The 60,948-nt window shown below is 55.4% G+C and overlaps 1 protein-coding gene across 1 annotated transcript; it reads left to right on the top strand.

The window, feature by feature from the left end:
• The first annotated feature begins 1,946 nt into the window (after window positions 1-1,946).
• Window positions 1,947-33,443, top strand: LOC128902367 (neuronal acetylcholine receptor subunit alpha-10-like). Its single transcript, XM_054185237.1, has 6 exons — window positions 1,947-1,994; window positions 29,769-29,920; window positions 30,023-30,281; window positions 30,794-30,889; window positions 32,625-32,802; window positions 32,959-33,443. The coding sequence occupies exons 1-6, from the start codon at window positions 1,947-1,949 to the stop codon at window positions 33,441-33,443; spliced, it is 1,218 nt and encodes a 405-aa protein (XP_054041212.1).
• Window positions 33,444-60,948: the final 27,505 nt, after the last annotated feature.

Genomic DNA, 60,948 nt, shown 5'->3' with positions numbered 1-60,948 from the left:
TGCGCCGACTCCGCTCAGGGGGGGTCCCAGCAGGGCCCCCAGGCACAGCCAGGTCCCGGCAGCGGCAGGGGGGTCCCCAGCCCCATCTCAGCCCCCGTCCGGCGGGGACGGGCTCAGCCACAGCTGGGGAGAGAGGGCGGGGGCTGCGGGGGCCACCAGGCAGTGCCGGGGGGGGGGCGGCTCCCAGGTCTCTCCCGGCTCCCTTCGAGGCAGCATCACCCAGGCGGGTTGTGCTGAGGCCGGCACAAGCCCGGGCAGCGGCGGGGAAGCGCAGCTCGCCCGCGGGCACCCGCAGCTCGGCCGCAGCTGGCGCGAGGGCGGGGGGCGAGGCGGGGGCGGGGCCTGCAGCCGCCGCGGCCAGACCCCACCCCCGTCAAAGGCGGCCCCGGGGAGGGCGGCGAGCGGGAGCGGGAGCGGGAGCGGGAGCGGGGCGAGCAGCCAGGGCGCGGGAGGTCACGCGAGAGTTGAGCTCGCGCGGGATTTCGCGCGGGAGTTGAGCTCGCGCGGGACGCCGAGGCAGGGCGAGGCGGGGGAGCTCAGCCATGGCCTGTGCCCGAAAGGCGCAGCCTCCCGCGTGTTGCGCACTTTCCAGAGGAGACGCGGCCACGCAGACAGAGCCCCCCTGGACGCCTGCAGCCCCCCCGGGCTGTGTCTGCAGGGAGCGCCTTCACCTCTGCCGGGTAGCGGAGGGTAGAAGGGATGCCGGGTGCGTGAGGTGCGAGCAGGCGGCTGATCCGCTCGGCCTGGCGGCAGAGGTCAAAGAGGGAGCAGAAAGGCTGCGGAGCGTCAGGGAGAGGGCAGAGCAGCAGAGAGTTGGGGTTGTTCAGCCTGGAGAAGAGAAGGCTGCGGGGAGACCTTATTAATGTTTACAAGTATCTGAAGGGTGGGCTGAAGGAGGATGGAGGCAGACTCTTTTCAGTGGCTGCCAGTAAGAGGACGAGGGGTAACGGGCACAAGCTGGAACAGAGGAAGTTCCGATCAAACATGAGGAAAAACTTCTTCACGGTGAGGGTGAGAGCGCACTGGAAGAGGCTGCCCAGGGAGGTTGTGGAGTCTCCTTCTCTGGAGACTTTCAAGACGAGCCTGGCTGCAGTCTTGAGTAGTGTGCTGTGGGCAATGCTGCTTTAGCAGGGGAGTTGGATAGATGATCTCTAGAGGTCCCTTCCAACTCTGAAATTCTGTGATTCGATGAAACGTTCAGCCTGGAGAAGAGAAGAGAAGGCTCCGCGGAGACCTTGGAGCCCGTTCCAGTCCCTCAAGGGGTCTCCAGGAAAGCTGGGGAGGGACTCTGGATGAGGGAGGGGAGCCACGGGACGAGGGGGAAGGGTTTTCCACTGCAAGAGGGGAGATTGAGCTGAGATCTGAGGCAGAAATTCTTGGCTGTGAGGGCGGTGAGCCCCTGGGCCAGGTTGCCGAGAGAAGCTGTGGCTGCCCCATCCCTGGAGGGGTTCAAGGCCAGGTTGGCCGGGGCTTGGAGCAAGCTGGGCTGGTGGGAGGTGCCTCTGCCCAGGGCAGGGGGTGGCACTGGGTGGCCTTTAGAGGTCCCTTCCCACCCAAACCATGCCCTGAAGGGGTGGGGCCCTTCTCCCTCTCCTTTTCTCCCTCTCCTTTTCTCCCTCTCCTTTTCTCCCTCTCCTTTTCTCCCTCTCCTTTTCTCCCTCTCCTTTTCTCCCTCTCCTTTTCTCCCTCTCCTTTTCTCCCTCTCCTTCTCGTTATGGTTTGAGAAACCCACCACAATTTCTTGTCCTTTAGAGAACTACTCTCTCACCCGATGACCCCTCCCCAACCGGGAAGGGGAATTGGGGGAAAAACAAGGACCCAGGAGGACACTGGGGAGCTACATCGCGGTTCTGTGGTGGTGACTCGGAGCACTGCAGCCACACTGGAGTCCGTGCCATGGGCGCTCTGATGCCTTGTCTCCCCTGGGCCCTCTCCTCCTGATTGTCATGGGACTCAGCGTGTTCTCATCTGTGCTGCGGAGGAAGCCGCTTCAGGTAGGTGACTGTTGCACCACACTGTGCTGCGGCGTGGGGTGGCGAGGGATGGCGTGGAGTGGTGTGGGTGGCTGTGGTGTGGGACTGGGTGGGGCTCCCGTCTCACCCAGCTCCTGGGGACCTTCCAGAAGTGAAGGAGAAGAAGAAGCGTCAGACAAGGAAGACAAGAGCCCAGCCGGAGAAGCAGAGCGGTGAGTGGCCCCAGCACCGAGCACCCTGCAAATGGCCTACACCCCACGGCAGCCCTGAGCCGGGGCTGTGCCGGCAGCTGCTGGCCGCTCACTCTGTCTCCTCCCTCCGCAGCTTCTCAGCCAGTGGATGGAGGAGTGGAGAAATCCCGGCCCAAGCAGGAGAAGCGGTGAGTGTGGGGGAGACCCCAGATGCTGCCCCAGACCCTCACCCCGTGCCCTGCCCCTGCCTGCGCTGGGCAGCCCTGCCCACCGGCCAAGGAGGGGTGCTGCCCGCGGGTCCCGCTGGGCTCCGGGGTGCAGCGGGGTCTCTTTCTCCTCCTCTGCAGGGCGAGTGCGGAGGCCTTGAGCCGGAAGCCCCTCTCCCCACGGGCCCCGCTGGCCACCATGGACTCCATGACAGACAGAGGCTGCTCTTCCTTCAGCTCCCTCTACCCTTCCCGGAGGCCTGTCCTGGTGGGATGGCGGAGCTGGCAGCAGTCAACTGCTCAGGACCCCGCCATCCCCCCAGGGCTGTCAAGGGGAGGGTGGAGGAGCCAGGGCCAGCCCTGTGCCAGGAGCCCCCACTGGAACTGCCAACAAGGACCACGCAAGAGGTCTACTTGACCTCTTGCGCATTTTCAAGTAGTGGGGGGAGAGGCAGCAGCGCGGCGAGCCCATGGCCAGACTGCCATGGCCAGACAGCCCATGGCCAGAGCCGGCTGCCGGCCGCGCTGCATCTGCATCAGAAATTTCCCCTAATGGCTGGGAGGTGTGGGGCCGGGAACCCCCTGGGGTGCCCTACTTCTGATCCAATAAAAAAGTCAATATTTTCTCTATCCCTGTGACTGTCAGCAGATCAGTTTTGTCCCTTGACAGGAGCAGAGAATCAGTTTTGTGTAATGACAACAGTATGTGCTACAGTAATGCCGACTCTCCTGTGGAGATGGGGGGGCCCTTGCCCCTTGTGCATTACACCCCACCCGAAGAGAGAGACAAGGTCTGTTATTGCGTTTACTGTCTTTATCAGATCATCTGTTATTATGTGTAACAATAATGCACCCTCAGTGAGTTTGCAGATGACACCAAGCTAGGAGGGAGTGTCGATCTGCTTGAGGGAAGGAAGGCTCTACAGAGGGCCCTGGACAGGCTGGAGGGATGGGCCAAGGCCAATTGGATGAGGTTTAATAAGGCCAAGGGCCGGGTCCTGCATTTCGGTCACAACAACCCCAAGCAACGCCAGGGGCTTGGGGAAGAGTGGCTGGAAAGCTGCCCCGCAGAAAAGGACCTGGGAGTGCTGGTGGCCGGCCAGCTTAACATGAGCCAGTCCTCCCCCAGATGAGCTGGGATCACTGGAAACTGGCTCAGCTCTCTCCAACCCCCCCAAAGCAGCACAGCCCTCCCCAAAATGAGCAGGGACCGCTGGCATCCAGCTCGACCCTGCCCAGCCCCCCCAGACCAGCGCAACCCCCCAAAGGCAGCCCAGCCCTCGGGACCCTTGCAGAGGCCGCCAGGCTGGGGCCCAGGGGGCGGGTCGGGGGTGTCGCATGGAAAGGGGCAAAGCGGTTTTGGCAGAAAAGGAACCCCCTTGTGTTCTAACACTCCTCACCGAGGTGGGAGGCCAGGTGCGGCTGGGTTTAAATCCTGAGGGATGCCCAATTCAGCACTATCAGCCCAATGGCGTTTAATGTGTATTAAAGTGTTACGATTTGGATACACTACTAGTGGACTGCACCTTCCGTCTAGTCGTGCTCATGAACTAGCACGGCCACTCTCGAGTCTTTGGTCGCGTTCGGTGAGAAACCAAAAGAACGAGCTACTTCAAAAAGTGCAGTTTATTTAAGCAACAGATAGATAGGTTCTTAGGGCAGCCGGTGATAAATACACTGTCTGCAAAGCACGTGCAAATGAAAGTATTGTTACATCTACAAAACGCGGGACAAAGTTCTAACGATACAGCCTGGCTATACATGTAGAAAAGAGAGTCTCTAGAGAAATTTCTGAGTTTCCCGAGGAAGCCCTCGGTACAATCTAAGTCTTACCCAAAGGCGTCCCTGTGGGGGGGAAGAGAGGCTCAGCCCGTCGCCTGCTCCCAGAAGTCAGTGATGGAATTCTTTGCGATGGTGTCTTCCCTGGGTATCCCCCCTCTCTCGGGCTGTTTTTCTACTATTTGTTATCTTCGAGGTGGAGTTTGAGTGACTTTAGTCGTACATACTTTTACCATGAGTGGTGTAAATTTTTCTCGCTTCACAATTAAAGGTCTAGTTTACGAGAAGCTCAGGGCGCAGGCTCAAGAAGGAGCGGTCGCACCTTGGAGGCGGGTAGCCTTCGGGGTGGAGGTGTGTTTTGGTATTATAATGACATTCTAACGAGCAAAGTTCGCACAAAGGACAGCATTTCATCAAAATTTGGCAAAATGTTGGCTCCGAGTATGGAGCGGGCAGCTAATTGGCAGCTTATCTGTTTCCTGGTATCATCCCATTCCCGTATCCGCTATACATCCTAAGGTAAAGCCGCGGAATAATTGCATCCCGTCCCGTACCTCATGTAGCTTATCAGGGAACCACAGGTGTTGTATTCTTCATGCCAGCTGCGGCTGTTTTCTCCCTCAGAAGCCTCTTGATTTTCTACTTTTCCTTCCTGTGTGAACAATGCTGTACTTTTGTGTTTTTAGCCAATGTAGTATTTATTCCACAGGGGGGCAGCGAGGTCTGTCCCTGTCCCCGTCCCCATCCCCCACCCTCTGCCCTCGGCAGGACAAGGTGAACCAGGTCCTCACCTCCTACCTGTGGGTCCGTCAGGCCTGGCTGGACGCCCACCTCGCCTGGGACAAGGACGCTTACGGCGGCATCGACAGCATCCGCATCCCCAGCAGCTACGTCTGGCGGCCGCACATCATCATCCTCTACAACGAGTGGGTGCTGCTCGCCCTCCCCCACCCCGCGGCTGCTCCCGGAGCTGGGGGGGCTGAGGCTGGGGCTGGGGGTGTTGCCAACGGGGAGCAGGGGGGTCCTGGTGTGGGGGATGTGGGGAGACGGTCACCTCGACTGGGTGAGAAGGCGGCGGCAGGAGGTGCTGGCATCAGCCTGGTGTGCCACCCACCTGGCAGCTGGGATGTGCCACCACGGGGGTGACCAGGGGCAGTGAGCCCCCTCTTCCTGGGGGTGACGTGGGGAGGGGACACGGGGTTGGGGACCAGTGCTCGGCCCCGGCCCCGCAGACCCTTGCCCCACGTGGGGCTCGGGGCCATCCTGGCCCCACAGCGATCCCTCCCCCAGCACCGACGACGGCTTTGGCGGCTCAGTGGAGACCAACGTGGTGCTGCGCTCCGACGGGCACATCATGTGGGACTCGCCCGCCATCACCAAGAGCTCCTGCAAGGTGGATGTCTCCTACTTGCCCTTCGACGGGCAGCGGTGCCGCCTCACTTTAGGCTCCTGGACCTACAACGGGAACCAGATCGACCTCCACAACCGGCTGCACACCGGGGACCCGATGGATTCCATGCCAGGGGGGGTTTCGATGCGGGGAGGTGGGCAGGGGTCTCTCCCCACCCTGCCGCGGCATCACCACCCATTACCCACACAGGGAAGTACTACATCGCCACCATGACCATGATCACGGCCTCCACCGCGCTGACCATCTTCATCATGAACGTCCACCACTGCGGCCCGGGGGCCCGGCCCATGCCCCCCTGGGCCAGGTGGCTCATCCTCCACCACATGGCCCGGCTCTGCTGTGTCTACGAGGCAGGCGAGAGCTGCAAGAGCCCCCAGCGGGTGCTGGGCAGGAGGGCGGGCAGGGAGGACACTGGGGGGCCAGGGGAGAGCCCCATGGAGGGGGAGGTGGGTGCCGAGGCAGGGGGCTGTCCCCGGGACTGCTGCCTGTGCCACCACGATGGCCTGCTGAGGAACGTGGGCTACGTCGCCGGCTGCTTCCGGCATCACCAAGCCTCCCAGCGCCAGACTGGCGAGTGGAAGAAGGTGGCCAAGGTGATGGACCGCTTCTTCATGTGGGTCTTCTTCCTCATGGTCTTCCTCATGAGTGTGCTGGTCCTGGGCAATGCTGCATGAAGGCCCCGTGGACTCACTGCCCCTAGGGACAGTGGTGGCCACCGGTGCCCCATGAGGGTGGCTCGTCCTGAGCCCCCCTTGGCCCTTCATGGACCTGCAGGGTGGAAGCTCCACCAGCGCCAGGGAAGAGGAGCCTGAGAGCGGGAACCTGACTCGGCCGGGGCTGCCCCAGCTGCAGGGTTGAGGGGTCACGGCCCCCCGAGCAGTTGTCTGGGTGGTGACATAGAGAAATATAGATGTAGAATAATAGAATCACAGAATGATTTGGGTGGGAAGGGACCCTAAAGATCATCTCATTCCACCCCCCTGCCCTGGGCAGGGACACCTCCCACCAGCCCAGCTTGCTCCAAGCCCCGGCCAACCTGGCCTTGAACCCCTCCAGGGATGGGGCAGCCACAGCTTCTCTGGGCAACCTGGGCCAGGGGCTCACCGCCCTCACAGCCAAGAATTTCTGCCCGAGATCTCAGCTCAATCTCCCCTCTTGCAGTGGAAACCCCTTCCCCCTCGTCCCATGGCTCCCCTCCCTCATCCAGAGTCCCTCCCCAGCTCTGAGGCTCTGAGGCTGGACAGGCAGGGGTGGCATGGCATGTGGGAGAACAGGGGCAGGTACCTAGAGAACTTCTTGCCTCCAATGCTCTGGGACTTCACCCCTGAACAATTACAGGACCCTGAGAGAGGAGTAGAATATCTGCAGGGGAAATACTGGGGCTCTTCCAGAGAGGCACAACTCACCGCACTGTGCTGGGCCCTGGCCACTATCTACCAGGCACTGCTCAGTGTTATGCAGCACCCTCAGGGGAAAGAGATGGAGACCAGACCGACAGCACCAGTATAGGTTAGGGGCGGACATGCTGGGAAGCAGCTCTGAGGAGAAGGACCTGGGGGTCCTAGTAGACAGCAAACTATCCATGAGCCAGCAGTGTGCCCTTGTCGCCAAGAAGGCCAATGGCATCCTGGGCTGCATATTGAAGACTGTGGCCAGTAGGTCGAGGGAGGTCATTCTCCCCCTCTACTCTGCACTGGGGAGGCCACAACTGGAGTATTGTGTCCAGTTTTGGGCTCCCCAGTTCAAGAGGGACAGGGAACTACCGGAGCGAGTCCAGCGAAGGGCAACCAAGATGATTATGGGACTGGAACATCTCCCTTATGAGGAAAGGCTGAAAGAGCTGGGACTCTTTAGCCTGGAGAAGAGAAGGTTGAGGGGGGACCTGATTAATGTTTACAAGTACCTAAAGGGTGGGTTTAAGGAGGACGGAGCCAGGCTCTTTTCAATGGTTCCCAGTGACAGGACAAGGGGCAATGGGCACAAGCTAGAACATAGGAAGTTCCGTTCAAATACACGGAAAAACTTCTTCACGGTGAGGGTGACAGAGCACTGGAACAGGCTGCCCAGGGAGGTTGTGGAGTCCCCTTCTCTGGAGATTTTCAAGACCCGCCTGGATGCAGCCCTGAGGGATGTGCTTTAGGCAATCCTGCTCTAGCAGGGGAGTTGGACTAGATGATCTCTAGAGGTCCCTTCCAACTCTGAAGATTCCGTGATTCCGTGACAGACACTGCGGCTACTGCAAGCCCTGTGGCAGACACTGCCGCTGAACCAGGGAACCAACCCGTGCCAGTATCAGTTGCCCCCATACAGAAGAAGTACACGAAGAAATCAGTTCGCTTAGTAAGACATGATGATGAACCAGGGCCATCATGAGAAGAGGAGGAAGGGGCAGAACCAGAGATAATTACCTGATCCCTATCCTTGAGTGAGCCGTGGGATATGCGAGAAGATTTTAGCCCACTTTCAGGCGAGCACATTGTCACCTGGCTGCTTCGGTGTTGGGATAATGGGGCCAGTAGCCTGGAATTAGAGGGTAGGGAAGCCAGGCAGCTGGGATCCCTGTCTAGGGAAGGCGGCATTGACAAGGCAATTGGAAAGAAGACCCAAGCCCTCAGCCTCTGGCAACGACTCCTGTCAGGCGTGAGGGAGAGGTACCCCTTCAGTGAAGATGTTGTATGTCAACCAAGCAAGAGGACTACCATGGAAAGAGGTATCCAGTACCTGAGAGAATTAGCCGTGCGGGAGATGATTTATTATGACTCGGACAATGCAGACTTACCCACAGACCCTGATGAGGTGCAATGCACAAGGCCCATGTGGCGGAAGTTTGTACGAAGCGCACCATCGTCATATGCCAACTCACTGGCAGTAACGGAATGGAAAGGCGAAGAGGGACCAACGGTGGATGAGGTGGCTGGCCGGCTCCGGCGATATGAAGAAAGTCTCTCTTCCCGCCTTGTCCCAGCTGTGGAGAAACTGTCCCGAAAGGTCCAGCAACTTGAAGAGAATATGTCCTACTCCCCACCTATACGGGCCAGCATCTCAGGTACACACCACGAGGCACCCTGTGGTTCTTCTACCTGCGTGACCACGGGGAGGACATGAGGAAGTGGGATGGACAACCTACTTGGATCCTGCGGACACGGGTACAGGAGTTGCAAGGAAGGACAACCACAAAAGGGGATCCCTCCAGGAAAAGTGCCGCCCCACTTTCCAGCGGGCAGTTCCCCAGACAGAGCAGAAGGCCTGATCTTGCTTCTGATCCTCTTGAAGGAACTTCCAAGTCATTTCTGCAAGAAGTGAGTGAGTAACGGATACTATGACTGGTATTAGAGGGGCCCTGCCTCCGGCCAGGTGGAAGAAAGGGACAACCGGGTTTATTGGACAGTGTGGGCTCGATGGCCTGGCACATCAGACCCTCAGGAGTATAAGGCTCTAGCGGACACAGGTGCACAGTGCAATCTAATACCATCAAGCTATAGAGGGTCAGAACCCATTTGTATTTCTGGGGTCACAGGGGGATCCCAAGAGTTGACTGTACTGGAGGCGGAAGTAAGCCTAACTGGGAATCATAGAATCAGAGACTCTTCATGGCTGGAAAGGACCTTTGAGATCATCGAGTCCAACCATACACACACACAAAAACCCCCTACAATCTCTGTCACTAGAGCATGCCCTGAAGTGCCAAATCTAGGCGTTTCTTAAACACCTCTAGGGATGGTGACTCAACCACCTCCCTGGGCAGGTCATTCCAGTGCCTGACCACTCTTTCAGTGAAGTAATTCTTCCTACTATCTAATCTAAACCTCCCCTGCCGCAGCTTCAGACCATTTCCTCTGGTCCTGTCATTGTTCACCTGGGAGAAGAGGCCAACACCCACCTCTCTCCAACCTCCTTTCAGGGACTTGTGGAGGGCAATGAGGTCTCCCCTCAGCCTCCTCTTCTCCAAACTAAACATGCCCAGCTCCCTCAGCCTCTCCTCATAGGACTTGGTCTCCAGATCCCTCACCAGCCTGGTAGCTCTCCTCTGGACACGCTCCAGCACTTCAAGGTCCCTCTTGTACAGAGGGGCCCCGAACTGAACACAGCACTCGAGGTGAGGCCTCACCAGTGCCGAGTACAGAGGCACGGTCACTTCCCTGCTCCTGCTGGCCACGCTATTCCTCATACAAGCCAGAATGCTGTTGGCCTTCTTGGCCACCTGGGCACACTGCTGGCTCACGTTAAGCTGGCCGGCCACCAGCACCCCCAGGTCCTTTTCTGCGGGGCAGCTTTCCAGCCACTCTTCCCCAAGCCCCTAGCGTTGCTTGGGGTTGTTGTGACCGAAATGCAGGACCCGGCCCTTGGCCTTATTAAACCTCATCCAATTGGCCTTGGCCCATCCCTCCAGCCTGTCCAGGGCCCTCTGGAGAGCCTTCCTTCCCTCAAGCTGATCAACACTCCCACCTAGCTTGGTGTCATCTGCAAACCTACTGAGGGTGCACTCAATCCCCTCATCCAGATCATTGATAAAGGTTTTAAACAAAACTGGCCCCAAAACTGAGCTCTGAGGGACACCACTGGTGACCGGCCGCCAAGAGGATTTCACCCCACTAATCACAACTCTCTGGGCACGGCCATCCAGCCAGTTTTTAACCCAGCAAAGAGTACACTTGTCTATGCCACGATTCGCCAGCTTCTCCAGGACAATGCTGTGGGGGACGGTGTCAAAGGCCTTACCAAAGTCCAGAGAGACAACGTCCACAGCCTTCCCCGCATCCAACAGGCGGCTCACGTGGTCATAGAAAGAGATCAGGTTGGTTAAGCAGGACCTCCCTTTCCTAAACCCATGCTGGCTGGCCCTGATTCCGTGGCTGCCCTGCACCTGCAGTGAGAGCTCACTCAAGATGATCCTCTCCACGATCTTCCCTGGTACCGACGTCAGGCTCACAGGCCCGTAGTTCCCTGGATCCTCCTTCCGACCCTACTTGTAGATGGGAAAGAAACACATTCCAAAGGCTGCAGATCGTTTATGCTGACATGCCTCCTGTGGAAGGTGTTAAGCACCTGCTGGTAATCATGGATCCACCCTCAGGAGGAGTAGAAGCTTTTCCTACCAGGAAAGCTGATCCCCCAGGAGTGGTCAAAGCACTTTTGTGGGAAATCATTCCCAGATACTGACTGAAATGAAACCAGACGGTCAGACAGGGGTCTCATTTTTCAGCAGGAATACTGAATAATATCTATAAAAGTTCAGCCTGGAGAAGAGAAGGCTCCGCGGAGACCTTCCAGCCCCTTCCACTCCGTCAGGGGGCTCAAGGAAAGCTGTGGAGGGACTCTGGATGAGGGAGGGGAGCCATGGGACGAGGGGGAAGGGGTTTCCACTGCAAGAGGGGAGATTGAGCTGAGATCTCAGGCAGAAATTCTTGGCTGCGAGGGCGGTGAGCCCCTGGCCCAGGTTGCCCAGAGAAGCTGTGGCTGCCCCATCCCTTGAGGGGTTCAAGGCCAGGTTGGCCAGGGCTTGGAGCAAGCTGGGCTGGTGGGAGGTGTCCCTGCCCAGGGCAGGGGATGGCACTGGGTGGCCTTTAAGGTCCATTCCTACCCAAACCATGCCCGGAAGGGGTGGGGCCCTTCTCCTTCTCCTTTTCTCCTTCTCCTTCTCCCTCCCTTCTTGTTATGGTTTGAGAAAACCACCACAATTTCTTGTCCTTTAGACAATTACTCTCTCACCCGATGACCCCTCCCCACCCGGGAAGGGGAATTGGGGAAAAACAAGGAAACAGGAGGGTTGCAATAGAAATAGATTTACTAGGATAAAACTAAAGAATTAACATTAATAATGCTAAAGAAGCAGTGTCAATCCCGATATCAATATAAAATACCCAAGGACTACACCCAGCCCATTCCATCAGCAGGAAGCCGTGCACTCCCAGCAGGGGACAGCCAATGGGGGACACTGCGAGCGCTGCGGCTTCGGGAGGAAGGGAAGGGCTCAGGGCTCCGAGGCTGCGGCAAGGAGTTCTCTGGACCACCGCCATCACGGGAGAGTCGAACTACACAGCAGACTTTATAATTTATATTAAATGTGATGTTCATGCTATGAAATAGTCCTGTTGGCAGCTTGGGGCAAGAGCCCTCCTTCTCTTGCTCTGCCTCATCCCCTGCTGCGTGTCACCAAGGGGGGCCCTGACTGCCCCATAATGACACAAGGTGGGGACGTGCCCCCCCTTGCCACACTACAAAAGAGGGACGCGGTCCCCACTGGAGCCGTCAGCGGATGCTGGGCACCGCAGTCTGGCATTGTCTGGGCAGACTGCAGCCTCGGCCTCTGACACCCCAGCAGTCTTGCGGGTCCCGTCACTGGGGACCCAGGAGGACACTGGGGAGCCGCATCGTGGTTCTGTGCTGGTGACTCGGAGCACCGCAGCCACACTGGAGTCGGTGCCATGGGGCACTCTGATGCCGTGTCTCCCCTGGGCCCTCTCCTCCTGATTGTGATGGGGCTCAGCATGTTCTCATCTGTGCTGCAGAGTAAGCGGCTTCAGGTAGGTGACTGTTGCACCACACTGTGCAGCGGCATGAGGTGGCGAGGGATGGCGTGGGGTGGTGTGGGGTGCCGTGGGGGGCTGTGGTGTGAGACTGGGAGGTGCTCCCGTCTCACCCAGCTCCTCGGAACCTTGCAGAAGTGGTGGAAGAAGAAGAAGAAGCGTCGGAAAAGGAAGACAAGAGCCCGGCCAGAGAAGCAGAGCGGTGAGTGGCCCCAGCACCGAGCACCCTGCAAATGGCCTACACCCCACGGCAGCCCTGAGCCGGGGCTGTGCAGGGGGCTGCTGGCCGCTCACTCTGTCTCCTCCCTCCACAGCTTCTCAGACAGTGGATAGAGAAGTTAGGAAATCCCGGCCCAAGCAGGAGAAGCGGTGAGTGTGGGGGAGACCCCAGATGCTGCCCCAGACCCTCACCCCGTGCCCTGCCCCTGCCTGCGCTGGGCAGCCCTGCCCACCGGCCAAGGAGGGGTGCTGCCCGCGGGTCCCGCTGGGGTCTGGGGTGCAGCGGGGTCTCTTTCTCCTCCTCTGCAGGGCGAGTGTGGAGGACTCAAATAGGAAGCCCCTCTCCCCACGGGCCCCGCTGGCCGCCATGGACTCTCTGACAGACAGAGGCTGCTCTTCCTTCAGCTCCCTCTACTCCTTCCCAGAGCCCTGTCCTGGTGTGATGGTGGACCTGGCAGCGCTCAACCGCTGAAGACCCCCCTGTACCCACAGGGCTGTCAAGGGGAGGGTGGAGGAGCCAGGGCCAGCCCTCTGCCAGGAGTCCCCACAGGAACTGCCAACAAGGACTAAGCAAGAGTGGTCCCCAGGGAAAGCAGGGACAGGGCGCAGAGCCCTGTGCACACGCAGCCTTCACCCTGCAGCCCCCCAGCCATGGCCACGGACCAAGGGGAGCTGGTCACGGGGCTCCTCCACTCTTTTGAGTCCACCCAGGAGATGGCCAGGCAGTGCTGTGAGATGCTGAAGGTGCTGCAGGCCCGTTGGCAAGGGCGGGAGCCTGTGACCAGAACCTCCCCGGGGAGCCCTTCCATCCCCTGGGCAGGATGGTGGTGCAGGAGCACCTGGGGGCCACAGTGAAGCCCCAGCACCTGGGAGCAGAGCAGCCATGGGTGGCTGCAAACACTGATAAGGCTGAGGATGGGGACATGGACAAGGAGAGGACACGGGAGCAGACACAAGTGTGAAGGAGAAGGAAAGGAGCAGCCCTGTGGAGCTCAGCAGGGGGAGCCTGGCGGAAGTGAAGAGAAACAGCAAGATGGGGCCGGGCGAGAACAACTCCATGGGGCCAAGCACCAGCAGCCCCCCAGGCTTGGGCAGGAGCACCCCCATGGACGTGGAAGGGAGGAGGGACAGGGCGCAGAGCCCTGTGAACGTGCAGCTGCCCCCCAGCAGCCCCCCAGCCAAGGCCACAGACGAGAGGGAGCTCTACTTGGAGCTCTTGGACACTTTCAAGACCTTGGAGGAGGAGGGGCAGCACCACAGCGAGCCCGTGGACAGGGAGTGTGACCAGGCGTCCCCAGGGCTGTGCCCGCTAGGACGGTGCCTGTGTCACTGCTGCACCCGGCTCTGACACCGCCTGAAGGACTGGTGGAGACGCTGCTGCCGGCAACGACGCGTCTGCTTCAGCAGTTTCCCCTAATGGCTGGGAAGTGTGGGTCCAGGAACACACATCCTCCGTGACACCAAAGGGCTCTGACATGGGCACCACTTAATTTACATCTGCTCTAGACGTTTGTGTTTTGCCAAAAGGGAGCAGAACCATGAGTGCAGGCTGACGCAGGCTACAGCTCTGCAAGCAAACAGGGTGCACGGACTCCTCTCCTCATGAGCAGATTGCCCTGCAAAAGGGTGGGGTTCAGAAAAATCGGAAAGGATAAGAAAGTTGTCAGTTACTAGAACAAGCCTAAAGCTTTTTCACAAAATTGAGGTTTTCCTGCCTGAAAAGCTCTTTTTGCTCACAGCTGACATCCCAGCACCAGTATTTTGGGCGTTTCAGCTTTTTATGAGGGCAACCTGACATCAGCCTGACAGTGAAGACTGGCATAACAGGGATCACAACTGGACAAGGACAACGACCTCAACCAGGCTAGAGTGGAACACCGCAGTGGCTCGCTTATGAAAATGACCCTCTAGCCATAACACTGAAGTGGTCAGGAATTCCTCCTGCTGAGCGCTGCTATGCAGAAGGCCTGGAGGATCACTTTGCTTAGCTTTGTGATACCGCGGTGAGATGTCACTCTGGGTTCCCGTACCTGCAGAACACGCCAGGAGGCTGGGAGGAGGTTGGTGAGGGTGCGTCTCATTCTCCAGCCTGGGTCTCTGAAACTGTAGCTCCGCAGACTCTTATGCTGCTGACTGGCATCTCCGCTAGCAGGATCCTGGCTAGGTGATCGTGCTTCGTGACTCTTTCAAAGAAGAGGTTCACGCGCAGTTTTGGGGCTCTCTTGGCCAAGTTGGCCCACGACATTCCCCTGACCACTTGCCCATGAGGGTCGTGGATATGACATTGGATATTCAAGGTGCACAGGGAACGAGTGCTGTGCTCCCGCAGGGTGTGCAAGTCAGCCCACCACGTTTCCGTGACGGCGACTACGTCATAGCTGTCCTGCTGCACAATGGCTTCCAGCTCCTCCTCTTTGTTGCCCATGCTGCAGGCATGAGTGTGGAAGCACTTCAGCTGGCCTGCTGATCCTGACACCTTTTTGCTGGAAGAAGGCTTCACTCCTACCTGACCATTCCCAGGAGCAGCTGTAGTTTCTAACCCATCAATGACCCTTGTGTCTCTGCTGCCGGATTCATCCCTTTCCCCCTTCAAATCTACTTGAAAGCCCCTTTGATGAGCCCTGCCAACTCCTGTGCAAGGATCCTTTTCCCCTTTTGAGGCAGGTGTATCCCATCTGTCTCCAACAGGCCTGCTGTCCTGTCAAACCATGCTGTGATCAAAAACCCCAAAGTCCTGCCACTGACACCAGGCTCGCAGCCAGGTATTGATCTGCTGGCTCTTCCTGTTGCTTTCCTCATCCTTCCCTGGGCCTGCAACGACAGAGGAGAACACGACTTGCGCTCCTGAGCCCTTTCCTAGTTATCCCAAGGCCCAGAAGTCTCTCTTGATCTCCCTTGGGATTCTCGGTAACAGATCATCTCTGCCTGTCTGAAAAATGAGGAGCGGTTAATAATCTGAGGGGCTTACCAGGGAGAGAAGTTTTCTTCTGGTATCTTTAACCCGGGCCCCTTCCCTGAGCACACTTCCCTGAGAAGTGGGTCTGGTCTGCATATCGGGCCTTGCGCTCCCTTCAGGATGGAGTCGCCTACAACAGTGACCCGTCTTTTCTTCTTAACTGAAGACGTTTTGATGCGAGGTGTGGTTTGGCTTAACCTTGGCAACACCTCTGTGGACACTGCATTATCTTCCTCGTCAGCATTAGGTTCCCCTTGCAGAGCCTCGTACCTGGTTTTTCAGGGTACCTGGAAGGCCAGGGAGTTACTGGGGAGACACGCCTGCTTCGCCGGGCAGGAACATGTTCCCACAGCCCCCTGTCCTCTTAGTTACCTTCTTCAGCTAGGCAGAGGGAGGGCGGGGAATCTGCTGTGTCCCCCATCTTGTCAGCAGCCCCCCTGGGAGCTGCTGGCTCTGCTGGGCGGCCTGCGCTCTCCCGGCCTTTCCCCAGCTCCGGAAAAGCCCCTGTTTTGCCTTTTTTCGCCACCAACCCCCGCTCCCTTGCGGACGTACCTGCCCCGAAGCTGTCCCTCGGGAAGCGACCGGTGGGGGCCGTTACACCCCGTTTAAATTGAGCGCCGTTCCTGCTCGCCCCGGCCCGGCCCGTCAGCGCCCCCCCGCCAGCTGCCGGCCCTCGCGGCCGGCCTGCGCCCTCCCGGCCTTTCCCCGGCCCCGGGCAGCTCCGGAATAGCCCCTTTTTTGCCTTTTTTCGCCACCAACCCCCGCTCCCTTGCGGACGTACCTGCCCCGAAGCTGTCCCTTGGCGAGTGAGAATTCGCGAGAAGACACAGACGGCCCTTCAGCACTAGTTCCTGATCACGTTGCAGGGATATGCGGGGGAAACACCGCCGCCTCCTCGGAGGGAACCCCCGAGCGCCGCCATCGGCCGCCGCTGTGGGCCGGGCCGGGCCGGGGCCGGGGCCGGGGCCGGGGCCGGGGCCGGGGCCGGGGCCTGGGGCGGGGCTGCGGCCGGCTGTGGGGCGGCTGAGGGCCCGGCGCCGTGGCCTGTGCTCCAGAGCCCTCAGCAGCTCCCTTGCCCTTCTCTGGACACACAGAATGGGAAGTGGGAAAGGGAGGAAAGTCGTGGCGTGAGAGAAAGGCAGTTTAATACGCAAAGCAAAAGCCGCGCGCACAAGCAAAGCCAAACAAGGAACCCGTTGGCTGCTTCCCATTGCAGGCGGGGGTTCAGCCGTCTCCAGGAAAGCCGGGCTCCGGCAGCGTGACGGTGACTTGGGAAGACAAACGCCATCACTCTGAACATCAGCCCTTCCTTCTTCTTTCCCCGGCTTTATATACTGAGCGTGACGTCAAATGGCACGGAATGTCCCTTTGCTCAGTCGGGGTCAGCTGTCCTGGCTCTGTCCCCTCCCAACTCCCTGTGCCCCCCAGGCCACTGTCGGTCGGGCAGCGTGAGGAGCAGAAAAGGCCTTGAGAGCTCAGCAACAGCTAAAACCACCAGTGCGCTACCAACACTGTTTTCATCCCAAATCCAAAACACAGCGCTACACCACCTGCTCGCAAGGAAGTCATCCCCACCCCAGCCGAAAGCGTGACACCCCAGTGCCTTGGGAGGGAGCAACTGGGGCTGGGGGCAGACAGGGACATGGACGCAGATGCAGACGTGAACAAGGACAGGGACACGGACACAGGAGCAGGCAGGAGCAGCCTGGGGAAGAGCAGACACAAGAGGGAAGGCTTGCGGACAGAAAGGGAAGGGGGTGGAGGGTCAGCAAGGGATAGAAGGGGAGGTGCGGGCATCCCTGAGAAGACACACCTTTGAGTCGATCCCTTCCAGGCAAAATGCTTTCAGAGGCTCCACACATTTGCCTTCTGGGCCCACAGAAAAGTGTGGGAGCACAAGTCTGAGGCCTGTGCGCCCCAAAGGGAGAGAAGGAGATGTTCAGCAAAGGGACAGGAGGACTTGGCATTACCCCTTCACGGGTCTCACACCATCCCAAAACCTCCCATGAACTCAGCAGCGCCCCGAGCTGCTGCCACTGCTCACGGCGGTGATGACCAGCTCCAGCCTCCGTCCTCTTGGCACCCTCCCTGCAGGTATTGATGTGCGTGGAGGAGATCCCCCTGAGCCGCCTCTTCTCCAGGCTGAGCACTCCCAGCCCTGCCCAGACTTGGCACTTGAACTTCAGCAGCAGAGACCATTTCACTGTTTAGCTAGACCGAAGGCCAAAAAGTTAAAGGATGTGGCCTGTGCTTGTACCGTGATTCTTTTTCACTCATTGGGCTGGTTTTGGTTGTTTTGTTGGGGTTTTTTTAGGCGTTTAGTAACTGGGAACTTTCTTATCCTTTCTGATTTTTCTGAACCCCACCCTTTTGCAGGGAAATGTGCTCATGAGGAGAGGAGTCCGTGCGCCCTGTTTGCTTGCAGAGCTGTAGCCTGCATCAGCCTGCACTCGTGGTTCTGCTCCCTTTTGGCAAAACACAAACGTCTAGAGCGGATGTAAATTAAGTGGTGCCCATGTCACAGCCCTTTGGTGTCACGGAGGATGTATGTTCCTGGACCCACACTTCCCAGCCATTAGGGGGAATTTCTGAAGCAGACGCGTCGTTGCCGGCAGCAGTGTCTCCACCAGTCCTTCAGGCGGTGTCAGAGCCGGGTGCAGCAGTGACACAGGCACTGTCCTAGTGGGCACAGCCCTGGGGACGCCTGGTCACACTCCCTGTCCACGGGCTCGCTGTGGTGCTGCCTCTCCTCCTCCGAGGACTTGAAAGCATTCAAAAGCTCCATTAGAGATCCCTCTTGTCCGTGGCATTGGCTGGGATGAGCACTGTGCTCCCGCAGGGAGTGCGAGTCAGCCCACCATGTTTCCGTGATGGCGACTACGTCATAGCTGTCCTGCTGCACAATGGTTGGACTCGATGATCTCAAATGTCGTTTCCAACCATGAAGATTCTATGATTCTATGATCTCCACGGGACAGTTGGGATTACTGTAGCACATACTCTTGTCCTTACACAAAACTGATTCTCTGCTCCTGTCAAGGGACAAAACTGATCTGCTGACAGTCACAGGGATAGAGAAAATACTGACTTTTTTATTGGTTTAGAAGAGGGGCACCCCAGGGGGTTCCCGGCCCCACACTTCCCACCCATTGGGGGAAATTGCTGAAGCAGACACGGCGCGGCCGGCAGCAGCGTCTCCACCAGTCCTTCAGGCGGTGCCAGAGCCGAGTGCAGCAGTGACACAGGCACCGGGGATGCCTGGTCACACTCCCTGTCCTTGACCTCGTCGTGCTGCTGCCTCTCCTCCTCTGAGGACTTGACAGAGTCCAAGAGCTCCAAGTAGAGCAACTTGTCGTCCGTGGCCTTGGCTGGGGGGCTGCTGGGCGGCGGAAGCACATTCATGGGGCTCTGCGCCCTGTCCCTCCTCCCTTTCACGTCCATGGGGGTGCTCCTGCCCAAGCCTGGGGGGCTGCTGGTGCTTGGCCCCATGGAGTTGTTCTCGCCCGGCCCCATCTTGCTGTTTCTCTTCACTTCCGCCAGGCTCCCCCTGCCGAGCTCCACAGGGCTGCTCCTTTCCTTCTCCTTCACACTTGTGTCTGCTCCCGTGTCCTTCTCCTTGTCCATGTCCCCATCCTCAGCCTTATCCGTGTTTGCATCCACCCACGGCTGCTTTGCTCCCACGTGCTGGGACTTCACTGTGGCTCCCAGCTGCTCCTGCGCCTCCATCCTGCCCAGGGGATGGAAGGGCTCCCCGGGGAATTTCTGGTCACAGGCCCCTGCTGCCCCTTGCCAACGGGCCTGCAGCACCTTCAGCATCTCATAGCACTGCCTGGCCATCTCCTGGGTGGACTCAAAAGAGTGGAGGAGCCCCATGATCAGCTCCCCTTGGTCCGAGGCCATGGCTGGGGGGCTGCAGGGTGAAGGCTGCGTGTGCACAGGGCTCTGCGCCCTGTCCCTGCTTTCCCTGGGGACCGGCTCTTGCTTGGTCCTTGTTGGCATTTCCAGTGGGGGCTCCTGGCAGAGGGCTGGCCCTGGCTCCTCCACTCTCCCCTTCACAGCCCTGGGGGGATGGCTGGGTCCTGAGCGGTTGAACGCTGTCAGCTCCGCCATTGCACGATGCCAGGGCTCCGGGAAGGAGTAGAGGGAGTTGAGGGAAGAGGAGCCTCTGTCAGTCACAGAGTCCATGGTGGCCAGCGGGGCCCGTGGGGAGCGATGCTTCCTGTTCAAGGCCTCCGCGCTAACCCTGCAGAGGAGGAGAAAGAGACCCCGCTGCACCCCAGACCCCAGCGGGACCCGCGGGCAGCACCCCTCCTTGGCCGGTGGGCAGGGCTGCCCAGCGCAGGCAGGGGCAGGGCACGGGGTGAGGGTCTGGGGCAGCATCTGAGGTCTCCCCCACACTCACCGCTTCTCCTGCTTGGGCCGGGATTTCCTAACTTCTCTATCCACTGTCTGAGAAGCTGCGGAGGGAGGAGACAGAGTGAGCGGCCAGCAGCTGCCGGCACAGCCCCGGCTCAGGGCTGCCGTGGGGTGTAGGCCGTTTGCAGGGTGCTCGGTGCTGGGGCCACTCACCGCTCTGCTTCTCTGTCCCGGCTCTTGTCTTCCTTGTCTGATGCTTCTTCTTCTTCTTCTTCCACCACTTCTGCAAGGTCCCCAGGAGCTGGGTGAGAAGGGAGCACCTCCCAGTCCCACACCACAGCCCCCCACGGCACCCCACACCACCCCATGCCATCCCTCGCCACCCCACGCCGCAGCACAGTGTGGTGCAACAGTCACCTACCTGAAGCCACTTGCTCTGCAGCACAGATGAGAACACGCTGAGCCCCATCACGATCAGGAAGAGAGGGCCTAGGGGAGACACGGCGTCAGAGCGCCCCATGGCACCGACTCCGGTGTGGCTGCGGTGCTCCCAGTCACCAGCACAGAACCACGATGCGGCTCCCCAGTGTCCTCCTGGGTCCCCAGTGACGGGACCTGCAAGACTGCTGGGGTGTCAGAGGCCGAGGCTGCAGTCTGCCCAGACAATGCCAGACTGCGGTGCCCAGCATCCGCTGACGGCTCCAGTGGGGACCGCGTCCCCCATTTATAGTGTGGCCGGGGTTTGCGTGCCCGCTTTGTGACATCGTGGGGCAGTCAGAGCCCCCCTTGGTGACATCGTGGGGCAGTCAGGGCGCCCCTTGGTGACACGCAGCAGGGGATGAGGCAGAGAAAGACAAGGAGGGCACTTGCCCCAGGCTGACAACAGGACTATTTCATAGAACGAACATGACATTTAATATAAATTATAAAGTCTGCTGTGTAGTTCGACTCTCCCTTGATTGCGGTGGTCCAGAGAACTCCTTGCCACGGTGCCGGAGCCCTGAGCCCTTCCCTTCCTCCCGAAGCTGCAGCGCTCGCAGTGTCCCCCATTGGCTGTCCCCTGCTGGGAGTGCACGGCTTGCTGCTGATGGAATGGGCTGGGTGTAGTCCTTGGGTATTTTATATCGTTATCGGGATTGACACTGCTTCTTTAGCATTATTAATGTTAATTCTTTAGTTTTGTCCTATTAAATCGATTTCTATTGCAACCCTCCTGTTTCCTTGTTTTTCCCCTATTCCTCTTCCCCGGTGGGGAGGGGTCATCGGGTGAGAGAGTAGTTTTCTAAAGGACAAGAAATTGTGGTGGTTTTCTCAAACCATAACAAGAAGGGAGGGAGAAGGGGAGTGAGAAGGAGAAAAGGAGAATGAGAAGGAGAAAATGAGAAGGAGAAGGAGAAAAGGAGAAGGAGAAGGGCCCCACCCTTTCAGGGCATGGTTTGGGTGGGAAGGGACCTTAAAGGCCACCCAGTGCCATCCCCTGCCCTGGGCAGGGACACCTCCCACCAGCCCAGCTTGCTCCAAGCCCCGGCCAACCTGGCCTTGAATCCCTCCAGGGATGGGGCAGCCACAGCTTCTCTGGGCAACCTGGGCCAGGGGCTCACCGCCCTCACAGCCAGGAATTTCTGCCCGAGATCTCAGCTCAATCTCCCCTCTTGCAGTGGAAACCCCTTCCCCCTCGTCCCATGGCTCCCCTCCTTCATCCAGAGTCCCTCCCCAGCTTTGCTGGAGCCCCTTGAGGGACTGGAAGGTGCTGGAAGGTCTCCGCGGAGCCTTCTCTACTCAAGGCTGAACTTTTTTCGATATTATTCAGTATTCCTGCTGAAAAATGAGAACCGCTGTCTGACCCTCTGGTTTCATTTCAGTCAGTATCTGGGAATGATTTCCCACAAAAGTGCTTTGACCATTCCTGGGGGATCAGCTTTCCTGGTAGGAAAAGCTTCTACTCCTCCTGAGGGTTGATCCATGATTACCAGCGGGTGCTTAACGCCTTCCAGAGGAGGCACGTCAGCATAACCCATCTGCAGCCTTTGGAATGGGAAGTATGACCACGGTTGCCCTCCAGCCTCCTGCTTGGGTTTTGCACCGGAAAACTTCCAACCTGTGGGCCAAGAACTCACAATCCCCTTTACTGCCATATGTCTTCCAGGGGCTGTCCACCTTTTCTCAATCTGGTTATAAAATTGTCACCCATCCATGTGTTTTATCACAAAACCGCCTAGCCAAAGCCATTGAGTATTTTCTTGGTAAGGCGGGGCTTCCCCCAGTAGTCCAAATTCCAGTTTCATCTTTCGTGGAGGAGGGAGGGATCCCGAGTGCAGGGCCCCATTCCATTTTTACAGAGCAAGGCAGCGTTACATCTGTCCCTGTCGTCTGACCAATGGAAGACACGTCTCAGACAGACATCAGGTAGGTGAGCCCAGGGGCTCTGCTCAGCTTCGCTGTCGTCTTCCGTTGAGAGGACAGTTTTTCACTTCTCCTCTGGGTGTTGAGCCAAACCTAGAGGAAGACTCTCTCCAGCAGGCTCCTGAAAAGACCAAAGTCCGCCCTCCGGAAGTCCATGGTGGCAGTTCTGCTGACGCCCTTCCTTGCTTCTCTAGGAATCGATAATGACAGAATTCAACTAGAGCTTGAAAAAACAAATTTGTTGTATGCGTTTCTTTTATTAGGTAACTAGTCGCGGGTCACCATGTTGCTTGGTTTGTTCTCATGGCTGTGGTATGTAAATTCCTATATGGCTTATGTACTGCCTGCGATGATAGTTGTTACTTCTGGGAGAAGGATGAGGATTATCATTTTACTGTCCCGTGCGATATCGGATTATGATATGAGAACATCACTTGTTAGACAGTTCCTTTGGGGCGTTTATGTGGTATTGCTGTCCTGCCCGTACATTGGGCACCATCTCTCAGAATTTATTAGTCATTACACTCAGTCGAGGGGGGAAACAGGGGGGGACACTTTCCCCAGCTCTTTTGCCTCCCTTTTCTCCTTCGGGTCAGGCATGACAGCTTTTGAGAATTTTGAATATCCTTGGGATGCTCAAACCAGCATGTTCCTAGTGTTATGTCTCCTGAATACGTTGCAGGTCTTGTTTAGGGCTAAACGACTATTTAAGACTACCGCCCAGAGATCTGCTCCGAGGCTGGCTAGGTGAGGAGAAATAACTGGCCTCCAGACGATCCAATGTGAACCAACAGAAGCCGTTTATTAAGCACAGATCATCGCCTTTTATACCCTGTGTTGTCGCCGTACACGCGACTCGCTTATTTCTGATTAGCTAGTTACGCTGTCCACGCGCTGTCCATGCAGTTCGTTCACACAGCAGATTGGTTACAAGAATTCGCATAGTAAATTGCTTAGTCATTAGCACAACATGTTTTCTGCCTTCTCAGTTCCCGTTTTTGCCATGTACTGATTCCATCTTCTACCACCTGTTTTGCTCTTGCTCTAATCTCTCATAGTAGGGAGGCTGGCTCACGTGACCATTTTCTCTCAGACACATTCCTACAATCCCCCCTTTTTCTTCTTGAGCCAGCCAGACCTTATGCATGGCATTTTCTATCATGTCAGTCACTTTGCGGAGAACACACGAGGCTACCATAACCAATAGTAATATAACCAACAATAGCATGAGCCCTTGCTTTAGTAAATCTGATAACCATCCCGTTATACCCCATGAGCTTAACCAATCATCGAAACCTTTTTGACCACTTTTAATTTGGACATGTTATCCTTCAGATCCCGCAACTGCTTATGAATGGATGATGAGTGGTTGGAAAGGTTCATGCAACACATACCTTCAAAATCTTCACATCCATGACCCTGAGCTAACAGCAAAAAATCAATAGCCGCTCGATTTTGCAACGTAGCATGCTGAATGCTATCAACATCAGTGAGCAAGCTAGATATGATTTCAGTTGTAAGGTTTATCTGTTTACTTGCCCAACACCCTATCTTATTCAACATATTCAATGCCATGGCTGTTCCCAGCGAAGGAAGAATACTTAGCCCTATTCTTTGTCCGAGATTCGGGAACGTTATATGGTCGTCACAGGATGGAGTGAAGGTACGAACTGTTCTCTTGGCTCTGTGTTTACTGTGTGCTCTGCTCACTGTGTCTTTGGCCGTACGCAGGCCTCTGCTCGTAGATCTGCCCCATCTCCCCCTTTTTTGTTTAACACCAGACCATTTATTAACAAGGTGGCCATGACTCGTGCTTCTACTCGTTGTGACGCTCTTAGCAGGTTATATATCATACTAAACACAATTAAAAACAGAATCAAGAAGAACCCTGCTAAGGCAATAAATACCCAGATTCCTAAACTTAGCCCAGAAAGCCAATTTCTTTGGATTTACCCACGAGAAATCCTTTTGTAATATTTCAAATACATTGCGGTTCATTAAGTCTTGAATGTTTAGTATTTGAGCTTTTAGCTGGTCATGTAAAGGACGAATATTTTCTTGCAACGACATGTCAAAAGCACCTTGGAGATGGTGTTTAACCATTTCTCAGCCATGTAGCAACGTATTCCAGGGGAGAGATGTAACACAAAGTCTTCGAGAGTTGTACTCCCAATCACAATACAGAGAAAGACGTGTTTTTAATGCGTTTTGCCGATTCCCTATCCATATTACTGCTGTTTTATACCTTACTAGCATTAACTTTACACAATAAGATTGATTACATTCTTGTATACTTGCATTTTGAGCCGAAGCAAAGAGACGGATGAGAAGTACAAATCATTACAGAATTGTCTTGCTCACAACTTCTATTTGTTGCAGTATTATCTGTGGTTAGCATGCACCCCGATTTAGGGTGCTTATAATACACCTTTGGTTGTTCAGGCCATTCAACACTTCTTACAAAATGTCGCTCTACTGCTGTGGATGACAAAGAAGACATGTTTAGAAAACTTAAAACATGAGTTGCTTTATACACTCACTCTTGAGGTGTCATACCTACGGGATTCCCCCTTTTTTGTTTAGCAAGCATGGTTTTTAAAGTATGATGCATACGCTCCACAATTGCTTGCCCAGTCGGGGAATGAGGAATACTGGTGACATGTTTAATACCTCATATCTGTAAAAAAAAAAAGACCTGTACTTTAGCGGACACATAAGCTGGTTCATTATCAGTTTTTATAGTTTTCGGTACTCCCACGACTGCGATGCATTGCAACCAACGTCGAATAACATCACAAGCCTTCTCTCCTGTATGAGCAGTAGCTACAACAAAGTGAGAAAACAAATCAACTGAAACATGTCCAAATTCCATAATGCGCGTAACATCGGATTGCCAAAGTTCATCAGGCGTAAGCCCTCGCGGGTTAACCCCCGCAAAGGATGGCAGAGGAGCCAGCTGCTGACAACCGGCACACGTTCACACAGTATCACGTGCTTGTTGTTGTGTCAAAGAAAATTGCTTCCTCAATGCCTTCGCATTTTGATGAAAAAAAATCATGCGACATTTTAGCTTGCTGCATAATGTTGGGAGTTGTTACCAACAGTGTGATAATCCGCAACTGTGTTTCCCTCAGTTAACGGGCCAAGTAAACAGCTATGAGAGCGTATCTGGACAATAAAATAAGGAAACAGTCTTTTTCATAAAAGCAACAGTAATTGCAGTAAGAGACTAAATAACCATTGGTTCTCTACTTGTTTTAGAAATGCTCCTTCAAGTCTTTGAACAATACCAGTAACACATTGAGATTCTGCCTACATTTAGCAGTTCCTGTTGAAATAAGTCCAAAGCCTTTACTGTGTCCCTGAACCATCTGCAAACACCGAACAGGTGCCATCAAGAGGCTTTGGTGCTAGCAGGATGCGCGGCTGTAAAGGAATTTGTGAAAGTGACTGTAATAGTCTGTGCCAGGGGAAAGAATAATTTATTTGCCCAATATAATGTACTAAGGAGGTTAAGACTTTGTGCTAACCAAGGGTCAAGGTCATCCTTTTTGGTGGGGACATGTATGTGGCTTGGATCCATTCCAGAAAGCTGCTGACAGCACAAACGACCCTGGAAAAACAATCGCGGTAACATTTCAATCATCGTAGTTACTGGTTTTGAAAAGGTATGTGGCAAAAATACCCACTCTAGTGCAGTCAGGCTCTTTGCGAGTGCATCATCCCACTGTCCTATCAGGGCATAAAGTTGAAATTCTTGTAGGAAGGTGTTCAATGCGTCTTGCAGCAGTAGTAGACTATATCTTATCTTGCAACATGCTGTAATGCCTTCGGAGCTGTTGGGGTTAATGAACATAGAACTTATGGGGGGGGGGGCGGGGGCAGACACAGTGCTTCAGGGCATCCCCTGTATCTTCAAAGTGCGCTCATGTCTCTCTCCCCCTCGCTCATGTCTCTCTCCCCGTCTCTGACCCGAGACAGCCCCCTTATATCCTGCACTGGACTGAGTGGAGAAGTACAGGCTAGAGTCACTGCACGCGTGGCCAGTGCACGCAGCAAGTCCCACCAGACTCTCCTGCACTGGACTGAGTAGAAAAGTACAGGCCAGAGTCGCTGCACGCGTGGCCAGCGTATGCAGCGAGTCTCACCAAACTCATGATCCAGCTTTGCTAACAGCGGCTGTCTGATACGTGACTACATTGTTGTAATCCCGTCTTAGCTTCTTCTGTGAAGGTCGGGTTCTCATGGATACACACATAGTTTTTAGAGCAACATATTCTACAACTCGTACGAGGGTACGATGCAAAGCGGCATTTACAACTGATCGTATAATGCTTATTACACACGGCAAACAGCATACTAAACATAACAGACAAATTCCTTCCACACAGGCAATGAGTATAATTTGCTTCAACCAACCCCACCCCCAAGTCCAGCCAGCAAAGAGATTTCACCCAGTGGTCTCCACAAGTTGCTGGTTCGGTCGGTGCAGTTCCTGCAACTGGGCATGGATGGATTTGGAGTGGTCACTTAGATTCATACAATGCAGTCCTTTAAAATCTTGACAACCATGTCTGTGAGCTGAAAGCAAAAAATCAGTAGCAGTTCTGTTTTGCAACATCGCATATCGAATACTATCTACATCCAGCAACAACTCAGAAATAGCGGTACTAGTAGCATTGTTAAACTTATCCTTGGCAGCAAGAGAGTCCTTGTTATCACGAATCCTTGGCAGCAAAAGAGTCCTCGTTAGCAGGAGCGCATGCGGACTCCCTGTTCTTGCTGGTACTGTGCTTTGATCTTCTTCCACAACAGGCCAAGATTCTCAAGCAGCTAGATGAGGTGTCTGTGAGTCCATCACAGGCTTATGTCATCCAAACGTTTTTCTTGCCAGCACCCGAGACTGAATAACGATTGGTGTGATATATGTGTTTTCCAGCACCCAGGTGCGAGTCCCTTGAGTGTATTTACAATCCTCCTCGCCGATCTGCCGTTGCTTTCCCATATTCCACCCCCTTGCTCAGGAGACCGCTTCTGCTGGGTTCATTTTAGTCTCGCAGGGCATAACACAGAGCAATCTACTAAGGCATGCAATAACATACATGTTGGGGGATGCGGCGGGCCCGTAGACCCTTTGACAGAAGAGATAGAGATTGCAGTGTAGCCGTAAGAAGGCCGCGAGTTGCGTCATATAAGGGCAAGGTAACAAAAAGGAGAAAGAAGAAGATTGCTTCAGAGAAGAAGGAGAGTTAGGCTGTGAGGAAGCCAGATTTTGAGCAATGCGAACAGGATTTCAATAACCAATCGTATTGTAGCTACGAGCGCGTGTGCTATGTAACCTAACCAATTGAAAGCGTAGAAAGAACACGTGAACGGAGTGTCAACAAAAGATTAGATATATAAGAAAGCCAAGTTTGTAATAAAGAGAGAGCTTAACTTAACTTTTCAAGGAGAGTCTTGTCGTTTGTCCGTCCCGACTGAAACGACAATTGGTGACCCCGACGTGATACTGAGGAAGAAGACGACTGGAAATAGTCGTGGGGACGGAGCCCAGTGAAGCTGAAGACAGCGGGCAGAGCTGTTGACGGATCCGGATCATATTTCAGAAGACACCTGTAGTAGGTGAGCCACCGGGGACATGGGAGAGAAGTTAACTAAGGAAGAGCAGACTGTACTCTCCACATGGACGCTGCTGTTAAAGCGGCAGGGCGTAATCCTCCCTGAAGTGACCTTGCGAAAAATGCTATTGTGGGGAAAGGAAGAGGGAGTAGAAGTAACGTCGGTTACGGCATTTAGTGTAACGCAATGGACAAACCTAGGGCAGACATTATTTGAGGAAGCTACGCTAATGCGTAGAAAGAACACATGAACAAAAGATTAGATATATAAGAAAGCCAAGTTTGTAATAAAGAGAGAGCTTAACTTAACTCTTCAAGGAGAGTCTTGTCGTTTGTCCGTCCCGACTGATTCACCCAAGAGTACTCAGGGAGCTGGCGAGAGAGCTCACCACGCCTCTCTCCATCATTTATCAACAATCCTGGTCAACAGGGCAGGTACCAGATGACTGGAGGGTGACTAATGTGACGCCCATCTACAAGAAGGGTCGGAAGGAGGATCCGGGGAACTACGGGCCTGTGAGCCTGACGTCGGTACCAGGGAAGATCATGGAGAGGATCATCTTGAGTGAGCTCTCACGGCAAGTGCGGGGCAGCCACGGAATCAGGGCCAGCCAGCATGGGTTTAGGAAAGGGAGGTCCTGCTTAACAACCTGATCTCTCTCTATGACCATGTGAGCCGCCTGCTGGATGCGGGGAAGGCTGTGGACGTTGTCTCTCTGGACTTTGGTAAGGCCTTTGACACCGTCCCCCACAGCATTCTCCTGGAGAAGCTGGCGAATCGTGGCATAGACAAGTGTACTCTTTGCTGGGTTAAAAACTGGCTGGATGGCCGTGCCCAGAGAGTTGTGATTAGTGGGGTGAAATCCTCTTGGCAGCCGGTCACCAGTGGTGTCCCTCAGGGCTCAGTTTTGGGGCCAGTTTTGTTTAATATCTTTATCAATGATCTGGATGAGCGGATTGTGTGCACCTTCAGTAAGTTTGCAGACGACACCAAACTAGGTGGGAGTGTTGATTGGCTTGAGGGAAGGAAGGCTCTACAGAGGGCCCTGGACAGGCTGGCTGGCTGGCTGGATGGATACACTACTAGTGGACTGCACCTTCAGTCCAGTCGTGCTCATGAACTAGCACGGCCACTCTCGAGTCTTTGGTCGCGTTCAGTGAGAAACCAAAAGGACAAGCTACTTCAAAAAGTGCAGTTTATTTAAGCAACAGATAGATAGGTTCTTAGGGCAGCCGGTGATAAATACACTGTCTGCAAAGCACGTGCAAATGAAAGTATTGTTACATCTACAAAACGCGGGACAAAGTTCTAACGATACAGCCTGGCTATACATGCAGAAAAGAGAGTCTCTAGAGAAATTTCTAAGTTTCCCGAGGAAGCCCTCGGTATAATCTAGGTCTTACCCAAAGGCGTCCCTATGGGGGGAAGAGAGGCTCAGCCCGTCACCTGCTCCCAGAAGCCAGTGATGGAATTCTTTGCGATGGTGTCTTCCCTGGGTATCCCCCCTCTCTCGGGCTATTTTTCTACTATTTGTTATCTTCGAGGTGGAGTTTGAGTGACTTTAGTCATACATACTTTTATCATGAGTGGTGGAAATTTTTCTCGCTTCACAATTAAAGGTCTAGTTTAGGAGAAGCTCAGGGCGCAGGCTCAAGAAGGAGCGGTCGCACCTTGGAGGCGGGTAGCCTTCGGGGTGGAGGTGTGTTTTGGTATTATAATGACATTCTAACGAGCAAAGTTCGCACAAAGGACAGCATTTCATCAAAATTTGGCAAAATGTTGGCTCCGAGTATGGAGCGGGCAGCTAATTGGCAGCTTATCTGTTTCCTGGTATCATCCCATTCCCGTATCCGCTATACATCCTAAGGTAAAGCCGCGGAATAATTGCATCCCGTCCCGTACCTCATGTAGCTTATCAGGGAACCACAGGTGTTGTATTCTTCATGCCAGCTGCAGCTGTTTTCTCCCTCAGAAGCCTCTTGATTTTCTACTTTTCCTTCCTGTGTGAACAATGCTGTACTTTTGTGTTTTTAGCCAATGTAGTATTTATTCCACAGGGGGGCAGCGAGGTCTGTCCCTGTCCCCGTCCCCGTCCCCCCCCCCCACCCTCTGCCCTCGGCAGGACAAGGTGAACCAGGTCCTCACCTCCTACCTGTGGGTCCGTCAGGCCTGGCTGGACGCCCACCTCGCCTGGGACAAGGACGCTTACGGCGGCATCGACAGCATCTGCATCCCCAGCAGCTACGTCTGGCGGCCGCACATCATCATCTTCTACAACGAGTGGGTGCTGCTCGCCCTCCCCCACCTCGGCCCCGGCCCCGCAGACCCTTGCCCCACGTGGGGCTCGGGGCCATCCTGGCCCCACAGCGATCCCTCCCCCAGCACCGACGACGGCTTTGGTGGCTCGGTGGAGACCAACGTGGTTCTGCGCTCCGACGGGCACATCATGTGGGACTCGCCCGCCATCACCAAGAGCTCCTGCAAGGTGGATGTCTCCTACTTCCCCTTTGACGGGCAGCGGTGCCGCCTCACCTTCGGCTCCTGGACCTACAACGGGAACCAGATCGACCTCCGCAACCGGCTGGACACCGGGGACCTGACGGACTTCGTGGAGAACGTGGAGTGGGAGGCGCTGGGCATGCCGGCTGTAATAAATAGAATCATGTTTGTTAATCAAATCAGGCTTTCTGAAAGGCTGGTGAAAACTTACACTGTTTCGACTCTTCACATACTTAAATCGCAGGCATCCAGCGTGCTATCTGGTGCACTTTGATACCTCAAGGCCTAAATCACAGGCATCTGGTGTGTTTTAACACTTCAAAGGGAAGAGCTAAGTTGTGAGATAAGCTGAAAAGAGTCTCCCCAAGGACACTGAGAAAGATGAGGAGCCTTCAGCCCCACCACCATCAGGAGGCGGGACAAGACCGACCCCCTAGCAACACGTCGCTCAGACACAGAATATACCAGGATTGACACATATACGGGAACCAGAAGAGTATATAATCAACTACTTTCGGGAAGTGGCTGTGCGCCGTTGGCGGAGCAAAGACTCCCCGGCCGCCCAGCGCTGTTTTGCTTGCTGCCGCTTGCTTAATAAACTAATTTGATTAATTGGACTGGTTCCTGTCAATTATTGGGCCACAATCTATAACACCGGCCACGAGGAACGTCATCACCTACGGCTGCTGCTCCGAGCCCTACCCTGATGTCACCTACACGCTGCTCCTCTGCCGCCGCGCCTCCTTCTACATAGAATCATAGAATCGCTGAGGTTGGAAGGGACCTTTAAGATCATCAAGTCCAACCTTTAACCTACCCTGACAAAAGCCACTTCTAAACATGTCCCTAAGTGCCCCATCTACCCTTTTTTTTAAACACCTCCTGGGATGGTGAATCCACCACCTCCCTGGGCAGCCTATTCCAATGTTTAAATAACCCTTTCAGTGAAAAAATGTTTCCTAATATCCAATCTAAACCTCCCCTGACATAACTTGAACCCGTTTCCTCTCATCCTATCACTTGTCACCAGGGAGAAGAGGTCAGCCCCCATCTCTCTCCAACCTCCTTTCAGGGAGTTGCAGAGAGCGAGAAGGTCTCCCCTCAGCCTCCTCTTCTCCAGGCTAAACAACCCCAGCTCCCTCAGTCGTTCTTCATAAGGTTTGTCCTCCAGACCCCTCACCAGCTTTGTAGCCCTTCTCTGGACACGCTCCAACACCTCAATGTCCCTCTTGTAGCGAGGGGCCCAAAACTGAACGCAGTACTCGAGGTGGGGCCTCACCAGTGCCGAGTACAGGGGGATGATCACTTCCCTAGTCCGGCTCACCACACTATTCCTGATACAGGCTAGGATGCTGTTGGCCTTCTTGGCCACCTGGGCACACTGCTGGCTCCTATTCAACCGGCTGTCAACCAACACCCCCAGGTCCTTTTTTGACGGGCTGCTTTCGAGCCACTCCGCCCCAATCCTGTAGCGCTGCATGGGGTTGTTGTGACCCAAGTGCAGGACCCGGCACTTGGCCTTGTTGAACCTCATACCATTGGTCTCAGCCCATCGGTCCAGCCTGTCCACATCCCTCTGCAGAGCCAACCTCCCCTCAAGCAGATCAACATGCCCGCCCAGCTTAGTGTCATCTGCAAACTTACGGAGGGTGCATTCGATCCCCTCATCCAGATCATTGATAAAGATATTAAAGAGAACCGGCCCCAGCACCGAGCCCTGGGGGACACCACTTGTGACCGGACACCAACTGGATTTAACTCCATTTACCACCACTCTCTGGGCACGGCCATCCAGCCAGTTTTTTACCCAGCGAAGAGTACACCTGTCCAGGCCATGAGCAGCCAGTTTCTCCAGGAGAATGCTGTGGGAAACGGTGTCAAAAGCTTTGCAAAAATCCAAGTAGATAACATCCACAGCTTTTCCCTCATCCACTAAGTGGGTCACCTTATCGTAGAAGGATATTAGGTTTGATAGGCATGACCTGCCCTTCACAAACCCATGCTGACTGGGCCTGATCACCCTGTTCTCCTGCATGTGCTGTGTAATGGCACTGAGGAGGATCTGTTCCATGACCTTCCCAGGCACCGAGGTCAGACTGACTGGCCTGTAGTTCCCCGGATCCTCCTTCCGACCCTTCTTGTGGATGGGTGTCACATTTGCTAACCTCCAGTCAGCTGGGACCTCCCCGGTTGTCCAGGACTGCTCATAAATGATGCAAAGTGGCCTGGCGAGCACTTCCGCCAGCTCTTTCAATACCCTTGGGTGGATCCCATCCGGCCCCATAGATTTGTGCAGCTCCAGGTGCTGAAGCAGGTCCCTCACCGTTTCCCTTTGGATTACAGGGGCTTCATTCTGCTCCCCATCCCTGTCTTCTAGCTCAGGGGTCTGGGTACTCAGGGAACAACTGGTCCTACTGCTGAAGACTGAGGCAAAGACTGCATTAAGTACCTCAGCCTTTTCCTCATCCTTGGTCACTATGTTCACATCTTCAGCCTGCTCCTGCCCTGCATCATGGTCTCCTTCCTGGCACCCCTTGGCTTCTACCTGCCGGCCGACTCCGGGGAGAAGGTCTCACTGGGGGTGACAGTGCTGCTGGCCCTCACCGTCTTCCAGCTGCTGGTGGCGGAGAGCATGCAGCCCTCGGAGAGCGTCCCGCTCATCGGTGAGCCTTGATGGCACCCAGGACCCTCCCATGGGACCAGGGCGTCTGCACCGGGGTGGTGGGCACCCCCCCATGCCAGGGGGGGTTTCGATGGTGGGAGGTGGGCACAGGTCTCTCCCCACCCCGCTGCGGCATCACCACCCATTACCCACGCAGGGAAGTACTACATCGCCACCATGACCATGATCACGGCCTCCACCGCGCTGACCATCTTCATCATGAACGTCCACCACTGCGGCCCGGGGCCCCGGCCCGTGCCCCCCTGGACCAGGTGGCTCATCCTCCACCACATGGCCTGGCTCTGCTGTGTCTACGAGGTGGGCGAGAGCTGCAAGAGCCCCCGGCGGGTGCCAGGCAGGCGGGCGGGCAGGGAGGACACTGGGGGGCCGGGGGAGAGCCCCATGGAGGGGGAGGTGGGTGCCGAGGCAGGGGGCTGTCCCCGGGACTGCTGCCTGTGCCACCACGATGGCCTGCTGAGCAACGTGGGCTACGTCGCCGGCTGCTGCCGGCATCACCAAGCCTCCCAGCGCCGGACCGGCGAGTGGAAGAAGGTGGCCAAGGTGATGGACCGCTTCTTCATGTGGGTCTTCTTCCTCATGGTCTTCCTCATGAGTGTGCTGGTCCTGGGCAATGCTGCCTGATGGCCCTGTGGACTCACTGCCCCCAGGGACAGTGGTGGCCACGGGTGCCCCATGAGGGTGGCTCGTCCTGAGCCCCCCTTGGCCCTTCGTGGACCTGCAGGGTGGAAGATCCACCAGCGCCAGGGAAGAGGAGCCTGAGAGCGGGAACCTGACTCGGCCGGGGCTGCCAAAGCTGCAGGGTTGAGGGGTCACGGCCCCCCGAGCAGTTGTCTGGGTTGTGACGTAGAGAAATATAGATATAGAATCACAGAACCACAGAATGGTTTGGGTGAGAAGGGACCTTAAAGATCATCTCATTCCACACCCCTGCCCTGGGCAGGGACACCTCCCACCAGCCCAGCTTGCTCCAAGCCCCGGCCAACCTGGCCTTGAACCCCTCCAGGGATGGGGCAGCCACAGCTTCTCTGGGCAACCTGGGCCAGGGGCTCACCGCCCTCACAGCCAAGAATTTCTGCCTCAGACCTCAGCTCAATCTCCCCTCTTGCAGTGGAAACCCCTTCCCCCTCGTCCCATGGCTCCCCTCCCTCATCCAGAGTCCCTCCCCAGCTCTGAGGCTCTGAGGCTGGACAGGCAGGGGTGGCATGGCATGTGGGAGAACAGGGGCAGGTACCTAGAGAACTTCTCGCCTCCAATGCTCTGGGACTTCACCCCTGAACAATTACAGGACCCTGAGAGAGGAGTAGAATATCTGCAGGGGAAATACGGGGGCTCTTCCAGAGAGGCACAACTCACCGCACTGTGCTGGGCCCTGGCCACTATCTACCAGGCACTGCTCAGTGTTATGCAGCACCCTCAGGGGAAAGAGATGGAGACCAGACCGACAGCACCAGTATAGGTTAGGGGCGGACATGCTGGGAAGCAGCTCTGAGGAGAAGGACCTGGGGGTCCTGGTAGACAGCAAACTATCCATTAGCCAGCATTGTGCCCTTGTCGCCAAGAAGGCCAATGGCATCCTGGGCTGCATATTGAAGACTGTGGCCAGTAGGTCGAGGGAGGTCATTCTCCCCCTCTACTCTGCACTGGGGAGGCCACAACTGGAGTATTGTGTCCAGTTTTGGGCTCCCCAGTTCAAGAGGGACAGGGAACTACCGGAGCGAGTCCAGCGAAGGGCAACCAAGATGATTATGGGACTGGAGCATCTCCCTTATGAGGAAAGGCTGAAAGAGCTGGGACTCTTTAGCCTGGAGAAGAGAAGGTTGAGGGGGGACCTGATTAATGTTTACAAGTACCTAAAGGGTGGGTTTAAGGAGGACGGAGCCAGGCTCTTTTCAATGGTTCCCAGTGACAGGACAAGGGGCAATGGGCACAAGCTAGAACATAGGAAGTTCCGTTCAAATACACGGAAAAACTTCTTCACGGTGAGGGTGACAGAGCACTGGAACAGGCTGCCCAGGGAGGTTGTGGAGTCCCCTTCTCTGGAGATTTTCAAGACCCGCCTGGATGCAGCCCTGAGGGATGTGCTTTAGGCAATCCTGCTCTAGCAGGGGAGTTGGACTAGATGATCTCTAGAGGTCCCTTCCAACTCTGAAGATTCCGTGATTCCGTGACAGACACTGCGGCTACTGCAAGCCCTGTGGCAGACACTGCCGCTGAACCAGGGAACCAACCCGTGCCAGTATCAGTTGCCCCCATACAGAAGAAGTACACGAAGAAATCAGTTCGCTTAGTAAGACATGATAATGAACCAGGGCCATCATGAGAAGAGGAGGAAGGGGCAGAACCAGAGATAATTACCTGATCCCTATCCTTGAGTGAGCCGTGGGATATGCGAGAAGATTTTAGCCCACTTTCAGGCGAGCACATTGTCACCTGGCTGCTTCGGTGTTGGGATAACGGGGCCAGTAGCCTGGAATTAGAGGGTAGGGAAGCCAGGCAGCTGGGATCCCTGTCTAGGGAAGGCGGCATTGACAAGGCAATTGGAAAGAAGACCCAAGCCCTCAGCCTCTGGCAACGACTCCTGTCAGGCGTGAGGGAGAGGTACCCCTTCAGTGAAGATGTTGTATGTCAACCAAGCAAGAGGACTACCATGGAAAGAGGTATCCAGTACCTGAGAGAATTAGCCGTGCGGGAGATGATTTATTATGACTCGGACAATGCAGACTTACCCACAGACCCTGATGAGGTGCAATGCACAAGGCCCACGTGGCGGAAGTTTGTACGAAGCGCACCATCGTCATATGCCAACTCACTGGCAGTAACGGAATGGAAAGGCGAAGAGGGACCAACGGTGGATGAGGTGGCTGGCCGGCTCCGGCGATATGAAGAAAGTCTCTCTTCCCGCCTTGTCCCAGCTGTGGAGAAACTGTCCCGAAAGGTCCAGCAACTTGAAGAGAATATGTCCTACTCCCCACCTATACGGGCCAGCATCTCAGGTACACACCGCGAGGCACCCTGTGGTTCTTCTACCTGCGTGACCACGGGGAGGACATGAGGAAGTGGGATGGGCAACCTACTTGGATCCTGCGGACACGGGTACAGGAGTTGCAAGGAAGGACAACCACAAAAGGGGATCCCTCCAGGAAAAGTGCCGCCCCACTTTCCAGCGGGCAGTTCCCCAGACAGAGCAGAAGGCCTGATCTTGCTTCTGATCCTCTTGAAGGAACTTCCAAGTCATTTCTGCAAGAAGTGAGTGAGTAATGGATACTATGACTGGTATTAGAGGGGCCCTGCCTCCGGCCAGGTGGAAGAAAGGGACAACCGGGTTTATTGGACGGTGTGGGCTCGATGGCCTGGCACATCAGACCCTCAGGAGTATAAGGCTCTAGTGGACACAGGTGCACAGTGCACTCTAATACCGTCAAGCTATAGAGGGTCAGAACCCATTTGTATTTCTGGGGTCACAGGGGGATCCCAAGAGTTGACTGTACTGGAGGCGGAAGTAAGCCTAACTGGGAATCATAGAATCAGAGACTCTTCATGGCTGGAAAGGACCTTTGAGATCGAGTCCAACCATACACGCACCAAAAAAACCCCAAACCAAAACCAAACAACCAAAAAAACCCACAAACAAACAACCTGCAATCTCTGCCAGTAGAGCATGCCCTGAAGTGCCAAATCTAGGCGTTTCTTAAATACCTCTAGGGATGGTGACTCCACCACCTCCCTGGGCAGGCCGTTCCAGTGCCTGACCACTCTTTCAGTGAAGTAATTCTTCCTACTATCTAATCTAAACCTCCCCTGCCGCAGCTTCAGACCCTTTCCTCTGGTCCTGTCATTATTCACCTGGGAGAAGAGGCCAACACCCACCTCTCTCCAACCTCCTTTCAGGGACTTGTGGAGGGCAATGAGGTCTCCCCTCAGCCTCCTCTTCTCCAAGCTAAACATGCCCAGCTCCCTCAGCCTCTCCTCATATGTCCTGGTCTCCAGACCCCTCACCAGCCTGGTAGCTCTCCTCTGGACACGCTCCAGCACTTCAAGGTCCCTCTTGTACAGAGGGGCCCCGAACTGAACACAGCACTCGAGGTGAGGCCTCACCAGTGCCGAGTACAGAGGCACGGTCACTTCCCTGCTCCTGCTGGCCACGCTATTCCTCATACAAGCCAGAATGCTGTTGGCCTTCTTGGCCACCTGGGCACACTGCTGGCTCATGTTAAGCTGGCCAGCCACCAGCACCCCCAGGTCCTTTTCTGCGGGGCAGCTTTCCAGCCACTCTTCCCCAAGCCCCTAGCGTTGCTTGGGGTTGTTGTGACCGAAATGCAGGACCCGGCCCTTGGCCTTATTAAACCTCATCCAATTGGCCTTGGCCCATCCATCCAGCCTGTCCAGGGCCCTCTGTAGAGCCTTCCTTCCCTCAAGCAGATCAACACTCCCACCTAGCTTGGTGTCATCTGCAAACCTACTGAGGGTGCACTCAATCCCTTCATCCAGATCATTGATAAAGGTTTTAAACAAAACTGGCCCCAAAACTGAGCCCTGAGGGACACCACTGGTGACCGGCTGCCAAGAGGATTTCACCCCACTAATCACAACTCTCTGGGCACGGCCATCCAGCCAGTTTTTAACCCAGCAAAGAGTACACTTGTCTATGCCAGGATTCGCCAGCTTCTCCAGGAGAATGCTGTGGGGGACGGTGTCAAAGGCCTTACCAAAGTCCAGAGAGACAACGTCCACAGCCTTCCCCGCATCCAACAGGCGGCTCACATGGTCATAGAAAGAGATCAGGTTGGTTAAGCAGGACCTCCCTTTCCTAAACCCATGCTGGCTGGCCCTGATTCCGTGGCTGCCCTGCACTTGCCGTGAGAGCTCACTCAAGATGATCCTCTCCACGATCTTCCCTGGTACCGACGTCAGGCTCACAGGCCTGTAGTTCCCCGGATCCTCCTTCCGACCCTTCTTGTAGATGGGAAAGAAACACATTCCAAAGGCTGCAGATCGTTTATGCTGACATGCCTCCTGTGGAAGGTGTTAAGCACCTGCTGGTAATCATGGATCCACCCTCAGGAGGAGTAGAAGCTTTTCCTACCAGGAAAGCTGATCCCCCAGGAGTGGTCAAAGCACTTTTGTGGGAAATCATTCCCAGATACTGACTGAAATGAAACCAGAGGGTCAGACAGGGCTTTCATTTTTCAGCAGGAATACTGAATAATATCTATAAAAGTTCAGCCTGGAGAAGAGAAGGCTCCGCGGAGACCTTCCAGCCCCTTCCACTCCGTCAGGGGGCTCAAGGAAAGCTGGGGAGGGACTCTGGATGAGGGAGGGGAGCCATGGGACGAGGGGGAAGGGTTTTCCACTGCAAGAGGGGAGATTGAGCTGAGATCTTGGGCAGAAATTCTTGGCTGTGAGGGCGGTGAGCCCCTGGCCCAGGTTGCCCAGAGAAGCTGTGGCTGCCCCATCCCTGGAGGGGATCAAGGCCAGGTTGGCCGGGGCTTGGAGCAAGCTGGGCTGGTGGGAGGTGTCCCTGCCCAGGGCAGGGGGTGGCACTGGGTGGCCTTTAAGGTCCATTCCTACCCAAACCATGCCCTGAAGGGGTGGGGCCCTTCTCCTTCTCCTTTTCTCCTTCTCCTTCTCCCTCTCCTGCTCGTTATGGTTTGAGAAACCCACCACAATTTCTTGTCCTTTAGACAACTACTCTCTCACCCGATGACCCCTCCCCACCTGGGAAGGGGAATTGGGGAAAAACAAGGAAACAGGAGGGTTGCAATAGAAATCGATTTAATAGGATAAAAATAAAGAATTAACATTAATAATGCTAAAGAAGCAGTGTCAATCCCGATATCAATATAAAATACCCAAGGACTACACCCAGTCCATTCCATCAGCAGGAAGCCGTGCACTCCCAGCAGGGGACAGCCAATGGGGGACACTGCGAGCGCTGCAGCTTCACGAGGAAGGGAAGGGCTCAGGGCTCCAAGACCGTGGCAAGGAGTTCTCTGGACCACCGCCATCACGGGAGAGTCGAACTACACAGCAGACTTTATAATTTATATTGAACGTGATGTTCATGCTATGAAATAGTCCTGTTGGCAGCTTGGGGCAAGTACCCTCCTTCTCTTGCTCTTCCTCATCCCCTGCTGAGTGTCACCAAGGGGGGCTTTGACTGCCCCACGATGTCACAAAGGGGGACGTGCCACCCTGCCACACTACAAAAGAGGGACGCGGTCCCCACTGGAGCCGTCAGTGGATGCTGGGCACCGCAGTCTGGCATTGTCTGGGCAGACTGCAGCCTCGGCCTCTGACACCCCAGCAGTCTTGCGGGTCCCGTCACTGGGGACCCAGGAGGACACTGGGGAGCCACATCGCGGTTCTGTGCTGGTGACTCGGAGCACCGCAGCCACACCGGAGTCTGTGCCATGGGGCGCTCTGACGCCGTGTCTCCCCTGGGCCCTCTCCTCCTGATTGTGATGGGGCTCAGCATATTCTCATCTGTGCTGCAGAGCAAGCGGCTTCAGGTAGGTGACTGTTGCACCACACTGTGCTGCACCACACTGTGCTGCGGCATGAGGTGGCGAGGGATGGCATGGGGTGGTGTGGGGTGCCGTGGGGGGCTGTGGTGTAGGACTGGGAGGTGCTCCCGTCTCACCCAGCTCCTCGGAACCTTGCAGAAGTGGTTTAAGAAGAAGAAGAAGAAGCGTCGGACAAGGAAGACAAGAGCCCGGACAGAGAAGCAGAGCGGTGAGTGGCACCAGCACCGAGCACCCTGCAAACGGCCTACACCCCACGGCAGCCCTGAGCCGGGGCTGTGCCGGCAGCTGCTGGCCGCTCACTCTGTCTCCTCCCTCTGCAGCTTCTCAGCCAGTGGATAGAGGAGTTAGGAAATCCCGGCCCAAGCAGGAGAAGCGGTGAGTGTGGGGGAGACCCCAGATGCTGCCCCAGACCCTCACCCCGTGCCCTGCCCCTGCCTGTGCTGGGCAGCCCTGCCCACCGGCCAAGGAGGGGTGCTGCCCGCGGGTCCCGCTGGGCTCTGGGGTGCAGCAGGGTCTCTTTCTCCTCCTCTGCAGGGCGAGTGCGGAGGACTCAAGCAGGAAGCCCCTCTCCCCATGGGTCCCGCTGGCCACCATGGACTCTCTGACAGACAGAGGCTCCTCTTCCTTCAGCTCCCTCTGCTCCTTCCCAGAGCCCTGTCCTGGTGTGATGGTGGAGCTGGCAGCGCTCAACCACTCAGGACCCCGCCATCCCCCCAGGGCTGTGAAGGGGAGGGTGGAGGAGCCAGGGCCAGCCCTCTGCCAGGAGTCCCCAGTGGAACTGCCAACAAGGACTAAGCAAGAGTGGTCCCCAGGAAAGCATGGACAGGGCGCAGAGCCCTGTGCACACGCAGCCTTCACCCTACAGCCCCCCAGCCATGGCCACGGACCAAGGGGAGCTGATCATGGGGCTCCTCGACTCTTTTGAGTCCACCCAGGAGATGGCCAGGTAGTGCTATGAGATGCTGAAGGTGCTGCAGGCCCGTTGGCAAGGGCGGGAGCCTGTGATTGGAACCTCCCCGGGGAGCCCTTCCATCCCCTGGGCAGGATGGTGGTGCAGGAGCAGCTGGGGGCCACAGTGAAGTCCCAGCACGTGGGAGCAAAGCAGCCGTGGGTGGCTGCAAACACAGATAAGGCTGAGGATGGGGACATGGACAAGGAGAAGGACACGGGACCAGACACAAGTGTGAAGGAGAAGGAAATGAGCAGCCCTGTGGAGCTCGACAGGGGGAGCCTGGCAGAAGTGAAGAGAAACAGCAAGATGGGGCCGGGCGAGAACAACTCCATGGGGCCAAGCACCAGCAGCCCCCCAGGCTCAGGCAGGAACACCCCCATGGATGTGGAAGGGAGGAGGGACAGCGCGCAGAGCCCCGTGAACGTGCAGCTGCCCCCCAGCAGCCCCCCAGCCAAGGCCACAGACGAGAGGGAGCTCTACTTGGAGCTCTTGGACACTTTCAAGACCTTGGAGGAGGAGGGGCAGCACCACAGCGAGCCCGTGGACAGGGAGTGTGACCAGGCGTCCCCAGGGCTGTGCCCGCTAGGACGGTGCCTGTGTCACTGCTGCATCCGGCTCTGCCACCGCCTGAAGGACTGGTGGAGACGCTGCTGCCGGCCACGCCGCGTCTGCTTCAGCAATTTCCCCTAATGGCTGGGAAGTGTGGGTCCAGGAACACACATCCTCCGTGACACCAAAGGGCTCTGACATGGGCACCACTTAATTTACATCCGCTCTAGACGTTTGTGTTTTGCCAAAAGGGAGCAGAACCATGAGTGCAGGCTGACGCAGGCTACAGCTCTGCAAGCAAACAGGGTGCACGGACTCCTCTCCTCATGAGCAGATTGCCCTGCAAATGGGTGGGGTTCAGAAAAATCGGAAAGGATAAGAAAGTTGTCAGTTACTAGAACAAGCCTAAAGCTTTTTCACAAAATTGAGGTTTTCCTGCCTGAAAAGCTCTTTTTGCTCACAGCTGACATCCCAGCACCAGTATTTTGGGCGTTTTAGCTTTTTATGAGGGCAACCTGACATCAGCCTGACAGTGAAGACTGGCATAACAGGGATCACAACTGGACAAGGACAACAACCTCAACCAGGCTAGAGTGGAACACCGCAGTGGCTCGCTTATGAAAATGACCCTCTAGCCATAACACTGAAGTGGTCAGGAATTCCTCCTGCTGAGCGCTGCTATGCAGAAGGCCTGGAGGATCACTTTGCTTAGCTTTGTGATACCGCGGTGAGATGTCACTCTGGGTTCCCGTACCTGCAGAACACACCAGGAGGCTGGGAGGAGGTTGGTGAGGGTGCGTCTCATTCTCCAGCCTGGGTCTCTGAAACTGTAGCTCCGCAGACTCTTATGCTGCTGACTGGCATCTCCGCTAGCAGGATCCTGGCTAGGTGATCGTGCTTCGTGACTCTTTCAAAGAAGAGGTTCACGCGCAGTTTTGGGGCTCTCTTGGCCAAGTTGGCCCACGACATTCCCCTGACCACTTGCCCATGAGGGTCGTGGATATGACATTGGATATTCAAGGTGCACAGGGAACGAGTGCTGTGCTCCCGCAGGGTGTGCAAGTCAGCCCACCACGTTTCCGTGACGGCGACTATGTCATAGCTGTCCTGCTGCACAATGGCTTCCAGCTCCTCCTCTTTCTTGCCCATGCTGCAGGCATGAGTGTGGAAGCACTTCAGCTGGCCTGCTGATCCTGACACCTTTTTGCTGGAAGAAGGCTTCACTCCTACCTGACCATTCCCAGGCGCAGCTGTAGCTTCTAACCCATCAACGACCCTTGTGTCTCTGCTGCCGGATTCATCCCTTTCCCCCTTCAAATCTACTTGAAAGCCCCTTTGATGAGCCCTGCCAACTCCTGTGCAAGGATCCTTTTCCCCTTTTGAGGCAGGTGTATCCCATCTGTCTCCAACAGGCCTGCTGTCCTGTCAAACCATGCTGTGATCAAAAACCCCAAAGTCCTGCCACTGACACCAGGCTCGCAGCCAGGTATTGATCTGCTGGCTCTTCCTGTTGCTTTCCTCATCCTTCCCTGGGCCTGCAACGACAGAGGAGAACACGACTTGCGCTCCTGAGCCCTTTCCTAGTCATCCCAAGGCCCAGAAGTCTCTCTTGATCTCCCTTGGGATTCTCGGTAACAGATCATCTCTGCCTGTCTGAAAAATGAGGAGCGGTTAATAATCTGAGGGGCTTACCAGGGAGAGAAGTTTTCTTCTGGTATCTTTAACCCGGGCCCCTTCCCTGAGCACACTTCCCTGAGAAGTGGGTCTGGTCTGCATATCGGGCCTTGCGCTCCCTTCAGGATGGAGTCGCCTACAACAGTGACCCGTCTTTTCTTCTTAACTGAAGACGTTTTGATGCGAGGTGTGGTTTGGCTTAACCTTGGCAACACCTCTGTGGACACTGCATTATCTTCCTCGTCAGCATTAGGTTCCCCTTGCAGAGCCTCGTACCTGGTTTTTCAGGGTACCTGGAAGGCCAGGGAGTTACTGGGGAGACACGCCTGCTTCGCCGGGCAGGAACATGTTCCCACAGCCCCCTGTCCTCTTAGTTACCTTCTTCAGCTAGGCAGAGGGAGGGCGGGGAATCTGCTGTGTCCCCCATCTTGTCAGCAGCCCCCCTGGGAGCTGCTGGCTCTGCTGGGCGGCCTGCGCTCTCCCGGCCTTTCCCCAGCTCCGGAAAAGCCCCTGTTTTGCCTTTTTTCGCCACCAACCCCCGCTCCCTTGCGGACGTACCTGCCCCGAAGCTGTCCCTCGGGAAGCGACCGGTGGGGGCCGTTACACCCCGTTTAAATTGAGCGCCGTTCCTGCTCGCCCCGGCCCGGCCCGTCAGCGCCCCCCCGCCAGCTGCCGGCCCTCGCGGCCGGCCTGCGCCCTCCCGGCCTTTCCCCGGCCCCGGGCAGCTCCGGAATAGCCCCTTTTTTGCCTTTTTTCGCCACCAACCCCCACTCCCTTGCGGACGTACCTGCCCCGAAGCTGTCCCTTGGCGAGTGAGAATTCGCGAGAAGACACAGACGGCCCTTCAGCACTAGTTCCTGATCACGTTGCAGGGATATGCGGGGGAAACACCGCCGCCTCCTCGGAGGGAACCCCCGAGCGCCGCCATCGGCCGCCGCTGTGGGCCGGGCCGGGCCGGGGCCGGGGCCGGGGCCGGGGCCGGGGCCGGGGCCGGGGCCGGGGCCGGGGCCTGGGGCGGGGCTGCGGCCGGCTGTGGGGCAGCTGAGGGCCCGGCGCCGTGGCCTGTGCTCCAGAGCCCTCAGCAGCTCCCTTGCCCTTCTCTGGACACACAGAATGGGAAGTGGGAAAGGGAGGAAAGTCGTGGCGTGAGAGAAAGGCAGTTTAATACGCAAAGCAAAAGCCGCGCGCACAAGCAAAGCCAAACAAGGAACCCGTTGGCTGCTTCCCATTGCAGGCGGGGGTTCAGCCGTCTCCAGGAAAGCCGGGCTCCGGCAGCGTGACGGTGACTTGGGAAGACAAACGCCATCACTCTGAACATCAGCCCTTCCTTCTTCTTTCCCCGGCTTTATATACTGAGCGTGACGTCAAATGGCACGGAATGTCCCTTTGCTCAGTCGGGGTCAGCTGTCCTGGCTCTGTCCCCTCCCAACTCCCTGTGCCCCCCAGGCCACTGTCGGTCGGGCAGCGTGAGGAGCAGAAAAGGCCTTGAGAGCTCAGCAACAGCTAAAACCACCAGTGCGCTACCAACACTGTTTTCATCCCAAATCCAAAACACAGCGCTACACCACCTGCTCGCAAGGAAGTCATCCCCACCCCAGCCGAAAGCGTGACACCCCAGTGCCTTGGGAGGGAGCAACTGGGGCTGGGGGCAGACAGGGACATGGACGCAGATGCAGACGTGAACAAGGACAGGGACACGGACACAGGAGCAGGCAGGAGCAGCCTGGGGAAGAGCAGACACAAGAGGGAAGGCTTGCGGACAGAAAGGGAAGGGGGTGGAGGGTCAGCAAGGGATAGAAGGGGAGGTGCGGGCATCCCTGAGAAGACACACCTTTGAGTCGATCCCTTCCAGGCAAAATGCTTTCAGAGGCTCCACACATTTGCCTTCTGGGCCCACAGAAAAGTGTGGGAGCACAAGTCTGAGGCCTGTGCGCCCCAAAGGGAGAGAAGGAGATGTTCAGCAAAGGGACAGGAGGACTTGGCATTACCCCTTCACGGGTCTCACACCATCCCAAAACCTCCCATGAACTCAGCAGCGCCCCGAGCTGCTGCCACTGCTCACGGCGGTGATGACCAGCTCCAGCCTCCGTCCTCTTGGCACCCTCCCTGCAGGTATTGATGTGCGTGGAGGAGATCCCCCTGAGCCGCCTCTTCTCCAGGCTGAGCACTCCCAGCCCTGCCCAGACTTGGCACTTGAACTTCAGCAGCGGAGACCATTTCACTGTTTAGCTAGACCGAAGGCCAAAAAGTTAAAGGATGTGGCCTGTGCTTGTACCGTGATTCTTTTTCACTCATTGGGCTGGTTTTGGTTGTTTTGTTGGGGTTTTTTTAGGCGTTTAGTAACTGGGAACTTTCTTATCCTTTCCGATTTTTCTGAACCCCACCCTTTTGCAGGGAAATGTGCTTATGAGGAGAAGAGTCCGTGCGGCCTGTTTGCTTGCAGAGCTGTAGCCTGCGTCAGCCTGCACTCGTGGTTCTGCTCCCTTTTGGCAATACACAAACGTCTAGAGCGGATGTAAATTAAGTGGTGCCCATGTCACAGCCCTGTGGTGTCACGCAGGATGTGCCACCAAAGGTGTGCGACAGCCTTGACCCGCGTCAATGAGCATCAGGTCTTTGCACGCCTGAGGGAAGCACACGGCCTGATGGTTGCTGACAGCGCTCTTTAGGTTCTGTTGCGCTGCAGAGCTTCCAAGGAACAGCCGGGATCTGCAAAGCTTTCTAGAAATTGTCTTTGGATCTACTCTCGTACCGGGGATAATTTCCAATATGTCAAGTAAGATCATGGCATGAGCTGAGGGTACGACATCTTCTAACGGTAATAGAAGTTGTCTATCTCTCTGGGTGGGGTGTAATGCTCAAGGGCCCCCCCATCTCCACGGGAGAGTGGGCATTACTGTAGCATCTACTGTTGTCGTTACCCAAAACTGATTCTCTGCTCCTGTCAAGGGACAAAACTGATCTGCTGACAGTCACAGGGATAGAGAAAATATTGACTTTTTTATTGGTTCAGAAGAGGGGCACCCCAGGGGGTTCCTGGCCCCACACTTCCCACCCACTGGGGGAAATTGCTGAAGCAGACACGGCGCGGCCAGCAGCAGCGTCTCCACCAGTCCTTCAGGCGGTGCCAGAGCCAGGTGCAGCAGTGACACAGGCACCGTCCTAGTGGGCACAGCCCTGGGGACGCCTGGTCACACTCCCTATTCACAGGCTTGCCATGCTGCTGCCTCTCCTCCTCCAAGGTCTTGACAGTGTCCAAGAGCTCCAAGAAGAGCTCCCTCTCGTCCGTGGCCTTGGCTAGGGGGCTGCTGGGCGGCGGAAGAACATTCATGGGGCTCTGCGCCCTGTCCCTCCTCCCTTCCGCATCCATGGGGGTGTTCCTGCCTGAGCCTGGGGGGCTGCTGGTGCTTGGCCCCATGGAGTTGTTCTCGCCCGGCCCCACATTGCTGTTTCTCTTCACTTCCGCCAGGCTCCCCCTGCCGAGCTCCACAGGGCTGCTCCTTTCCTTCTCCTTCACACTTGTGTCTGCTCCCGTGTCCTTCTCCTTGTCCATGTCCCCATCCTCAGCCTTATCCGTGTTTGCATCCAGTCACGGCCACTCCACTCCCAGGTGCCGGGGCTTCACTGTGGCCCCCAGCTGCTCCTGCGCCGCCATCCTGCCCAGGGGATGGAAGGGCTCCCCGGGGAGGTTCTGGTCACAGGCTCACGCTGCCCCTTGCCAACGGGCCTGCAGCACCTTCAGCATCTCACAGCACTGCCTGGCCATCTCCTGGGTGCACTCGAAACAGCGGAGGAGCTCCATGATCAGCTCCCCTTGGTCCGTGGCCATGGCTGGGGGGCTGCAGGGTGAAGGCTGCGTGTGCACAGGGCTCTGCGCCCTGTCCCTGCTTTCCCTGGGGACCGGCTCTTGCTTGGTCCTTGTCGGCAGTTCCTGTGGGGGCTCCTGGCAGAGGGCTGGCCCTGGCTCCTCCACCCTCCCCTTCACAGCCCTGGGGGGATGGCGGGGTCCTGAGCGGTCGAGTGCTGCCAGCTCCACCATTGCACCAGGCCAGGGCTCTGGGAAGGAGTAGAGGGAGCTGAAGGAAGAGGAGCCTCTGTCTGTCAGAGAGTCCATGGTGGCCAGCGGGGCCCGTGGGGAGAGGGGCTTCCTGTTCAAGGCCTCCGCACTCGCCCTGCAGAGGAGGAGAAAGAGACCCCACTGCACCTCGGACCCCAGCGGGACCCGCGGGCAGCACCCCTCCTTGGCCGGTGGGCAGGGCTGCCCAGCGCAGGCAGGGGCAGGGCACGGGGTGAGGGTCTGGGGCAGCATCTGGGGTCTCCCCCACACTCACCGCTTCTCCTGCTTGGGCCGGGATTTCTCCACTCCTCCATCCACTGGCTGAGAAGCTGCGGAGGGAGGAGACAGAGTGAGCGGCCAGCAGCTGCCGGCACAGCCCCGGCTCAGGGCTGCCGTGGGGTGTAGGCCATTTGCAGGGTGCTCGGTGCTGGTGCCACTCACCGCTCTGCTTCTCTGGCCGGGCTCTTGTCTTCCTTGTCCGACGCTTCTTCTTCTTCTTCTTAAACCACTTCTGCAAGGTTCCGAGGAGCTGGGTGAGACGGGAGCACCTCCCAGTCCCACAGCACAGCCCCCCACGGCACCCCACACCACCCCATGCCATCCCTCGCCACCCCACGCTGCAGCACAGTGTGGTGCAACAGTCACCTACCTGAAGCCGCTTGCTCTGCAGCACAGATGAGAACACGCTGAGCCCCATCACAATCAGGAGGAGATGGCCTAGGGGAGACACGGCGTCAGAGCGCCCCATGGCACCGACTCCGGTGTGGCTGCGGTGCTCCCAGTCACCAGCACAGAACCGCAATGCGGCTCCCCAGTGTCCTCCTGGGTCCCCAGGGACGGGACCCGCAAGACTGCTGGGGTGTCAGAGGCCGAGGCTGCAGTCTGCCCAGACAATGCCAGACTGCGGTGCCCAGCATCCGCTGACAGCTCCAGTGGGGACCGCGTCCCCCATTTATAGTGTGGCCGGGGTTTACGTGCCCGCTTTGTGACATCGTGGGGCAGTCAAAGCCCCCCTTGGCGACACTCAGCAAGGGATGAGGAAGAGCAAGAGAAGGAGGGTACTTGCCCCAAGCTGCCAACAGGACTATTTCATAGCATGAACATCACGTTCGATATAAATTATAAAGTCTGCTGTGTAGTTCGACTCTCCCGTGATGGCGGTGGTCCAGAGAACTCCTTGCCGTAGTCTCGGAGCCCTGAGCCCTTCCCTTCCTCCCGAAGCCGCAGCGCTCGCAGTGTCCCCCATTGGCTGTCCCCTGCTGGGAGTGCACGGCTTCCTGCTGATGGAATGGGCTGGGTGTAGTCCTTGGGTATTTTATATTGATATCGGGATCGACACTGCTTCTTTAGCATCATTAAGGTTAATTCTTTATTTTTATCGTATTAAATCGATTTCTATTGCAACCCTCCTGTTTCCTTGTTTTTCCCCAATTCCCCTTCCCAGGTGGGGAGGGGTCATCGGGTGAGAGAGTAGTTGTCTAAAGGACAAGAAATTGTGGTGGGTTTCTCAAACCATAACAAGAAGGGAGGGAGAAGGAGGAGAGAAGGAGAAGGGCCCCACCCCTTCAGGGCATGGTTTGGGTGGGAAGGGACCTCTAAAGGCCACCCAGTGCCACCCCCTGCCCTGGGCAGGGACACCTCCCACCAACCCAGCTTGCTCCAAGCCCCGGCCAACCTGGCCTTGAACCCCTCCAGGGATGGGGCAGCCACAGCTTCTCTGGGCAACCTGGGCCAGGGGCTCACCGCCCTCACAGCCAAGAATTTCTGCCCGAGATCTCAGCAAAATCTCCCCTCTTGCAGTGGAAACCCCTTCCCCTGCATCCCATGGCTCCTCTCCCTCATCCAGAGTCCCTCCCCAGCTTTCCTGGAGCCCCCTGACGGAGTGGAAGGGGCTGGAAGGTCTCCGTGGAGCCTTCTCTTCTCCAGGCTGAACCCCCCCAACTCTCTCAGCCTGTCCTCACAGCAGAGGGCCTCCAGCCCTCCCAGCATCTCCGGGGCCTCCTCTGGACCATATATATATATACACATGGACACCTTCCGCTCCTCCTGTGTCCCCACCGGTGCCTGCCACCCTGCCTGGCCAGGGGCCGGGTCTGCTGCAGCCCCCCGAGACGCCACTCCAGTGTCCGGCAGCCCTGCTGAGGGTCCCAGGGGAGCGGGGCAGCCCCCACCCCGTCCCCTCCGGGTGCTGGCTGGGGCCAGGATGGTGCCCAGGAGGGACGGAGGGGTCTGGCCCTCGATGCCTTTGGTGACAGAGTGCGGGGCTCGTGGAGCTCTGGGGCTGCTGCCCACCCAGGGCAGGGCAGGTCAGTGCTGGGGTCCATCATAGCACCCATGGCGGGTGTGGGGCAGCACTTGGGTGCCGCGGGTGGCTGGCAGGGTCCCGCAGCAGCTGCAGGGCTCTCGCCGGGTTGGAGTGGGGGAATTTGAAGGGGAAGCTGCCGTTGGAGCCGCACAAGGGGAAGCCGCCACGTTCAGGGGCGGGTGCAGGTTGTTGCGCGGGTAGGGGACGGTGGGTGAGGGGTGCAGCCCTGCTGTGTGAGCGAACCGCACTTGGGTGCAGGCAGATGCTCAGCCAAACCCAAGTTAATGCTCTTGCGTGAGGCCGTCAGCGAGAGCTCAGCACCAAAACCAAAAACCAGCCCTGTTTCGGCTGGAGATCGGGCTGGTAAGTGGCTGAAACAGCCTGAACGCAGCAGAAAACCGGACTACGACTCAACCCCTCGATGCTCTAAACACCCGCAGCCATCGGGTCTGTGGAGCTCCAGCCACGGCCGCTCCGCTCCCAGGTGCTGGGGCTTCACTGTGGCCCCCAGCTGCTGCTGCGCCTCCATCCTGCCCAGGGGATGGAAGGGCTCCCCGGGGAGGTTCCGATCACAGGCCCCCGCTGCCCCTTGCCAACGGGCCTGCAGCACCTTCAGCATCTCATAGCACCGCCTGGCCATCTCCTGGGTGGACTCGAAAGAGCAGAGGAGCCCCACGACCAGCTCCCCTTGGTCCGAGGCCATGGCTAGGGGGCGGTGGGGTGGGGTGGGGCGCTCTGGGGTGAAGGCTTCATGTACACAGGGTTCTGCACCCTGTCCCTGCTCAATGCCTCCGCACTCGCCCTGCAGAGGAGGAGAGAGAAGAGACCCCTCTGCGCCCTGGACCCCAGCAGGGCCCACGGGCAGCACCTGACGGGGGGATCACTTCTCCTCCGCATCCTTAAGCCAGGAGCAGGGCCCGATCCTCAGCATCCCCAGCTGCGCCGGGGTCCCTGTCCCGGCCGTCTCCCTCTGGGTCCTTCTCCTGGCCATCTCCCTCTGTCCAGGGGGACCTGCAGCCACTTCAACTGGGACAGGGGTCAGGCGCCAACACACCAGTCGGGGTGTATCAGCCACCACCTCTCCCCGAGTTTCGTGGGTGCCAGCCTGTCGCACTGGGGTTGGGCACTGAGGGGGTAACACCCCCAGCTGCGGGAAGGGTGGATGAACCACAGCACCAGGGATAGAGAAAATACTGACTTTTTTATTGGTTGACAAGAGGGGCACCCCAGGGGATTCCCGGCCCCACACTTCCCACCCATTAGGGGAAATTGCTGAAGCAGACGCGGCGCGGCCGGCAGCAGCGTCTCCAGCAGTCCTTCAGGCGGTGGCAGAGCCGGGTGCAGCAGTGACACAGGCACCGTCCTAGCGGGCACAGCCCTGGGGACGCCTGGTCACACTCCCTGTCCACGACCTCGTCGCGCTGCTGCCTCTCCTCCTCCAAGGTCTTGACAGTGTCCAAGAGCTCCAAGTAGAGCAACTTGTCGTCCGTGGCCTTGGCTGGGGGGCTGCTGGGCGGTAGAACCACATTCACGGGGCTCTGCGCCCTGTCTCTCCTCCCTTCCGCATCCATGGGGGTGCTCCTGCCTGAGCCTGGGGGGCTGCTGGTGCTTGGCCCCATGGAGTTGTTCTCGCCCGGCCCCATCTTGCTGTTTCTCTTCACTTCCGCCAGGCTCCCCCTGCCGAGCTCCACAGGGCTGCTCCTTTCCTTCTCCTTCACACTTCTCTCTGGTCCTGTGTCCTCCTCCTTGTCCATGTCCCCATCCTCAGCCTTATCCGTGTTTGCATCCACCCACGGTCGCTCCGCTCCCAGGTGCTGGGGCTTCACTGTGGACCCCAGCTGCTGCTGCGCCTCCATCCTGCCCAGGGGATGGAAGGGCTCCCCGGGGAGGTTCCGATCACAGGCCCCCGCTGCCCCTTGCCAACAGGCCTGCAGCACCTTCAGCATCTCACAGCACTGCCTGGCCATCTCCTGGGTGCACTCGAAACAGTGGAGGAGCTCCATGACCAGCTCCCCTTGGTCCGAGGCCATGGCTGGGGGGCTGCAGGGTGAAGGCTGCGTGTGCACAGGGCTCTGCGCCCTGTCCCTGCTTTCCCTGGGGACCGGCTCTTGCTTGGTCCTTGTCGGCAGTTCCTGTGGGGGCTGCTGGCAGAGGGCTGGCCCTGGCTCCTCCACCCTCCCCTTCACAGCCCTGGGGGTACAGCGGGGTTTTGAGCGGTTGAGCGCTGCCAGCTCCACCGTCACACCAGGCCAGGGCTCTGGGAAGGAGTAGAGGGAGCTGAAGGAAGAGGAGCCTCCATCTGTCATGGAGTCCATGGTGGCCAGCGGGGCCCGTGGGGAGAGGGGCTTCCTGTTCAAGGCCTCCACACTCGCCCTGAGAGGAGGAGAAAGAGACCCCGCTGCACCCCAGACCCCAGCGGGACCCGCGGGCAGCACCCCTCCTTGGCCGGTGGGCAGGGCTGCCCAGCGCAGGCAGGGGCAGGGCACGGGGTGAGGGTCTGGGGCAGCATCTGGGGTCTCCCCCACACTCACCGCTTCTCCTGCTTGGGCCGGGATTTCTCCACTCCTCCATCCACTGCCCAAGAAGCTGCAGCGGGAGGAGACAGAGTGAGCGGCCAGCAGCCCCCTGCACAGCCCCGGCTCAGGGCTGCCGTGGGGTGTAGGCCGTTTGCAGGGTGCTCCATACTGGGGCCACTCACCGCTCTGCTTCTCTGGCCGGGCTCCTGTCTTGCTTGTCTGACGCTTCTTCTTGTTCTTCTTCCACCACTTCTGCAAGGTCCCCAGGAGCTGGGTGAGACGGGAGCACTTCCCAGTCCCACACCACAGGCCCCCACGGCACCCCACACCACCCCATGCCATCCCTCGCCACCCCACGCCGCTGCACAGTGTGGTGCAACAGTCACCTACCTGAAGCCGCTTGCTCTGCAGCACGGATGAGAATATGCTGAGCCCTGTCACGATCAGGAGGAGAGGGCCCAGGGGAGACACGGCGTCAGAGCACCCCATGGCACCGACTCCGGTGTGGCTGCAGTGCTCCGAGTCACCAGCACAGAACCGCGATGCGGCTCCCCAGTGTCTTCCTGGGTCCCCAGGGACGGGACCCGCAAGACTGCTGGGGTGTCAGAGGCCGAGGCTGCAGTCTGCCCAGACAATGCCAGACTGCGGTGCCCAGCATCCGCTGACGGCTCCAGTGGGGACTGCGTCCCCCTTTTATAGTGTGGCAGGGGGGCACATCCCCCCTTTCTGACATCGTGGGGCAGTCAGAGCCCCGCTTTGTGACATCACAGGGCAGTCAGAGCCCCCCTTGGTGACACGCAGCAGGGGATGAGGAAGAGCAAGAGAAGGAGGGCACTTGCCCCAAGCTGCCAACAGGACTATTTCATAGCACGAACATCACGTTCAATATAAATTATAAAGTCTGCTGTGTAGTTCGACTCTCCCTTGATGGCGGTGGTCCAGAGAACTCCTTGCCGTGGTCTCGGAGCCTTGAGTCCTTCCCTTCCTCCCGAAGCCGCAGCGCTCGCAGTGTCCCCCATTGGCTGTCCCCTGCTGGGAGTGCACGGCTTCCTGCTGATGGAATGGGCTGGGTGTAGTCCTTGGGTATTTTATATTGATATCGGGATCGACACTGCTTCTTTAGCATCATTAAGGTTAATTCTTTATTTTTATCGTATTAAATCGATTTCTATTGCAACCCTCCTGTTTCCTTGTTTTTCCCCAATTCCCCTTCCCAGGTGGGGAGGGGTCATCGGGTGAGAGAGTAGTTGTCTAAAGGACAAGAAATTGTGGTGGGTTTCTCAAACCATAACAAGAAGCGAGGGAGAAGGAGAAGGGGAAAAGGAGAAGGAGAAGGGCCCCACCCTTTCAGGGCATGGTTTGGGTGGGAAGGGACCTCTAAAGGCCACCCAGTGCCACCCCCTGCCCTGGGCAGGGACACCTCCCACCAGCCCAGCTTGCTCCAAGCCCCAGCCAACCTGGCCTTGAACCCCTCCAGGGATGGGGCAGCCACAGCTTCTCTGGGCAACCTGGGCCAGGGGCTCACCGCCCTCACAGCCAAGAATTTCTGCCTCAGACCTCAGCTCAATCTCCCCTCTTGCAGTGGATACCCCTTCCCCCTCGTCCCATGGCTCCCCTCCCTCATCCAGAGTCCCTCCCCAGCTTTCCTGGAGCCCCCTGAGGGGCTGGAACGGGCTCCAAGGTCTCCCCGCAATCTTCTCTTCTCCAGGCTGAACTTTTATAGATATTATTTAGTATTCCTGCTGAAAAATGAGAACCCCTGTCTGATCCTCTGGTTTCATTTCAGTCAGTATCTGGGAATGATTTCCCACAAAAGTGCTTTGACCATTCCTGGGGGATCAGCTTTCCTGGTCGGAAAAGCTTCTACTCCTCCTGAGGGTTGATCCATGATTACCAGCGGGTGCTTAACGCCTTCCAGAGGAGGCACGTCAGCATAACCCATCTGCAGCCTTTGGAATGGGAAGTATGACCACGGTTGCCCTCCAGCCTCCTGCTTGGGTTTTGCACCGGAAAACTTCCAACCTGTGGGCCAAGAACTCACAATCCCCTTTACTGCCATATGTCTTCCGGGGGCTGTCCACCTTTTCTCAATCTGGTTAAAAATTGTCACCCGTGTTGAGGAATGGCTATATGAGAACGGACACGGCGCCATGCAGGATTGTCAGAAGTAAGCTATGCCTGCCTGCATGGAGAATTCCGAGTCACGCTGATAAGAAAGATGCTGAAGGCCGTGCTGACCTTCCTTAAGTCAGATAAACAACTTTGAGAAAGTAGACTGTGAGAGAACAGGAACAAACCTGGACCCAAGAAACTGCATGTAGGAGGAGTATGAATAATGTAATCTTTAGCGCACAGCCAATAGTTGTAAGACAAATAGGCATATCTAAGTATAAGAGTATAAAAGTCTGATGAAGCTGCAATAAAGCTGAAGCTTGCTTTATCACTCATATTGAGTCGACTGCTTGTTTCCCTCACTCGTCGCACACGCGTCCATGTGTTTTATCACAAAACCGCCTAGCCAAAGCCATTGAGTATTTTCTTGGGAAGGCGGGGCTTCCCCCAGTAGTCCAAATTCCAGTTTCATCTTTCGTGGAGGAGGGAGGGATCCCGAGTGCAGGGCCCAATTCCATTTTTACAGAGCAAGGCAGCGTTACATCTGTCCCTGTCGTCTGACCAATGGAAGACACGTCTCAGACAGACATCAGGTAGGTGAGCCCAGCGATGCTGCTCAGCTTCGCTGTCGTCTTCCATTGAGAAGACAGTTTTTCACTTCTCCTCTGGGTGTTGAGCCAAACCTAGAGGAAGACTCTCTCCAGCAGGCTCCTGAAAAGACCAAAGTCCGCCCTCCGGAAGTCCATGGTGGCAGTTCTGCTGACGCCCTTCCTTGCTTCTCTAGGAATCGATAATGACAGAATTCAACTAGAGCTTGAAAAAACAAATTTGTTGTATGCGTTTCTTTTATTAGGTAACTAGTCGCGGGTCACCATGTTGCTTGGTTTGTTCTCACGGCTGTGGTATGTAAATTCCTATATGGCTTATGTACTGCCTGCGATGATAGTTGTTACTTCTGGGAGAAGGATGAGGATTATCATTTTACTGTCCCGTGCGATATCGGATTATGATATGAGAACATCACTTGTTAGACAGTTCCTTTGGGGCGTTTATGTGGTATTGCTGTCCTGCCCGTACATTGGGCACCATCTCTCAGAATTTATTAGTCATTACACTCAGTCGGGGGGGGAAACAGGGGGGGACACTTTCCCCAGCTCTTTTGCCTCCCTTTTCTCCTTCGGGTCAGGCATGACAGCTTTTGAGAATTTTGAATATCCTTGGGATGCTCAAACCAGCATGTTCCTAGTGTTATGTCTCCTGAATACGTTGCAGGTCTTTTTTAGGGCTAAACGACTATTTAAGACTACCGCCCAGAGATCTGCTCCGAGGCTGGCTAGGTGAGGAGAAATAACTGGCCTCCAGACGATCCAATGTGAACCAACAGAAGCCGTTTATTAAGCACAGATCATCGCCTTTTATACCCTGTGTTGTCGCCGTACACGCGACTCGCTTATTTCTGATTAGCTAGTTACGCTGTCCACGCGCTGTCCATGCAGTTCGTTCACACAGCAGATTGGTTACAAGAATTCGCATAGTAAATTGCTTAGTCATTAGCACAACATGTTTTCTGCCTTCTCAGTTCCCGTTTTTGCCATGTACTGATTCCATCTTCTACCACCTGTTTTGCTCTTGCTCTAATCTCTCATAGTAGGGAGGCTGGCTCACGTGACCATTTTCTCTCAGACACATTCCTACAATCCCCCCTTTTTCTTCTTGAGCCATCCAGACCTTATGCATGGCATTTTCTATCATGTCAGTCACTTTGCGGAGAACACACGAGGCTACCATAACCAATAGTAATATAACCAACAATAGCATGAGCCCTTGCTTTAGTAAATCTGATAACCATCCCGTTATACCCCATGAGCTTAACCAATCATCGAAACCTTTTTGACCACTTTTAATTTGGACATGTTATCCTTCAGATCCCGCAACTGCTTATGAATGGATGATGAGTGGTTGGAAAGGTTCATGCAACACATACCTTCAAAATCTTCACATCCATGACCCTGAGCTAACAGCAAAAAATCAATAGCCGCTCGATTTTGCAACGTAGCATGCTGAATGCTATCAACATCAGTGAGCAAGCTAGATATGATTTCAGTTGTAAGGTTTATCTGTTTACTTGCCCAACACCCTATCTTATTCAACATATTCAATGCCATGGCTGTTCCCAGCGAAGGAAGAATACTTAGCCCTATTCTTTGTCCGAGATTCGGGAACGTTATATGGTCGTCACAGGATGGAGTGAAGGTACGAACTGTTCTCTTGGCTCTGTGTTTACTGTGTGCTCTGCTCACTGTGTCTTTGGCCGTACGCAGGCCTCTGCTCGTAGATCTGCCCCATCTCCCCCTTTTTTGTTTAACACCAGACCATTTATTAACAAGGTGGCCATGACTCGTGCTTCTACTCGTTGTGACGCTCTTAGCAGGTTATATATCATACTAAACACAATTAAAAACAGAATCAAGAAGAACCCTGCTAAGGCAATAAATACCCAGATTCCTAAACTTAGCCCAGAAAGCCAATTTCTTTGGATTTACCCACGAGAAATCCTTTTGTAATATTTCAAATACATTGCGGTTCATTAAGTCTTGAATGTTTAGTATTTGAGCTTTTAGCTGGTCATGTAAAGGACGAATATTTTCTTGCAACGACATGTCAAAAGCACCTTGAAGATAGTGTTTAACCATTTCTCAGCCATGTAGCAACGTATTCCAGGGGAGAGATGTAACACAAAGTCTTCGAGAGTTGTACTCCCAATCACAATACAGAGAAAGATGTGTTTTTAATGCGTTTTGCCGATTCCCTATCCATATTACTGCTGTTTTATACCTTACTCGCGTTAACTTTACACAATAAGATTGATTACATTCTTGTATACTTGCATTTTGAGCCGAAGCAAAGAGACGGATGAGAAGTACAAATCATTACAGAATTGTCTTGCTCGCAACTTCTATTTGTTGCAGTATTATCTGTGGTTAGCATGCACCCCGATTTAGGGTGCTTATAATACACCTTTGGTTGTTCAGGCCATTCAACACTTCTTACAAAATGTCGCTCTACTGCTGTGGATGACAAAGAAGACATGTTTAGAAAACTTAAAACATGAGTTGCTTTATACACTCACTCTTGAGGTGTCATACCTACGGGATTCCCCCTTTTTTGTTTAGCAAGCATGGTTTTTAAAGTATGATGCATACGCTCCACAATTGCTTGCCCAGTCGGGGAATGAGGAATACTGGTGACATGTTTAATACCTCATATCTGTAAAAAAAAAAAGACCTGTACTTTAGCGGACACATAAGCTGGTTCATTATCAGTTTTTATAGTTTTCGGTACTCCCACGACTGCGATGCATTGCAACCAACGTCGAATAACATCACAAGCCTTCTCTCCTGTATGAGCAGTAGCTACAACAAAGTGAGAAAACAAATCAACTGAAACATGTCCAAATTCCATAATGCGCGTAACATCGGATTGCCAAAGTTCATCAGGCGTAAGCCCTCGCGGGTTAACCCCCGCAAAGGATGGCAGAGGAGCCAGCTGCTGACAACCGGCACACGTTCACACAGTATCACGTGCTTGTTGTTGTGTCAAAGAAAATTGCTTCCTCAATGCCTTCGCATTTTGATGAAAAAAAATCATGCGACATTTTAGCTTGCTGCATAATGTTGGGAGTTGTTACCAACAGTGTGATAATCCGCAACTGTGTTTCCCTCAGTTAAAGGGCCAAGTAAACAGCTATGAGAGCGTATCTGGACAATAAAATAAGGAAACTGTCTTTTTCATAAAAGCAACAGTAATTGCAGTAAGAGACTAAATAACCATTGGTTCTCTACTTGTTTTAGAAATGCTCCTTCAAGTCTTTGAACAATACCAGTAACACATTGAGATTCTGCCTACATTTAGCAGTTCCTGTTGAAATAAGTCCAAAGCCTTTACTGTGTCCCTGAACCATCTGCAAACACCGAACAGGTGCCATCAAGAGGCTTTGGTGCTAGCAGGATGCGCGGCTGTAAAGGAATTTGTGAAAGTGACTGTAATAGTCTGTGCCAGGGGAAAGAATAATTTATTTGCCCAATATAATGTACTAAGGAGGTTAAGACTTTGTGCTAACCAAGGGTCAAGGTCATCCTTTTTGGTGGGGACATGTATGTGGCTTGGATCCATTCCAGAAAGCTGCTGACAGCACAAACGACCCTGGAAAAACAATCGCGGTAACATTTCAATCATCGTAGTTACTGGTTTTGAAAAGGTATGTGGCAAAAATACCCACTCTAGTGCAGTCAGGCTCTTTGCGAGTGCATCATCCCACTGTCCTATCAGGGCATAAAGTTGAAATTCTTGTAGGAAGGTGTTCAATGCGTCTTGCAGCAGTAGTAGACTATATCTTATCTTGCAACATGCTGTAATGCCTTCGGAGCTGTTGGGGTTAATGAACATAGAACTTATGGGGGGGGGGCGGGGGCAGACACAGTGCTTCAGGGCATCCCCTGTATCTTCAAAGTGCGCTCATGTCTCTCTCCCCCTCGCTCATGTCTCTCTCCCCGTCTCTGACCCGAGACAGCCCCCTTATATCCTGCACTGGATTGAGTGGAGAAGTACAGGCTAGAGTCACTGCACGCGTGGCCAGTGCACGCAGCAAGTCCCACCAGACTCTCCTGCACTGGACTGAGTAGAAAAGTACAGGCCAGAGTCGCTGCACGCGTGGCCAGCGTATGCAGCGAGTCTCACCAAACTCATGATCCAGCTTTGCTAACAGCGGCTGTCTGATACGTGACTACATTGTTGTAATCCCGTCTTAGCTTCTTCTGTGAAGGTCGGGTTCTCATGGATACACACATAGTTTTTAGAGCAACATATTCTACAACTCGTACGAGGGTACGATGCAAAGCGGCATTTACAACTAATCGTATAATGCTTATTACACACGGCAAACAGCAACGTTATCTATTAATTAACGTTATCTGTTAATTAACAGCAATTACACAACGGGAACCAGATCGACCTCCGCAACCGGCTGGACACCGGGGACCTGACGGACTTCGTGGAGAACGTGGAGTGGGAGGCGCTGGGCATGCCGGCTGTAATAAATAGAATCATGTTTGTTAATCAAATCAGGCTTTCTTAAAGGCTGGTGAAAACTTACACTGTTTCGACTCTTCACATACTTAAATCGCAGGCATCCAGCGTGCTATCTGGTGCACTTTGATACCTCAAGGCCTAAATCACAGGCATCTGGTGTGTTTTAACACTTCAAAGGGAAGAGCTAAGTTGTGAGATAAGCTGAAAAGAGTCTCCCCAAGGACACTGATAAAGATGAGGAGCCTTCAGCCCCACCACCATCAGGAGGCGGGACAAGACCGACCCCCTAGCAACACGTCGCTCAGACACAGAATATACCAGGATTGACACATATACGGGAACCAGAAGAGTATATAATCAACTACTTTCGGGAAGTGGCTGTGCGCCGTTGGCGGAGCAAAGACTCCCCGGCCGCCCAGCGCTGTTTTGCTTGCTGCCGCTTGCTTAATAAACTAATTTGATTAATTGGACTGGTTCCTGTCAATTATTGGGCCACAATCTATAACAAATTTGGTGCCGTGACTCGGATAGAGGCAATTTGGCTGTAAACCTCACAGGGGGGCGCCCCGCTGAGTAAGCGGCCCCTGTTGGGGGTTTTTACACCCAAAAGCTCTACCGACGAACTCGAAATTCGGCAGCAAGCAAATAAAAGCCGGCAACCCCGTAAACTTTGTGCACGAAGACCCGAACGAAGACTCAGGAGTGAGTAAGTATAGGCCGGTGATCCGTTCGGTTGGCGTTGGGTATCCTGGAGTGTGCCTGTGTGAGACGTCCACTTGAGGACGAAGCAAGTGCGGACCCCTTAGTAGTGCGGTTCCCATCTCCCGCGAGGGACTGGGCCACGAACAGGGGGAAAAGATTGTGTGCGTGTGTGAAGGCACTCCGGAAGATGGGACAGAAGAAAAGCAAGCCTTCTGATCCCATGGGTGGGTCGGTGCCTAAGGTTAGGTTACCCCAGATACCGCCAGACAGTTCGTTAGGATTAATGATTGAATATTGGGATGATTACCCTTCTAGGCAGGGTAAGGATAAAGCAAAAATGATACGTTATTGTATGGAAGTTTGGGGTGGGAAACAAATTAGAAGTGACCACCTGTATTGGCCCGGTTTTGGGTCCTTTGAAGATTGGATATGCCAGGCTTTACATATTTATGTTAATTCTAAGGAACCCTTTAGCCTGGAGGAGAGTGAATATGCACACTTGTGGATAAGGTCAGAGACTAGAGTAAATCTATATCACTTGAGAGAGAAGAAACAGGGGGGTAGGAAAAAAACCAATTTGTAGCTAAATCATGGACGGACATTAGAAAGAAGCTGGAGAAAGTGGAGGATTGGCAGGATAGGGGTTTGGATGAATTGTTAAGGGAAGCCCAGAAAGTGTATGTCCGCAGGGAGGAGGAAATACATAAGAAACAAGCCAGAATGTTGGTAGCTGCAGTCAGAGAAGGGCAAAGGACGTCAACCCCTGGAAAAGGGTTTGAAGCTCGCCAGATAAGACAGGAGACCCGAAAACCTTTAAGAGGGAGAGAATGGGGAACTGTGGTTTGTTTTTATTGTGGAGGAAAAGGGCATGTTAAAAAGGACTGCAGAAAGAGAATGATGGATGAGAAAATGTTCAAAGACTAGGGGTGTCAGGGGCTCTATTTGCTGGGAACCCGAGGAAAAAAAAACAAAAAAAACAAAAAAAAAAAACACGAGAGCCCTTGATAAAACTAAAAGTGGGTCCCCAGCAACAAGAAATTGAGTTCCTCGTGGACTCGGGAGCAGAAAGATCTACCGTTCAAAAATTGCCCCAAGGATGTAAAATATCCTCGGCGACTACACAGGTTATTGGAGCAAAAGGAGAACCTTTTGGAATACCCGTAATAAAGGATGTGTTTTTTGAAACCCATTCTAAGGTAGGGGTGGGGTCCCTGCTACTCATGCCTGAAGCAGACTATAATTTATTGGGCCGAGATTTGATGATTGAATTAGGAATTGGCTTAGAAGTAAAAAATGAAACACTAAAAAAAATTAAACTGTGTCCCTTACGAGTAATAGATGAAGAGAAAATAAATCCTGAAGTCTGGTACACCCCGGAAACAGTAGGTAAGTTAGATATTGAACCCTTTTCAGTAACAATAAGGAACCCAGAAATACCAGTCAGAATAAAACAATACCCCCTTCCTAGAGAAGGGAGGCTAGGTTTGAGACCTGAGATCCAAAGATTACTTGAAAAGGGGTTGCTAGAACCCTGTATGTCTCCTTTTAATACTCCCATCCTGCCTGAAAAAAAAAAAAAAAAACAAAAAAAAAAAAAAAAACAAAAAAAACAAGCCGGATGGAAAATATAGGTTAGTACATGACTTA

The sequence above is a fragment of the Rissa tridactyla genome, chromosome 1 (genome assembly GCF_028500815.1).
Source record: "Rissa tridactyla isolate bRisTri1 chromosome 1, bRisTri1.patW.cur.20221130, whole genome shotgun sequence".
Classification (NCBI taxonomy): domain Eukaryota; kingdom Metazoa; phylum Chordata; class Aves; order Charadriiformes; family Laridae; genus Rissa; species Rissa tridactyla.
The sequence above is the reverse complement of the archived record's forward strand: the minus strand, read 5'-3'. Positions and strand labels throughout refer to the sequence as shown.

What these genes read in the sequence shown, in the direction of transcription:
- LOC128902367 (XM_054185237.1), top strand. Translation starts at nt 1,947, where the DNA reads ATGGGACTCAGCGTGTTCTCATCTGTGCTGCGGAGGAAGCCGCTTCAG. An exon ending in TGCGGAGGAAGCCGCTTCAG is followed by an intron (nt 1,995 to 29,768) that starts GTAGGTGACTGT and finishes CGGCAGGACAAG; the next exon opens with GTGAACCAGGTCCTCACCTC. An exon ending in GGAGAGCGTCCCGCTCATCG is followed by an intron (nt 32,803 to 32,958) that starts GTGAGCCTTGAT and finishes TTACCCACGCAG; the next exon opens with GGAAGTACTACATCGCCACC.